At 28.6% G+C, this 72,089-nt stretch overlaps 4 protein-coding genes and 1 non-coding gene across 7 annotated transcripts in view; 3 read left to right on the top strand and 2 right to left on the bottom strand.

The window, feature by feature from the left end:
* Window positions 1–3,006, top strand: part of LOC129989227 (charged multivesicular body protein 2a-like) — a 6,727-nt gene extending 3,721 nt beyond the window's left edge. The window contains exons 4-5 of the mRNA XM_056097611.1: window positions 703–833; window positions 2,664–3,006. Coding sequence (XP_055953586.1) covers window positions 703–833; window positions 2,664–2,841 — 309 coding nt within the window. The 3' untranslated portion in view covers window positions 2,842–3,006. The remainder of the gene's footprint in view (window positions 1–702; window positions 834–2,663) is intronic.
* A 10,381-nt stretch (window positions 3,007–13,387) lies between these two features.
* Window positions 13,388–13,460, bottom strand: Trnak-uuu (transfer RNA lysine (anticodon UUU)). The gene has a single exon. It is a non-coding gene; the product is annotated as a tRNA-Lys (tRNA).
* Window positions 13,461–18,446: 4,986 nt separating this feature from the next.
* Window positions 18,447–22,880, bottom strand: LOC129988589 (speckle-type POZ protein-like). 2 transcript variants are annotated; one of them, XM_056096842.1, is made up of 2 exons: window positions 22,591–22,880; window positions 18,447–19,566 (listed from the first exon to the last, which is right to left on the bottom strand). In XM_056096842.1, exon 2 carries the CDS (start codon window positions 19,526–19,528, stop codon window positions 18,521–18,523), a length of 1,008 nt encoding a protein of 335 aa, XP_055952817.1. In that variant the 5' UTR covers window positions 19,529–19,566; window positions 22,591–22,880; the 3' UTR covers window positions 18,447–18,520. The 2 variants fall into 2 exon arrangements, with proteins under 2 accessions (XP_055952817.1, XP_055952816.1); XM_056096841.1 differs by lacking the exon at window positions 22,591–22,880 and adding an exon at window positions 22,314–22,571.
* Window positions 22,881–23,184: 304 nt separating this feature from the next.
* LOC129988354 (NADH-quinone oxidoreductase subunit B-like) lies at window positions 23,185–30,504 on the top strand. Its single transcript, XM_056096560.1, has 5 exons — window positions 23,185–23,255; window positions 25,056–25,255; window positions 27,056–27,235; window positions 29,548–29,683; window positions 30,291–30,504. The coding sequence occupies exons 1-5, from the start codon at window positions 23,243–23,245 to the stop codon at window positions 30,386–30,388; spliced, it is 627 nt and encodes a 208-aa protein (XP_055952535.1). The 5' UTR covers window positions 23,185–23,242; the 3' UTR covers window positions 30,389–30,504.
* A 17,273-nt stretch (window positions 30,505–47,777) lies between these two features.
* Window positions 47,778–68,483, top strand: LOC129988825 (uncharacterized). Of its 2 annotated transcripts, none has more exons than XM_056097096.1 (4): window positions 47,778–47,988; window positions 58,679–58,775; window positions 66,303–66,396; window positions 67,747–68,483. In XM_056097096.1, exons 2-4 carry the CDS (start codon window positions 58,754–58,756, stop codon window positions 67,895–67,897), a joined length of 267 nt encoding a protein of 88 aa, XP_055953071.1. In that variant the 5' UTR covers window positions 47,778–47,988; window positions 58,679–58,753; the 3' UTR covers window positions 67,898–68,483. The 2 variants fall into 2 exon arrangements, with proteins under 2 accessions (XP_055953071.1, XP_055953070.1); XM_056097095.1 differs by having other exon boundaries at window positions 47,784–47,988; window positions 58,679–58,762; window positions 67,747–68,466.
* The last annotated feature ends 3,606 nt before the right edge of the window (window positions 68,484–72,089 follow it).

Below are 72,089 nucleotides of genomic sequence, written 5' to 3'. Positions count from 1 at the left end.
GAAAGTGCTACTTTTGGTGATATTTAGCAAATTATGATTTGTGCTGTCTAATGAAAATGCAACTTAAATTGGTGGGGAGTTTAGAAGTTCCATATAGAAACTGATCCACTTCTATTTAGTTTAAGGAATGTTCTAAGAATTCTTCACTAATATATAGCACAATGTTCACTGCCATATGCATTTTAGAACATGGAAATGTTGAAATAACAAATTTTTCTGTTGCAACTGAAATTTTAACTGGAAATAAATACTTCAGAAACTAAAGTTTTTACACAAAGTTCAAAGATATAGAAAGTTTTAAGTTCTGTGTAGTCTAGCTCAAATTTGAGCAAAGCTGCACTCAAATTTATACAGAAATCTTCTTTAAATTATTTTATGCAAGCATCTTGTAATTTTTTTTTTTTTTTCAAGTAACATAATTTCGCATTTAAAAGTTCTATTCCAATGATATTTCTGTTGAACTAAATAGAAATATCATTGGAGTGCAAAAGTCTTGTTATAAAAAAGAAACAAATTGGTTTTAAAAAATTAATTAAATATAATGGTTTTTAATAATTTCTAAATTTTTTATTATTAAAGAAAAAACAAAGTTTATTATTAATGGATTTATTTAAATGCTCTATAACATTTTAGCAATGTACAGTTCATATTAAAATACTTTTAGATAAAATTTTGAATTAAGTATATAATTTCTCTTATCAGCTAAACCTTCCACAAATTCAGAAGATAATGCAAGAATTTGAAAAGCAAAGTGAAATAATGGATATGAAAGAAGAAATGATCAATGACACTATTGATGATGCCATGGGAGATGATGAAGATGAAGAAGAAAGGTAATTGATGATCAATATAAATGTGAAAATATTTTACATTATGTACAGAAGGCATTCATTATTTTTACAGAATTTTTTTTTTATTCACTTTTACAAGATGCAATGATTCCATTCCTTCTTTAAAATCAAGTAATATCTTAAATTTTAAATAATTGATAAACTTTAATTCTAATTTACTACCAAATTTTTTACTCATCTCATTTTATATTTGTTACATTTTCTGAGAATAATGATAAAATCATTATTCTCAGAAAATCTGTCATCAAATCAATAATCAGCGTATTCCTGAAATGCTAATAAAGTATAGAATCATATTAGAATTCTGTAAAAAATCGTGATTTATTATACCAGGCGTCTATTCTCATCATGGTCTAGCAGCTAATTTCCAAAACCATTAGCTATATATTTCCAGTTAGAAAAATACTTTAAATGATACATGTAATTATGCTGTTTCAATCAATAATTGTCCTGCTAATAAAATTATGATATCTATTTTTTTTTTTTTTTTTTTTTTTTTTTTTACTTTTATCACCTTTTGTATAAATGTATTTATTTTATTATTCGATTAATCATACTAATTTTACTTCTCAGTGTTTATATTTGGCATTGTTCCATATATATCCATTGTTTTATAAAGTTTTTTGTTCTATGTCATGTCTAAGAATATTTTACTAAATATGATTGATAAAACTGAAGCCTTAATAGGAATTTAGACTTCATGAATTTTTTATATCAATACATTCATTGGTTCAAAAACAACCAGGATTTTTGTGCATTACCTAAAACTTATTTTCAATTTGAGATATATTTTATCATTATGTTTTGGGATGAGCTATTATACCTTTATTAGACTGAATATATGCATGTGTGGTTTTATGTCACATATTTAATTACTAGAATTATGCATCTCCCAAGCTTGTTATACTTTAACTAGCATACACTCTTAAATTTTAGATTTCAGAAAAATTCTGCCAATTTGTCATTTTTCCCCCATCTGTTGAATTTTTAATATTTCTCTGTTTAAGAGTCATTGTGATTGCCTTGCTCTCAAATACATGGCATAAAGCAATTGTCATTTTAGTACCTGGATTTTCAATGAATGTTCAAAGCAATAATTAATTACTGCTTTTAAAGTATAAAGTAACTGAAAATAAAAGATAACCTAAGATTTATATCCTAAATAAAGTGAACCATCTTTTGCTGTTAATTTGTAAAAGTTGGTTATTGGTCCCAGATGGCATATATGTGTTAAAAAAAATAAAATTCAAAATCTTTTACACTTTTTGATATGCTTTTTTTTATATATATATTCTTATAAGTGTCCATCATGATATTGGAAAATTCTGTTATTTTGTATATTTTGGAACATAATTGTGCTCTTATCATATTTGTAATACAATGCCTTTGAATTCATCATTAAATGTATAATTTTTTAGCGTTAAATTTTGTTTAACAACAAAATGGTTTTTCCCCAAAAAATTAATGTAGCTGCATAAACCATATAATCAGAATTATCTCCGTATTGATTTCAAATTTGTGGTAGTATAGATTAGGAATTCGTAATAGTGTTTATTTTCTGAGTTTTGTGTAATTTTATAGCAAATAGATTTTCAAAGTATTTTATTCATGTTTAAAAACATGAATTTACATTACAACAACCATAAGTAGCTAAAAATTTTGTCTAAATAGAAAATTTTGAACTTTTTATCTGTCAAATTTTTAAGCAAGCATAGCTTAAGAAATGCTTATACAACATTGCTTTTTCTTAAGATATTACACAGTTTTTAAAATGCATAGCATGTTTTTAACTGTATTTTTCCAATTTTTTAGTGATGCCATCGTGGCCCAAGTACTTGATGAATTAGGCCTTGACGTTTCTGATAAACTTAAGGAACTTCCCAGTACTGGTGGAACCCTAACTGCTGGAGTTTCAACTAATAAAGAACCAGCCTTAGCGGATGTAGATGCAGATTTGCAAGCTCGTTTAGAAAATCTGCGAAGAGAATAAAGCATGCAAACTTTGTTTGATGTACTATAAAATTTCAAAGTGCTTATACATTATATTTTTTGTTATCTGAAACAACAACAGAAACATGTATTTGAATGTATATATATTTTTATTAATATCTTAAAAAATGCCAGACACTTTAAATAAAGAATGCAGTTTATTGAAGCTTTTAGTGATTTTTTATTCATTTTTAATTATGTTGGTTGCATACATAGTTTTGGGGCTAAAAGTACATAGATTAGTCTAAAGTGATTGATGTTTCTTGAATTATTGCTTGTATCATTGAAGTTCATTATTAATTTTCTTAAAGATATATGAATGAATATGTTACCAGTTCAATATTATATATTTTTTAAAAAAAATTTGTACTTATTAGTTAAAGGGGTCATATGTTAGTGACTGTTTTTTCTAATACCTGTGTATATTTTGCCCTCTTGGCAAGGTTGGCTTCATGATCCCTATAACTGATAAAATACAGTTAGTTCTAGAGGGAAAATAAATTTTTGTTTCCTATATTTATAAAATTCTAATATGGAATTTCCGACACTTTCAAATTATTGTTTTAATTTTTTCTGTAGTAGTTTCAAAAGTATAATGTAGATATTTACATTAATTGGGTCATTTAAAAAAAGAGAGAAAGCAATACATTGTGTATGATAAATTTTATAAAAATTGCTCTCTTTAAATTCTTTTATTTACCAGGTTTGTTTATTTATTTGAGCCTGTGATTTTTATATTTGTTATGTATCTTAAAAACATCAAAAAAATTTCCCATCTTACATTCTGTTATAACTACTTATTAGTTGCATGGACTTTGAATTTTTATAGTGCATTTTTTATTTTGAAAGAAAAAAAAATGTGATCATATGTTATAACAAACTTTTATAGTATACATCATGAAGATTATTTTCTGATTACTTCTTGTGTTATTCAAAGATTTTTTATTGTTTCTTAATCACATGCTTTGATTTTTTTACTGCCTGGAATTGCAGTTGGTTGTTGTATAGATTCTGAAATAAATTTCTTTATAATTATAACCAAGTTTTTTTGTATGGTTCTCAGTCATTATTTTGATTAATCATTAAAGCCACTTATATTTTAAATTCATGTTGTGCCAAACTGTATCAGATGTATTTATCCAGAATCACATATCCTCTTCCCATTCCACCTCATATTTATTTATTTAATTATTTTTAACATATGACATTGATCTGCAATTTTTATTTCAAGTAACTGTTTTATTGTTAAATTATCAAATGATATAAGATGTTAATTTTCAGTAAAGTATTGTATTTACAAATCTTATATAAATAAGATAATAAAATTTTTCAATTTATTTTGAAGATAAAATAATAATAATAAATTGTTTGTAAACAAGATGTAATAATTGTAATATGTGCATTTCTCATCTTAATTATTTATTTAACCTTATTTGAAACTAATGGAAGTAGGATAAGTTAAATAATAAATAAATTAGTAAAATTTGACTGAATAATGAATTTTGTAACCTTAAGTTTTTTTTCCCCCCTTTCCATATTTTTTATAATTAGATGCCTTTCATTAATATATTTATTAGTGGATAACATTCTTTTAAATGAACTGGGGCTACTATAGTCTTCTATAAATAACTATATATATATATATATATATATATATATATATATATATATATATATATATATATATATATATATATATATATATATATATATATATATATATATATATATATATATATCAAATTATTTATAGCTACTGAATTTCATTTTAATTATCTAATAGCTGTAAACTATTAAATAGAAATTATTTTCCCTGTAATCTGTATTAAATCTAAAATATGTATTGTTATGCTTCATTTACATTAATAAGTGAATAAATATTGTAAGGTAATATTAAAAACTATATTTACTTCTAAAACTCTATTGTATTAACCACATGTCAAAAATTTATTGCCAAAGATGATATGTTCAACCTGAAATTAATCATCAAAGAGGTTACATTAATCTATTGATGATGTACTAATGACATGCAACTAAGCTGAAATTTCATAGTGGTAATCGGTTCATACATAAGTACCAACATTTGTATAAAACTTTTTATTTTTGTGATAATCATTAAAAAAAATGAAGATATTAAATATTTTAGAAAATTAATTCTCAACTTAAAAGAAGCTAAAATCTTCTAACCAATAGGTCCTTTTATAATATAGTGTATTTTTAATGTTCCAAACAGATAATTTTTAATAAGTGAGATAAGTTTCCCCATTCATAATCATTTCACTTCACATTAGTACCCTCTTTAACCGTTTATAATCTAAATACTGATAGATGCTTAGCAATTAAATTTTGAATAAGAGTTCAATTTCTGTATTTTTTAAAATTCTTTTTAACTACTTGTAGACTGTTTTGATTTTTTAAAAATCCTATATTTGTTTGCCAATTACTTCATATTTATTAACAAGAATGGAAAAAGGTTTGAAATAATCCACAGTCATTCACATTACTTAAGGTATTATTACTGCATTCTGAATTCAAGATTTTCTTATATAACTTTTTGCTAATCAGTTTAGACATTAACAAACAACAATACAATTTTTTTTATTATTTTTGCTACATTAGCATAATTATAAAAGCAGTCACCTGAAAACTAATTTATCACAATTCATTAATGATTTGTTATTAGCAAATTATTTTCATTCTTCACAAATTTGTTTTTTAACAAATATCTAAATAAATATTGTTATCTAATAAATGTTAAATATATTTACATATTGAATGATAACAGTTATACCTATTTTGAAGTATATTTGACTGTAACATGACTGTCTTATAAAAAAATTATCTCATATCAAATAAATTTATTAATAAAATCATTTCTGAAATTGAGATAAAATGCTGATGGCTTGTACATGGAACATTCATTTAATAATTTGTTGTGTACGATATCTCCTATTTTCCAGTTATATAATTTATGTGTAAGATATAGCAATATCCAAATTATACCACATCCATTTTTCATTTATTCAATATTTAATTTTTTTTTAAGAATGAATCTTTACATTCCTTTAAACAATTATATATATTATAAATATTAACATTACTTATAATATAACTACAGTTAAGTAATGTATATAAATTCTTCATTCTGTTAAGCTGCCAAGTTACAAGAAAATAAAATGATCTATAACTGGGAGAAGAAAAAAAAAAAAAAATCTGAGGATATGTAGTCCTAAGAATAGTATTAAACAACAATTCAAATATATACTTGTTTTTGTTTGTAAAAAAAAACAAAACAATTTTGACATTTGAATTTAAACATTTTACTAGTTGTATATTATTTAAATCAAATTATGTGAGTCAAGAAACCATAATAGTTAAAAGTATTCTAAATATAATCCACATTATATTAAATTTCTTTCCTTATTATCCATTCAAATAAAAAATCTTATTATATATGACACATATCCATTTATAAATTTAACTAACATATGTGGATTAGTAAATGCAATTTATTTTGCATGTAAAGTATATAAAGATATGTATATGTTATCATTATACTTGGCATAAAATTTATATTAAAATTAATGCCTTCTGTGTTGAAGCAAAATTTATATTATAAATAATGGAATCAATATTTTTTATTCTCTTTTTATCTATTAATATTTCTCAAATTTTAGTGATAAGATATTTTTACAGATAATTGTAGGTCAGCAGATGAAGCATTTACTCATATTAAGCTGCTAGCATTTTTTTTCCTTTATTGTGCTGGTGAATTTGCAGCTTCAGCCCATAACTTCCTTAATTCAACTGTCTCTTCTGGCCTATAAAAATAGTAAATTATTCATTGTTTTGTTTTTACATGCCTTGAAATTACCTTACATTTTGTATACAGAAAGATTTCTAGAAGAATTTGCTGATTAATTTATTACTTTATTCCATGCTTTTCTAATAAAGATCCCCCACCCTTCCTCAAAAATTCGTGGACATTGTCAGGGGATGTGTCAAGGAGTGCTTGAACTGAAAGTTCTTAACCTTCAAACTGAACAGGTGATATGAGTATTAATATGGCATTGAGATTATTTTGCAAGTAGAAAGCAAAGTAATCTCAATGCCATATGCAAGTTCTATGAATATGAATATTTTTCTTGGAACAATAAATTATTACTAGAAGAATTAAATAATTTTTCATAGATTTAATTGTGCCCATGAAAATAAATACACAATGCATTTTTATTTATTTATTTGGTTTTAACTCATGTTTTTCATCTAGGATGTTGACATTGTTATTTAATTTCTGTTTTACTAACAATAAAATGAAATCAAAATGACTGAGATAATAAATACTGCCATCTGAAAGATTTAAATAACGATTCTATTTATTCTCAGTTAAGGAATAGACTAAACTTATGATCTATCTGATTCTAAATATGTATTATCTTTTTCACACAGATGGACTTCAAATATAATTACTCTTGTGGGTTGGTCATTTTTGGCAATATAACCACTCAGTTGATGCTACATAATTATGTTACTATTTATGATCATGATTTATAGTAATATTTTTTAATTTCTGCTTAATTTTTTATTTGATTATCAATTTTTGAACTGACAAATCTCTACTTATTTAAAAGTTGGAGAGATTTTATCTGTGATTTGAAAAGTATTATTTTAAAAAACATTATTTATTATTTGAAAATATGAATATGAATATTTCAAATAATACATTTAGTATTATTTGAAAAACATCAGTTTAAAAAAAAGTGTCCAGAATAAAATAATTATGAAAAAAAAAAGATTTATATTATCCATATAAAGCTGCCATAAGACAAATTAAAAACTATATACCTACAAAGTAAGTTTACTTTTTAAATGATTCAATAAATAAATATTAAATACACTCATTTTATTTGGTTTGTAGAGTCTGTAATACTTGAAGATTAAATTCCACTAATTTATTCTATCAATTGCCGAATTTTTTTAGAAAATTAATTAAAGAAAATGTTACTTGATTAAATTTGTTAAATTAGTATCCTATTTGGAAGCTAAAAGATAGTTAAAAATCATTGATTTTGTGACATTGAATCTTCAGTGCATTGCATTTGAGGTGCCTTTAGTTTCAAACTTCCATTCAAATAAAAGTTAAGAGTTTCTTCAAATAGGTCTAACCCTTGAGATCCTCCAACTTTGAAGCTTTGATTTAGATCCACATAAATACAAAATATGTTAAAAAAAAAAAAAAAAAAAAGTTCAAAACATATGATACATTTAAAAAAAATGTTCAAAGTGGTTTTTGCTTTAAATCTATAACATCAACATGGTTTATTTAAGTTACCTTTAGTGTAAAGAAAAAAAAAAAAAAAAGACCTAGCATTTTTGTGACTTACGTCATTTTCGCCAACATGGCATCAAAATCTGGTTTTTCACCATTTTGATGTAACAGCGACCATAAGTATTCTATTACTAAAAGAAAAAGATTATGAATTTAGTACAAAATAAAACATGCATTAGAATATATATATTTGTATGAAGATATTCTGCTACAATTTGCAAAAATCTCATGCAATTAAGCTGAATATTTAAATTTCAAGTGAATTAAGGTTTGCAAATTTAATTTATTTAAAAATCTAAACCAATGTTTATAATTTAAGTTTCTCATGTTGTATAAGAACTTATTATATATATATATATATATATATATATATTAATTTTCGTCTATTATGTTTTACTGTTTCTCTGTTCATTATCTAAAATTCTCCCCTATGTTCTTTTGGTTTATTTATTATTATTGTTATTGTCATTATAGCATTTTCATTTTTAAACGTATGTTTGATGATTTAAACTTTGGTGGCCATTAATTTTGATATTTTCATTCTGTTCCTAAAAGAAAAGCCTTTTATTCCATCAACATACATTAATATCAATAATACAATTAATAATAACTTACAGTTAATATTTCCGTTCATGCTTTATGTAAATTTAATAAATGTTAATATTAAGAATGTTTGTAGATAAATAATTTTCTCAGATAGAAATTGTATAAAAATTTATTGGAGCAATCCGATTCAGTTATTCATAAGCAAAATGACTTAGAAATACCAAGTATTGCAGTGAACATTTAAAAAATGAAATTTACAATCTAATAAATAAAATTAAATAAGGCAGCTACACACATATTACATGAACAGGTAGTAATATATAATTTTATGAAATGAAATAAAACTGTCTGTATCAAGTTCGTTTTTCAGCATATATTTTATTTTAATATCTACTTGTGTTCTTATTCGTTTTATTCTTTCCTTCGTTTGTGCATAATTTTCTTATTCAAACTTTAAAAAATCATTTTATTTATTTATTTATTTTTTACAACATGAGATTGAATAAGTTTTAGTGTCAATATACAAAAAATGATAATGCAATCAAAGTTTTTTTTTTTTTTTTTTTAATTACTTACTTTCTCGATCAGTGGGTTGGGAATCGTCACTTAACACAAAAGTTAAGCAGGAAGTGATAAAGAGCAAGGATGTCAAAGTCAAAATTGGTTTAAAATGAACCTGAAAAATACATGTGAAATTGATTTCATGCATTAAAAATATTTCTTTGTCTTTAAAGAAAGTAGTTTGAATAATAAAGAGTGAAAAACGTCAAGTTTTTACTCTCTCGTATACGAAGTATAGAAAAAGTAATGTAATTGTCAAAAGAATTTGAATTCGAGATTTTGACGAATCTCCAGGTTTCAGGGTTCACCAAGTTTAAAAAACACATTTGTAACATCATGCTTATTCCCAACACGGATAAATAAAAAATTCTTCAAATTAGAAGGGTGAAATTTGGCATATGATCTTTACAACAAATTAATAGATTTCTATCGAATTTTAAGCGAAATCCATTCAGAGGAAGTCCGACTGTCCGAGTATAAGTTAACATGATAATTGCAAAACGAAGGATGGATAAAATTTGATTCACAGATTTAACATCTGTAGTGTAGACATCTATCAAGTTGAAAACAAAATCCACCGAAGGATTGTCTTTGTGTTGACCTGTACTTTCACAAGCAGGTAAAAGTATTAACTGAAAAACGCAATGACTTAAATATATCAAATTTTGTTTGTGACTTTTGTGACTGCATTTGTAATTCTGTGTCCAATTTTGTTTTGAATCGGTTAGTACACGCATCTAAAGTTCAAATTCTATCTTCAAGTACTATTAACCTCCTGCCAGGGATTAACCGCCAAATATCACAGGTTAGATATAGTAAGAATACTAAATTCATGACAAAGCTGAGTATTTCGTTACTATTGTTTACCAATACAATGCAGGGATTCGCTTTTTTACCCTAGCTCTAAAATTTTATACAGGTGAGGGGGGTAATATTTTTATTAGGGAACATGCAAGAAAGTATTGGAGAGACCACTTCTGCTGGTTTATGAAAGCATTCACTGTGATGGGCAATTTTTCTGTAACTATGATTGAATCAGAAACTGAGAGAGAAATAAATGATGTGCAGGTATTTGATAACCAGCTGGTTCGCCGGAATTACTGGTAACATAAAATTTCAATTGAATTTTCTGTAGATAACTTCAGCGCAGAATTTTTGAATTTCAAATTTTGGTAGTATAGTAATTCGTACTATTTTATAAACCTTACACAGGTATTCATTGCTCTTTAAAATATTATAATTTTCTATTCCTTTCACCTAAAATTTAATTTTGAAAGTGAAGTGATTAAACTTCAACTAAACATTGAATTAATACATTAAAGATATAATTATAGAAAGAAGATCATTTAACATTGAAGTTTTGTATGTACTACAGATTGTTTGACATAGTTTACGTAATATGTTTAAGGATTATTCAATGTAAAATTCCCTGAATCAATTTTTTAAAAATCGACGAATTTCAAAAAAAAAAACAAAAAAACTCAAACTAAAAGATAATGTTATAATATATAATATAATAATGTTTACAATGCGGGATTTTTTTAAAATGATCATTGCTTACTTCTGAAGTTAAATGTTAGTTATAATTAATTACCATAATAATCAAAAAAATTTTTAAGAGCATGCTTTGAACAAAAACTATTTCGATACGAATAATAAGGATGCGTGAATGTGTGTTCACACTCTGCAGATCAGTCATTTGACATAAAGTTATCAAATTTGGCATAAATATACTTTGGAGGGCGAAAATGTGCATCTTGGAAATGTTTTTTTAAATATCTAATTAATTAAAAATTAGTTAAAAACGTGATGATTTTTCAATATAGCTTTCTTGAATATTTTCAAGAATTCCTATAGGGAATCTACCTAAAATAAAAATATTATATTGCCACTTAGTTTAATTGCTCAAAATGTACAAATCTTTAGCACAATCAAAAGTGAGTGAAAAACTCGTTACAAATTCCATCTTTATAAATATGAAACTGAAGTTAAATAAAATCGTTTGCGAATGTTCTTACAGAATTTGCTGATTTTTCGCATTAATAAATAATAACTTATTGAGACTTACCATCTCTGTATGCTAAGCTTTTTATTTCTGGCAATGAAATTTTTCTTAAAAAGAACGCTTATAAAATATTTTTTCTTTCTGTTTCATGAATTCAATTGCAGTTTTCATTTGCCCTTCCTTCCTGCCAGCTGTCGAATCTTTCATAATGAAAGATTATTTAAAAAATCAATAAAAAATCTCTTTCACTTATAAAATATGTCAGATGTGCTCAAAATGCATTATTGTGATTGATACGAAGCTGTATGTCATTTTACGGTATGTCATGCCTACTTTATAAGGTAAAAAAAATGACGTTCTCTTTTCTTTAAAAAAAATTCTAGATAAAATGCAATGAGTAACTGTTTCTGGATGATACAATACTTAGAATTTTATGGATCATAATTTTATATGCGCACTTTGATGTACTGAAAAATGCTTTGTAAGTCATGCAAATACATCTGTATTTAATGTTCTCATATAAATGAAAATTAACAAAAATTAAATATTTGGGATGCACAACTATCCAAAATGTGGATAAAATTTATCAGTGGTTGGAACAGGGCAAGTTATTCCCGAAGTATTAAAAAAATTGTATTTAATGGCAAAAAAAAAAAAAAAAAAAAAAAAAAAAAAATAGATTTCAACATTTCGATGAATTTTTACGTTTCAGACATTGCTGAATCTCAAAAACACATTTTTGGAAGTCTGTTTACTTGTTCTGTCCCATTTTAAAATAACTAAAAAAAAAAAAAAAATAGTGAACAAAATGAATGAAATATGGTGACGAAATCAATCTTCAGGAAATCTCTTTCCGTGCGAGTGTAAACACAATAACTTAAAATACAAATAATAATAATAATAAATAATAAAATAAAATAAATTAAAGAATAAAATTTAGCCTATAATTTTATTATCAGAATTTTAGATCTACATCAAATTTTAGATCAAATTTATCAATGAATTAAATATCTTTATATTTGTTTGTTTGCGAATACAATAAATGAAAAACACAATGTTCTAGATTAATGTAATTTCGTTTGTGACTATTACCTAATTATACCTATGTTTGAATATACTGACGGTCATGATAATTAGAGGTACAGATTTTCATTTTAAAATTAAAAAAAAACACGCTTTTGATAAAATACTCATATTCCGGTACGTATTGCTGATAAATTGGCAGAGCTTATTTCGTGGAATTAGAGTCTTTGTAAGTTTTTTTTTTTAACCTTATTTTCAAGATTAGATAATTGAATAAATTAAATTGAAAACTGTTTAGTGGCACCGCAAATTTAGGGTGAGAAGCTGAATTCTCAATTTTTCTTTCTTTTTTCACTTTTCTTTTCTTTTCTTTCTTTTCTATTTTTTTTTTTTTTTTTGCAGTATTTTTTAAATAATTGAATTTTGTATTTCCATTGAATTTACAAAGACAATGCAGTTGAATGCATTCAAACTGAAATTAATTACCGCTAAAATTAGCTTCAAATTACATATTAAAAAAAAACTGTTTTAATTCAAGCTCAAGTAGAAGTAAAATCTAACAGTTTAATCATAAATCTTCGGATTCAATTATCTTAATGTATTATTTGTATATCTCAGCAATTTTCATTGAACAATATTTTATCATTTTATTGACTAAATTCAAAGTTTTTTTCAGGCTTTAAAGTATATGTGATATATTTCAGCATGAGGAAAGCACTTAATTTAAATATTTACAAAAAGGGAGTCCAATTTTGCGTCCATTCCTAAATATCCAATAGTACGTTTCACATTATATATATATAAAAAAAACGGAGTTTTAAATAAAAATGAGTAAATAATAAATCGCAAAAGAGACATTACTATAAATGGGCAATATACTATATAGTTGTTGCGAATCCTTTTCCTTCTCCGTGTTTTCGTAAGTTGAAAAGTTTTATTTTTTCAAAATAATGCTGAAATATACTAACAAAAGAAAAGGATCTTGATTTGTAATCAATAAAGTGACAGCTAATAACCCTTCGATTTGAATATTTCGATGAAACACTCAACCTTTTGGCATTGTCTTAGTAAGCAAAAGAAACACGCCCGAACAGGGACGCGAACCCTGGACCGTTAGGTTAAAAGCCTAACGCTCTACCGACTGAGCTATCCGGGCCCGGAAGATAACGCTGTGCTAAAAAACATTCACGATTGATAAAATTTCGATTTTATTGAATAAGCCTTTACAGTCGTTTTATCTTCTTAGATAAGATAACATCTGCTTTAAAGACGAAAGAAATATTGAACTTTTTTGTGATTTAACTGACAATGTAACTTCAGTTAATTTTACGCAAGAATGCTTTATGATATAAAAGCTCCGATTTTAACTAAGAATAAGTTTTTAAATTGTATACCTAATTAGCTTTTTAATGAGGTATTAGCTTCGGGATCATTTGTTGTAACTTGATTTCTCAATAATATCCGCTGTGCATACGGCCTTCTGCGCTGTTGCATAATATGTACCAAGAAAGTTTTTTTCTTATTCCCATTTAGCTGAGACCTGTTTAATAATAATAATAATAAATGATTTAACATTGACAGTAATTAATTAATTAATTCGATACACGTGTGGAAGTTTTTAAAAAATTTATTTAACAAAAATTTGCATAGAAGGAAACATTTTTCCCCGTCTTCATAGGGGAAAAACCTTTATCATATCTTCAATTCTGTATTTAAACTAATTAATTGTAATTGAAACTGTAATTCTAAGCCAAATATTGGTTTTAATCGATTGAAAAAATTGACCCAAAATGCATATTCGGTTTTCTTTATTTTAAAGCATAAAATTTATGTGCAGCGTTTCGAAAATTAAATACTTGTACTCGCGGTGTTCACTATTGTGTTGAAAGCTCAGTCTATACGCGGGGGGATGGGGGGGATATAACCTTTTTATTAGAAAATAGGGAAGAAAATTTCGGTGATTCCACTTCCACTTGTTACCTTACATATCAGTATTTATTCGTAATGAAATTTAGATCGACGTTCCATTTTAAAGGCAACAATGGGACTACTTTTGAAAAAAAATTGCTTCATTTGGAATTGCTGTGAAATAGATAAGATGACTCAACTTATAATTTCTCATTCTATCGCACCAATAATAGCGGTTCGAACCACATCGTTAAATATAATGTTAACCAGAAATGCACATCGAATCTTCATTCTTTTACGATTTTTACTTTAGCGCATACTAAATATACAACAAGATGTATTGTAATTGTCAAAATATTCGAACTTGTGATTTTAAGGAATTTCCACGTTTCAAATTTAGAGAATTCGAAAAATATATTTTTGGAATTATGTTTGTCAACATAATTACTCAAAAACGCTTTGAGATATACGGATAAAATTTTGTACGTGGACTTTAAAATTTGATAGAAACCTATAAATTCGGTGTAGAAAACTGACTGGTTGCGAGATTATTTTTAAAATTTGTTGTATCTGGCAACTTTTTTATGGGCACTTCTGTTTTCAATATTTAAGTTTTGATGTAATGTTTTGTGTGCGTCGTAGTTTTAGATGTCCGTGAATGTAATTAGATGTAGTTAAAGTAGATTAAAAGCTTTAGTAAGTGTAAAGACTTACTAAATATAAACGTATTGAGTTTTATATTTGGTTTGGTTTGGTTATATTAACGTCCCGTTTGAAGCAACACTAGGGCTATTTTGGGACGGACCTCGTCATTTTGAACCGCGGTCAGATGACGAGGACGACACCTGAGCTGGCACCCCCCTCTCCACACCACGCCACACCAGCGGGAGGACGTTTGGTCATGACGGATTTAACGTGCAACAGACCCCCTTACACGACGGTTCTTCGGTGGAATCGGGTCACGAACCTGAAACTCTCCGGTTCCGAAGCTGAGACCTTACCACCAGGCCACCGCGGCCCATTGAGTTTTATATACTACATCACACGAGTATTGAAAATTAGGAATATTGATCCATAATAGAGTTCTTGGAGATCGATATCCGGCATTCGGTGTAAACTCAATCTATTCACAGGAAATCTGTCTATCCGGCTCTCGGAGTACAAATGAAAACGATAGCTACAAAACTTTTAGGTTGCAAAAATGCTAGATATATAAAATTTGGTACATTGGTTTAATGTCTAAAATATATTTACTGGGGGAAATCATACCCTATTGTATAAAATTGAGAAATATCCGTCAAGCAGTTAACTCTCTGTAATGGAACGAAGAGAGCTGTAAATAATGATAAATAATTTTTTTTATTTTTATCAAATTTAGAATTAATTTGTTTAAGGATTATTTTCAGAAACATGCAACTAAAAAATGCAATGATTTAAATGAAATTTGGTATGTGATCTTGTGAACGCAATCACGTTTTTATCCCAAATTTTGATTCCTGAAGGGAAAAAAGTTAAAAATGTAAATGTAAAAAAGTTATAATAATTGGTTTTCGGGTGTTTGTGTATTAACCGCATATCCAGGGATTAAGCACCAAAGATCATGTGATATTCATTGAAATGCTAAAATTGTGCCAAGATAAATATTTCGTATCTATTGTCCGCTAACGTCATGCAGGTTTTCATGGATTTACTCAATATCCTCAGTTCTATGGGGGGGGGGGATGAGAGAGGTAATACTTTTATGAGAGAAAGTTTTTTGGGAACCACTCCTGGGGGTTGTATCGTACAAGCTGTTTAGTTGTATTAACGTCCTGTTTTAAAGCAAAATTAGGGCTGTTTTGGGACGGACCTCGTAATTTTGAACCACGGTCAGATGGCGAGTACGGCATCTGAGCTGGCACCCCCCCACTTTCTAAATTTCCACGTCACACCAGTGGTAGAACGTTTGGCCCCGACTGATTTAGTGTGCACCAAGCCCTCTTAAACGACGGATCTTCGGTGGAAAATCTGCGGTTCCAAAGCCGAGACTTTATCACTAGGCCACCGCGGCTCCTACATAAACTGATGAGCAGGATTAAATACTTTTGTGTCAATTGTCACTTAACCCTCCTTAATAGTATAAAATGTCTAACAAAATACTACGATATCCTCGTGATATTATACGGTTTTCAGAATATTAAGTATTATATAGATAGTGCACAATATATAGTGCTGCTAGGATTACTGTATTTGTTACTTATGCATTTATGTGCAGTTTGGAAGTAATTCGAAGAATTTTCTTCCCTTGCAAAATCTCATTTTTTTATATTCAGAATTACACAAAATTATTTCAAGGGTTAAAAAAAATTTCGATTTCATAACTGTACTGTGTCGGCGTCCTGGCATAGGGATAGCGCGTCTTCCCCGTGATCTGGGCGTCCTGGGTTCGAGTCCCGGTTCGGGCATGGTTGTTCTTCATCTGTTCTATCTGTGAAATGTGTGAATGTGCCCCCGCCCCGTAAAAAGGAGTTGTACAAGCGAATGTGATGCGTGAGTAACTAAGACATACTCTTGGCCTTAATTGGCGCTACTAAAACAAGAGACTTCTCGAGCTTGTCCATGGCAAGTGCCATTATAAACAACAACTGTACTGTTTTTCTGTATATTAAACCCATCAATCAGTATTTAAAAAATGTAATAGTGGTGTGTAAATGGGCATACCTACCTAAGCATCGGTATTAAGGGCGCCTTGAATACAAAGCAAGAGTTTTGTTTCATTTTTTAATCCCTTTGCACACCTGTGTTCAGGCTAACGGGCCGTAATGCAAAATTCATCGTTTTCATATTCTTGTTGAATAATGATTATTATAAAATCAGCATAAGAAAAGAAAAAAAAACATTAATTTTAAGGAATTAGAAATATTTGTAGGTTTATATAAAGATTTCAAAATATTAAAAGCAACCCTTATACTCCCATATAATATATAATTTCTCATTTTTCGACGGGCAAAAGATTAAAGTCAAGCATATTGGGGGGGGGGACAACATTCACAGCGGGACATTTCATCATTGTTACGCCACCGACTCAATAACTCCATTTTCAAAGCCAACATCAATTTATCAAAATTATACTTATTGCAAGCTGTGAGTTAGCAGTTGAAAGCTAAAAGTGGTAAAAGAGGCAAACACAATAAAATTTCAAATACCGTTGTTATTTTCTCGTTTTCCAAATACAGAGAATATATCGTCAAAAAACGTGAGTTCAAATCTTACGAATTTTTACATCACAGTTTAGTTATATTAATGTTCCGTTTTCTTAAAGAAACAATAAGACAATTTTGGAACCACTATCAAATGACAAGAGCGACACTGCTAAATTTTAGTCTTCACTTTTAACCCTTTTCACTCAGATGGGGGCTCTAACTCACCATTTAAGGCGGAGCATCACTGACGTTTTATTTATTTTTGATTGTTAAAAATGGCTGCAGAGTAGTAAGAAGATGCAAATTAATTAAACGGGATAATTCAACTTAAAATAATTTTGCGTATATATTTCGGAGCAATAAACAAGTCTTTGTATTTGGTGAATTATGCATCGAATTACTTTTCCAAGTGCAAAGGGTTAAAATATGTTTAAAACTTCCGCTTACCTCTTGGCCTATGAATTTACTTCGTAATTAGATGACGCATCCTATTTGGAACATTTATTGTTATTTAAATTCCCATAATATAAGGAACATTTGAAATAGTAAAGCGTTTCCATAAGGGATTGTTGACATTTTAAATTATTTGAATGTGCAATTAAGTGAAAGTATAAAAACTAAAAATTCAGTATTTCGATAATGTTCCCTGCATGTTATTACATGCAAACAAGTTAAGATAATATTTTCGGGAGTTTTGTTTCTAAGCCTCTTATTTTTAAAGAATTGAACTTCTATTTGGCGGAGAATTTTACTCTTGAAGCATTCTACTTTTTGCAAGCATTCAAATTTAGAAACGTGGAAATTTTATATCATTATTAGAGTTTAAAAATGAAATTAGACTATTTCTACAATTGGTTATTTTCCCATCGAAATTAATTTAATCAATGTTATACTGAATTGCACTTTTATGAATGGTCTAGTGTAGGTATAACTCCATCTACGCTACTGCATCGTTTGAAGATCAGTTTAATAAATTTCGGACAGCACAATAAATTTAGTTTAACATTTTCAAGAATGAAAGAAAAATTACACAACATCTGGTTTTAAAAGATTTTAATGGTTTATGAGCTTGCACATATTTGAACGATTAAAATTGCTGTAAAGAGGCAATAAAATTAATGGTCTACTAACTTAAATAGGCTAATATGCAATCCACTAGTTCCAGATTAGTACGGAATATTTTCCATTTTGCCGTTTTTAACAAATGCCATAAGTTGTTTGAGATAAATTCGATGGCTTCTGCTTTCAATGCTCTTTCATCATGCAGATCAGCAGCAACTAGAATGTCAAGTATATTCTCAACGGAAAAGTTGCATTTCAAATAATCAACTGTTTCCGCTTTAAGATTCTGGATATCGTATTTGTCAGCTAATTCAAAAAGGTCTAAAGCGAGATATGGTGTCAACGGAATCGTTTTCTCAGCATATAAATATCGAAGCAATTCCTCAACTGCTATTTCATTAGAATCTTCGATCTGTATTCTGTTCTCGGAATTTTCTTTCATTTCATTCCGAAACATAGCTGCAAAAACAGGAGATCTTGCTGCTAGGACAGCTTTGTGCACATTAAATTCTCTGCCTCCAATGCAGAGTATCACATCTGAAAAAAGTCCGCTGTTATAGAGAGCTTCGAAATCTTGAAGAATCGTACTCTTTTCGATACCAGGCGAAACGTTCACCTTTCCGACGACTGTTATCCTGCATAAAGCAACCAGCTCCAGATGATCCGTGTGCAAATCAGATTCTGCGAATTCAAAAAAGCATTTGCGATCAGGATTGCAACCCAAATTTACTTTATTTTGCGGGCGAATCTCTTTATTCCTTCTGCCAATTAACACGAATGAAATATTTGCGCAAGATGATGCAGGCGTTAGACCAAGAAGAATGCTGTACAACCTTTTGTCCCTTATATCTTTAACTTTTGTGTCATGTTTCAGTACCTTTAAACTATGGATACATTTCCCTATTCGGATATAATGACAATGATATTGTATTCCGGGCATAAATCTTGAATAATCCCTAACTACCCACCTTAACATATATGTGACGTCACCCTTATCTTCACATACTTCTTCCAAATACAAAATGCTGTCAGCGAGTTCTTCAGCATCTTTCTTATATTTCATTGTATCCATAACAGTTAGTCTTTTCTCGTCTGCTAAGTCAAAATTACCTGAAATAAAGATTTTGCATATATTTGGATGTTAAAAAAAATTCGGATCAAAATCTTAGTAGAACATATATTGTACAATATTATATGGTAATAAACTATATTCTCAATACTGTATAATATTGTTCAATATTGAATAATACGATATTACACAATATTGTGCAATAATCGGTGTTACCCAAGAATAAAATGCATTTAAAAAATATCCGTAATAAAAAATAAAATAAAAATAAAGATGTTTTCATCCTTACACACTTGAGTTGCATTTAATTGTAAAATAAAAATCGAAAATTTAAACTAATAAAAATATCAGATATTTGGATTTTTTCAGACTTGTAAACTTTGCTGCTAATGAAAGTACAATCACAAAAGCGGTTTAAACATCAGTTGATATTTTAAAATGCTGCGTTTATATTTCACAATAATCGAGAATCGAAGGTGCATAATTCAAATTTAATTTCCACTTATTAATTTACACAGATACTTTTCTCACGAGTCCTTGAATACAATTTATACAAAATTCAATTGTTCAAATCTTAAAACTTTTGCATATAAAAAATATTATTCTTCCTTTCATATAAAGCTTTTCTTTATCAGAAAATCATTCGATTGTCAATTATACCTAGCCTCTATTTCTCCATTTTATCATCATATATATTAAAGTACATTAGAAGAATAAAATTCAAAATAAGTTTTGGGCGAAAAATCAATGCCCTTAGTTTGTATCCATCCTAAGTGAAATGCCGATATATACTATTCCTAAAATATCTAAATAAGTAATAATTTCTACAATTCCTCAATACGTCCTAAAGAAAGCCCACAATTTCTATCAAATGCATCACATTTAATTGTTTTCTTAGTTCATTATAACAATTTTCTTGAACGATTCATCCATCACTATTATCCATTTTCAACTGTGCATCTTTTCTCCATTTAAAATGTATAAATATATCTACTTAACAATATTCTTTAACTTTTATATTTCTTGTTATTTATCCTTTTATAGTTATCGATTTCGCATTATCCTTGGATATTTTCCTGCTGTTTTTGACCAGAAGTATTCCAAGTGTGAATTTAGAGAACCTTATATCAAAGTCGTCTTTAAAATTTGAATAACTAGTAAATTGTCAAAAATTAGGCAATCAATTTCGCTCAATTTTTGAGTGGACAAACTCAAGATGACATTATTCTAAAAGACAAATTACATTACAGCATTTCGTATACTCATATTCATACACAAAGTAATATTTTGAATATAATTGATAAAGAACTATAAATTTTTTTTAAAAATTGACCTTGTGATTTTGTTAAATTTATATTTTACACCTCCCTAAGCAAGTCCAAAATGCTGATATTTTGTAATAATGTGTGAATATAACTCAAAGATATTGCTAATTAGGTCGATAAAATTACATATATATATTTTTATCACTAAATAGATTGCTAAATTTTATACCAAATAAATCATGGGATGGATTGTCAATTTATCTATTGGTGAATATAGAAATACAGTAAAAATCTCAGAAATCTACCGTTTGCACAAATTTATTTTACGTTTATAATCAAGTCAAATCTGTATCAAACTTAACCAAATAAGACTGTATTCAAACGCAGACAATATTTCAAAATGTATACTCGATACTCCTGATCCATGGAAATGTAGTATCATGGAAGTTTATTACATTTTTATAGATAGGGGAGAATATACGATTCATTTTCCTTTTCTCTATTAATGATGAAGGTATTAGTACTCAACGCATCCAAATAGAGCTACCAAGTTTGGTTCAGATATACGTTTGGAGGGCAAAATTCATTCTTCGCTGCACCTTTTTGGAAATTTTTACAAAAATTAAAAAAGATAAACAAATTTTCGGCATTTTCACAGGGCAACTCAAAAATATTACAACACAAAAATGTTCAAAATTTTTAAAAAGGCCACGAAAACTAGTCTCGTCCCGCATTTTCTTAAATTTTGGCAATTTTTTTAAAGATATACTTTCATGCAATTTTCAACAATAGGTTTTAATTCAACTCTTTCACTGAGCCATCAAATATTTTATCGCGCGATTTTCCCCTTTATTAAAGACTAAGTGAAAAAAAATTCTGTTTAATATTTGTGTAGATTACATGAATTACTGAATAAGAAAGTGGAAATAAGGAAATAGATTATACTGATAGTTGCATTTTTAATAGAATTATGACATCATGGGAGTTTATGTATATAACTAGCTTAACAATCTATTGAGCTAGTTCTATATAATGTACAGAACAAATGCAGAATTATCAAAATAACACGCTTTCAGGGCACAAAACTCCATGCATAAAATTGTTTTCTTGAGAGAGTGGCGAGTATATAAGGTATACTTAAAATATTTAATTGAAGATAGACAACCAATATTTTCTTCCGGACCAACTAGTTGTCAAAAGAATTTAATTAGAGATAAATGTTATATAAAATCAAAGTTACATTACTGACTGAAATTGAAAGGTTTATCGATTTCCCACTAATCTAGAATGTATCATATTTATTTCGCCCTAGAAAACCTTTAAAGAAAATCTGAGTCTTTTATCGCAAACATATCTTAATAATCTTCTATAACCAAAGAAATAATTTCCATTGTTATAAACGCTACACGAGAGAATCGATCGATGAATTTCATCCTTTCCAACTGATATTGTAAGAGCCCCTTTTTTTAATTAAATGCAATCATTATTACACTATTTTTTATAAACTAAAAGTTATATTTTACCTAGAGAGTAGGTACTCGATTTCTTCACTCGTTCGCTTTCCATAACTTGATAATTTCAATAACAAATTCCCAGTTTTCCTTTTAAGATGCTAATTAAGAACTTTCTTGCACATTAAAACACAAGTAGTCGTTTATTTTATATTTAACACTTATTTCCACAAATATTTATTCAAATATTATTTTTGGAAAAATAAAACCATTCACAAATTTAAACTTAAATTGTCAGTAAACTGCAGCTTTTTATAAGAATGGAATAATAAACTAAAGTAAAACTTACGGGCCCTTGATATGGCGACTTGGTTAATTGTTTGAAGGAAAGGAACAGGGTGCAATCTGATTTACTCTGTGTCTTTGAGTTTAAATATTGTTATAACTGTGATGGCAATAATAACTTAATCAATTTTGTGAATAAAATTTTCTGTAATCAGTTTCATTTGCAATCAATTCTTTCATTACTTTGTCAAAGTTCATGCACAACGTACTAAGCATTTATGAAATTCTTGTGACATATTTAAGGAGGGGCAAAAAATTTCGATCACACTGTTTCCAATAGTCCAGTTTCCGAAGATAGTTTAAAAAAACTCTTTCGCTCTTAGAGTTTGAAATATACATATATGTTCAGTGGATATATAAATGTCTATTACAATATTATTCAGAGGGTTTAAAAAAATGAAAAGTGTGTTAAACTTCACATCATTTCTTTTTCTTTACTTATCTCAAAAAAAGTTAAGGACAGTATAGATAATGATTTAAAGACACCACAATCTTTATTATTTATGGATATTATTAAAATTACAATCATCAGTAACTTTTTAAATTAAAAAGAATATTAAAGATAATAAAGCAGCTTTAGTAGTTTTTAAAAGCCATTTGCAGTGCGACTAAATTCAAACAACCAACACAATCATTTCACTTCAACATTAGCCAACATGGCGACAAACGGTATGTTGTGTTTATGTTTATTCCATGCTGCGATTTGAATTAAAATGTGACTAATGAAACGATTCGAAATTTCTGACCTAAATATTAAATAATTTTTTTTATTTCTCTTGATAAAAATAATTTAAAAAAAAACTATAACATATTAAATATTTACTCGGTCTTTTTGTATTGGAGACTTAAGGAAGAAATGAACTTTTTAACCTTTGTATTCAATTGAAATCTATAAATTCATGTTTAGGGCATGAATTTTATTTATAGTGAACGCATATTTAAAATTTGTAATTCATTGCGCAATTATGTTGGGTTTTCTATTAAAAAATAGGTTTTTATAAGAAACCTTCAAAAGACCTTGTTTACGTAACACCTTTCAAAACATTAATCCCTCAAACAAAAAACATTAATTAAAGATCGAAAATGAATAGAATTTTTGAAATACTGGTTGTTTCAGTTTTAAGAATACCTGACATCGATAAATGCAAAATGAATACATACAAATTTGCTAGTTGAACTAATTATTTATCTTCAGATAAATCTTAAAATAATGAAAATTTTCAAAGTATTTTTAAAATTTTTTTTATTTTTCCCCTTTCAATTTTCTAATATTTTTCACACACTATATTTAATATCATATCTAAATTTTGTGTTTAGCAAGAAAATTTTTTGAATAAATGAAGTTCTTATATTGAAAGTACATTTATTGGAGATATTGCATATATCATGCTCATATTATGATTTAAGGCATGTTATTATTTTTAAGATATTCTTCTTAATATCTTAAGAAGTATATACTGTAATAATTATGAAAACTTCAGTACATATGCAATATGCTTCATTTATAAAGTCTGTAAAAAAACTGCTCTAAAATATGAATTATATCCAAAGTTTTTTTTTACTCATGTTAATAGTTTTTTAAAAATTATTATTCCCTTTCAGAAAAATTTTAATAACTTTCATATTTGATGTAAAGATTTTTTTTTTTGCATTGGTTGATGTATGTTTATATACATAATGTATAGTATAATTCATTGCATCAAAATGCAAAGTGTGAAAAAGGTAATAAAAGATTTTTAAAAAAAAAAGAATACTAGAAACATATAGAAGAGAAACTTTTTTTTCAAACTTTAATACAAATTATGCTACTGTCATAATATAGTGGTGCCTGGATTTGATGACCTTAAAATTACTCCAAGATTGCAGGTAGGATTTTTAATTTTTGTAAGTTGATAATAACAGTAATATTTGGCAAGATTTCACTATCATCTTGGTGGTGCATTTTGATAGCTGGCAGTTAAATCTTTTGGCACCTATTATAAAGAAATACTCAATCTATTAATAATTAAAGTTGTCTTTTTAATTCACATCTGCATACAAATTAATAAATGCACTTGTTCAGCTAGTATGCTGATATAATAATTTTAATTTGAACAAGAAATTGACAAATAAAATCCTACATTTAGTATACATGTATGTACATATGTGTATGTACAATAGACAAAACAGCATTTATTTCTAATTCATTTCTTTTGTTGTTTTTGTCTTTCTTAATTCTTGTGATTGTATATAGATATCCTCATAAGATTCTTGAATATTAATATTATTAATAACAAATCATAATTAATGATATTGATATCCTTTCATAATTTTTAATTTTTCATCTTCTGATTTATTATTGTTTGTTTTGATTATTTATTTTGGTTTATACAATTAAAGCATCTTCATATTTTATTTATCATTGTGATTAAATTATGATTTTTTTTTTATCAATATTAGTTGTAAAACAATGTTTGATTTCTTCCACAGTTTTCCTAAAAGGCACTTTTGGGAGGCAGATTTTAGCTAGGGCCTTGTCCCAGAGTGCCGTTAAAGCTCAGAGTACTGCCAGCCAACCAGCTGAAAATGCTCCTGTTGTGCGAAAGCCCTACTCACCCTTTCAGAATACGGGCAGCAAGATGGAATATGCTCTGGCCCGTGTAGATGATCTTTTGAATTGGGCTAGAAAGGTCTGTTTAACAAAAATATGAAAACATTTCTTTTTTCAAAATATGATTTATTAATTATGTAATTTTTGGATTCAAAAATATTTTTTGAATATTTTCTATCACTTTTATTATTATTTGCAATTGACTTATTTTTTTAGTTTTTTTTTCTCCCCTTCATTCCTTTAACTTATCAAACATGTTTATATGCCTGTAAAAATTAAATTATCAAATTAAAAATTAAATTATCAAAGTTTTAATAATGAAGTTTATTTTCAAAATCTAAGTAATGTGCTTAAAATTAAATAAAAATGCAATTAAATAAAATTCGCTCTAAATATACATATGATAACCAATTTAATACATTTGCATCTGGAACTTATTTTAAAGGTATTAATAATTATAATAATAAAATCTGACTGTTTTCTATTTTAGGGTATGTTATATTTGAAATCACAAGATTGATATATTATATCATTTTTAGTAATCGATATGCTTACATTAATTCCTAATTGAAAATGATGATTCATGTATCATATTGTTCCGTAAACACTTTTCATATCATTTCTGTTGAAGAGGAATTTTTATCAACTATTTTTGGTGAAATTATTTTATTATAATTCTTTTTGCTCACAATAAATATATTTAAAGATGCTTGTGATTATGGCATGATTATCTTTGTAGTTGTTTATATGCAACACAGTTATGTTTTATGTGTTGACAAGCATTTACAATTGATTATTTATACATAATATTTTTGGCAACACTTGAAATAGATTGAGAGACTTCTTCCTTAAAATATTTTTAAAAAGTGCATTTCATTGTAATTTATTGATAAATTTAGAAAATATATTTTGTGTTCATTATTAATGTACCATAAACATGTGCTCATCAGAGAATCCCCAGATGAGCAAATTAATGTGTCATTCGTTAAGTTTCGCATTTTGTTTCTACTTTTAATATTGATTTATAATCTATTTCCGTATCATTCCTTGAATTTGTGACATTTGCTTCACATGTGTTATAATTTTTTGAAATGTATTTTTACTCTCTTTTCCATGTGTTCTAAGCACATTTCTTCAGTCTGGTTGACCTCTGGTTTTCACTTTATTTATTATTTTTGTATTCGTTACTTTCATTGTATTTTTGTTCTTTCTTCTCTTTTACTTATCTCCCCACCCCCCTCTTTATATATATTACTAATTTTCATAAATTCCAAGTTTTTTTATGCTGTTGTGTGGCATTATGGTCAAGTAGCAAATGTCATAAATATGTCATTTATCATCTCAATGCATATTGTTTACCCTGTGTTTGGTATTGTATCATTTTACTTCTTGCAAGATGTACATTGTATTCCAGATAGTTTAATTAATGTATAACACTTGATATGTATCTCTTGATTTTAACCATGTTAAAGATATATACAATACACCAAGATAACCACACATGCAGGCTTTTTCATTGGTCATAATGAATTAATGCATAATTTTTAAATGAGTTTCTGTATTTGAATTGATTTTAGAAAAATTAGATTTGGATTTAGTCCTTTGAAAATACAAATAGAAGCATGTGTAAAATATACTTACTTTCCTATATTTGTAAATAAAGCTTTGAGTAGACATAATTTTTCTTTCTTTTTTTTCTATAACTAATGCTTGTGGTCATTTCAAATGAATTATTCCTTTTAAAAATCATGTCAATTATATATTGCAATATTGTAAAATTATTATATATAATCATTTATATTCAGATTCAAGGCAGAAATTTTGCAAATTATGATTAATATAGGTTTTTATATGCTAATCTTTTCCCCTCCAATCCTAGAACTCCCTATGGCCAATGACATTTGGATTAGCTTGTTGTGCTGTGGAAATGATGCACATGGCTGCACCACGTTATGATATGGATAGGTTCGGTGTAGTATTTAGAGCTAGTCCTAGGCAGTCTGATGTCATCATTGTTGCTGGAACTTTAACAAATAAAATGGCTCCTGCTCTTAGAAAGGTATATGATTTCATTCCTTTTAAATTTCCATTTATGTCTATGAGATGAAAAATTTAGAGAAATATTTTTCAGTAGGAATAATACTTTTATGAGTAACCCAGAATATATTTGTTTAAATACATTAAGATATGAAAAAAAAAAAAAAAATGTACCATTGATATTGACAAAATGATTTATGAACATGCAAAACATTAGTTATAATTAAAAAATAATCAGTTTGAATGCTTATTTCTTAGAGCAATGAGATGATTGCTGCAAATACTTTAAAACAGATTGTTGAAAACAATTTAATAAATAACTTTAAATTGTCATTTAGCATTATATTTGTAGATACTGTAGTAATGTTAACTGAATTTTCCTATTAACTGTGTTATAATCATTTACAATTCATATAAAATTATTACAAGCCTTCAACATAACTGGAATGTCTTTCGTCGTGAATGAAATATTAATAATTTTTAATATTTGATTACTGTATGTAAATATGAAAAATTTTCTTACTCATGTATTAGGAATACAGTTTAAAGCTCAAATTTGTCTTTTATAGTTTATTAATTCATTTTACTGTTTTATTATGATAGGCAGTGAAATAAAATTTTAGTATTTAAAATAACTGTTTTATAAACAAGGTATCACTTAAAACAAACAAATAACTAAATTAAAGTGTTAAATGGGTGCATTTGTAGCACAGCAGTAAATGACAATAAATATGTTATTAAGCAGTTGGAAAAAATAAATAAGAAAATGGAGCATGTATTTCCCTTACATTATTATTGATTTATTTAAAAATAATAGTGTAGTAAATTTAAAAAGCAAACAAACTAACAATACTAACAAACCTTGTATTAAGTTTTTAATTGCTTAAAGTGCAATTGTTGAAGATATATTCCAATATATCTCTTATATATTCCAATATTTCTATCCCACTAGTGCTCATGTATGGGCACTAGTGGGATAGAAATATTGGAATAATGTAGGATAAATCTGATATATTCTTCTGAGATACAATTAACATGTATAAATGAATTGAATATACTTCACAACAACTTCTAGATCTGTACTTTTTGGTATTGGATTGTTTTTATTTTTTGGTATCATTATTGTTTTCATTTCATAATAAAAATAATGATATAAATGTCAAATCTTGATATGATGAATTTCAGTTCATGGAAAACCAATAATAATAAAATATGAGACATTGGTACAAATAACTTCTTATAAAAGTCTTAAAATTGTATGTCATATACATTAATGAAATTGACATTTTGGTGTTTATAACAAAGTTAGAATCTATGCTGTCCGATATCATTTATAATTTATCTATAATAAGTATCACATTATAAATAAAAGCTTAAGTTAAAAGTTTTTGAATTATATTTATTTTATAAATTGCTCCCAATCTTTCATTTTTAGTTTGTTCATTTACTTGTTTTGTCATTCATATTTTATATTTTCCCTATCAATAACTTTAAAAATATTTTTGCCCCAGTTATTTCCTTATGCTCTGATATCTTTACCAAAAAGATTTGATTGGTCTGCGAACACAAGATTTTAAATAAATTCCATTTAGAAAGACTGTCTGTGGCTCTCATGCCATGGCTTTTGAAAATTTCTATAGAGGCTCTCTGATGATAATCTCTAAAACTGAAAGTTGCATTTTCTTTAAATATATATTTATGATATATATTTTATTGTATCCATGTTATTTTTTGAAAATAACAAATTTTTATTGGATTTGATGAGGGGAATGTGATATTGAAGGGAGAAATCTCAAACATATTCATAGTCAAAGGGAATGGAATTGGTAGAACCTTGAAATTTCCATCTCTCACTTACTGTTAGGGATAAAAAATAAGAATTAAAATCTGACAAATTATTACCTTATCATAATGGAACATTTTTGTATTAAAAGTTTTTTTTAAGTATTGTAATGATTTAAAAGTTAAGGTTTAAAAAGGGATTTTTAACCTCCAAATCCAGCTCCTATTTAATCTAAGTTTACGGCATCTTGTTGGATCGATTGCTTTTTCTTTCATCTTCATATCTCCAACCTTTAAAAATTAAAAGGGGAATTTAACAAGTAGTGGTAGTTGTCTTTTCACTATATATATATTTATATGAAATGAATCTACATTTGCCATACTGGCTTGTTGACTGGATTCCCCCCCCCCTATTGTGTTCTGAATGTATTTAATTATTTTATAATCTTAATATGTGTACTTTCATTGTAAGACCAATATATGATAAAATCAGATTTTCATGTTCCTGGTAGTTTCTTGTATTCAAAGGCTTTTTTTTCTTTTTTTTCCTAGATTTATGATCAGATGGCAGAACCCAGATGGGTAATTTCAATGGGCAGTTGTGCGAATGGTGGTGGTTATTATCATTACTCCTATTCTGTTGTCAGAGGTTGCGATCGTATTATACCTGTGGATATTTACGTTCCAGGTAAGAAGATTGTATAATTATATGTTTGGTGTTGTCATTTAAAAATATTGTACGATAGAAAATGTTTATTGTTTAATATACTAAGTAGTACTTAACAAATTGGTAATTATGAAAAATATTCTTATTTTGCGACCATAACAATTTTATTTTACAAAAGTAGCTATTTGTATCTTAATATATATTTAAGCCTATACTAAACAACCTACAAACACATTTATTTTAAGATAATTATTAAAGTAGCAGTTTTTCGAAAATGAAATACTATTTTCAGGTAATAGACTTTTCAGATGTTTTACTGTAAATTCTAAATAATTGTTTAGACAATTAATTACTCAGCTGTAGTGTATTTGCATGGTACTTATATTAAATTTATTGAAGCCTAATATATGTTCAGTTGCAATATTAAAATGTATCTAAATTGATTTTCAAGATCAAAATAGATATGTGAATTTTAGCATCTCTATTTACATGTTTTATGCTTCATTTAAAAATATAAAAATATGTATAGTTTTTTAATAAATCTTACTACATTATACTTTATTAAATATAACTGCTGATAATTTTTTGATTAAGATTTTGAAAGTTGATTTTAAATCCTTTTTTTCAGGTTGTCCTCCCACAGCTGAAGCCCTTCTCTATGGAGTTCTGCAGCTACAGAAAAAAATTAAACGAATGAATTCTGTGCAAATGTGGTATCGAAAATAAACTAAAAATCAAAATATTTAGTTGATAGTTGTTTTGTAAATAGGAATTAAAGGACTTTCCAAGACACTGAATGTGACAATGTGTTGTAAAAAAATAATAAAGTATAATTTAAAATATCCATTAAGTATTTTTTCACAAAATCATGGTAAATAATCTTTTATTCATTATTTTGTAATTTTGTATTGCATATATATCTATATAAAAGAAGGGGCTATGTATCTGTAACATCACAGATGACTACAGTGTTTTATTTTTTGGCTTTTAACTTAAATTTTAACATTGTTTCTTTTAAATGTGATATTGAATATACCTTTTTAAAAGTCTCTAAAAAATGCCTTCAAAATTGACGGCTTTTTATTAGTTTAGAAAAAATAATACTGACAATAGGAATAATGTGTAGGATACCTCATTTAATTAATTTGTTATAAAATTATTTGTATTGGACCCGAACTGTTTTCCGTTCTTGTAATGCTTTTAGTCTCATTTTTAAGTTACTCTCTCCCTCTCTCTCTCGCTCTTTTTTTTTTCTTCATATATAATGGTTGTTCTTCAATACTGATGTTTTTAAAATCCTTTTTATAAAAAAAAAAAAAAAATTAAAATAGTAATTAGGTTGTATATTGAAAATAAAAAAAGATACGTACCTAAAACTGTATTTAGTTTTGGAATCTGTATGTAATAAATTTCAAAGAAATAAACATTACATGATATATTATTGCAGCACTTGAATCAGCAAACAACTTTTTTCAAAAATTTTCTTATGTACTTATCAGATATGGTAAGTTTTGTGTTTTATTATGTAGTGAAGAAAATAAGATAGAATAGAAAACTGCTTGTTATTAATTGATAGAATCTTAAATCTGACTTAGATCTTCATTTTTAGTTTTAAGATAAGATACGAAATTTCTGTAGTCATATTTCAGCTGTCATTTTCACATAAACGCATGCAGGCAAATTGTTTGTTCTTTAATGCATTGCGGCAAAATAATATACACAATTTCAATGCTCATAATAAGGTTCTTTCATCTTGCATTTTTTTTTACATATTACATTTATGTACACACAGACAAACAGTCAAAACTTATATGGAAAATTATGTATGCAAATTTTTGTTAAATTATGTTCCAAAATTTGATACTGATAAAAAGTTCTAGTAATAAAATCATTAACTAAATTTCATCTGATTTTTTGAATTATCAAGTTCAATTGAACAGACGGGAAAAATTTGACCATTTTCTTTTAAAAGGTTTCAAAGTCCATATCAATTGGTACATATTTATTCTAGCAATAAAAAAAAAGTGATTTATTATTTTTCATTAATATTGACTTCTTAACCATTGAATAAAATTGGCATTTGAACTTATAATTATTGTAGATGGTCACACTTTGATTTTCCTTGCAAAACTATAGTTTTTGTCTTATTGATAAATTAAAAAAATATGCTTAAATTTTTAAAAAATCACAATTAGAATAAAACAGCATGGAAAACCAAGTATAATTGAAAATATGAAATTCTTGAATTTTTTTTTCTTTTTAAATCTTTTATTATCTTAAGATGACTGTAAACTCGAATTTCTTTTTTATTTGAAAATTTCCCATTTGAATATTTGATGCCTTATAAATCTAGTAATTGGGCAAATGTTTCCACTGATAATTTCTTTTTGTTTAGCTTTTTCATTGAACATTTCATTTGAATTGCATTTGTTTGTTCGGAAAGTAGCGTTAATTTTTGGTTTAGTTTCGTTGCATTAATGTTGGGAAACCTCTCCTTCTCCAAACTTCAACATCATATCAATGGGCGGAAAGACATTTGACCTCGATGAATTTAATGGACATTAAACCGCTATTATGGCGGTTTTTTGCTGGAATTCCGGCTCCGAAACCGAGACTTTACTTACCGAGGTTCTCTCAATTTTTGGCTTAAATTGGAAAGAATGTTTTTGCTCTAGTAAGGAAATCTTCAATGCTGTTTTCTTTGATAATAATTTGCCATCTTTTCGGAAGTTTCTTAATCTCATTCCTGTAAAAAGTTCCTTGCCCATCAGTTCTACGAGATAACTGAAATTCATTTTATTACCGAATTTTACGACGAACGAACCAAATGATATCCAGTGATAATGATATATGGATATTTGTCCTTGTAGTGGTTCATGGTGGATCATTTCTTGTAACTCCATTACCAGTTTTTGTTCAGTATTGTTGTGTTATTTCTCACCATCCATTATCATCAGTTTCAAAATTTATTAATTTTTTTTTTGTTTGAACAATAAATTTCACATGGAAATACAGGGCATTTAAAGATTTCTCATAATTTGTGTGATAAATCCAAATTTCGAAACAATTACTGAAATCGAGTCCCATTGAAATCCCATAAATAGTCGAATTCGGCACGTCGATTTTTTGCCTTTTATGAGTCATGAAGAAGATGATTATTAGTAGTTGTATTTTCATTAATACCAAGAGGAATATCATTGCTTTTCTAGTATTTCATGGGATCTTCCTTCTTAAAAACCATGGCTCTTTAAACATCATTATTTTTTCAAGAATTTTTTTTTTTCTTTGAAAGCCACTTCTGGTTCTACATTTTTTGTGACCTAACTGATAAATGAAAGTTCCTTTGAAACCTTATGCATATTATATGCTTTTACAATAGCAGATTATTTTACATAAGCTTTTTGTTTAAGTTACTTTGCATATCTCCTGCCTGTTCCAACTGGATCATTACCTATACAACACAGTCGTGGATTTATTATCTTTCTATTTGGCAAGGCACATTTTACTATCGTCTGTGACCCATTCATCCCAGTATCCTCTTTTAATACATTTGTCAGGTTTCATTATTTTAGATACATGAGAAATTCTATTTCTTCCCCTAAAATCACTTTGTTTAAAAGTTCAGTAATCTCCTTTTGAGTTAAAGCCGCTTGACGTGAAAAAATTATTATTAGTTTATAAAATTCCGTATATTCTATACATGATGTCGGATTGAAATATGAATAATTACTGACTACAAGGCAGATATAAAATTAATTTTCTTACTAAAGTTAAAAAAAATAATTTATATCTTATTACGTTACATAAGAATTATTTATTATAAAAAAGATACAATATATTCAAGGACAAGAAATTACTATTTGAAAACAAGCGTTCAGTGGGTAAACATCACGATGGAACGCAAGCAGTCGGGAAATGGACGCGAAAACGTCTAAGATACACATACTATGTGTACCTTAGTTAAATTTGTATTTTCACCAATTCTAACAAAATTTACTTTGGTAATGACTTTAACCAGACACTTAGTATTTTATAAAAAAAAAATATAAAAGAGTTTATTTTAATAATAAATATTTAAAATGTACTTATATTTGCTGTGTTTTCTGTTCAACTCCATTTTCTTTGTCTCTAATTAATAACGATGGATTTGAAAAAAATACCAAACTGTAGTGCTATTTATTGATGGAAAATGCAACCTACATTCATAAATTTTGAAATAGTTGCATTGTGTCTTTAAAATTTTATTTTACCGGATAAGAAAAATGAAAAAATAAATAAATAAAATGCAGGTACACATATGGGTACCTCAGAACTGAAGATGTTTTCTATAATGCGACGCAATTGAAAGACTGTTTCAAATTTTTGAATTCATTTTACGTGTAGTATACATATTTGATATACTTTAGTATACCTTTTTAATGTCATTTTTTTAATTTTTTTTTTTTATTACAAGTTCCTTATGAAGCCCGAGGTTGAAAATTCAGTTCGGGATGAGATTTCGAACGATGGTTTTTATACATTAAAATGTTCACTTGCGAAAATATTAAAGCGCAATAAACAGTCAGTTTCGAGAAAATGGTCTTCGAGCTTTCTGTATACTTTCTGCATTACAAGTTTCTTATGAAGCCCGAGGTTGAAAATTCAGTTCAGGATGAGATTTCGAACGATGGTTTTTATACATGAAAATATTAAAGCGCAATAACCAGTCAGTTTCGAGAAAATGGTCTTCAAGCTTTCTGCATACTTTATATACTAAAAATGTGTAGTATAGTGGTTAAAGCATTGCTTTCTAAAGATTTAATTTCTATTTACTTACTTTACTTAACAATTTACGAACTACTTACTTCTATTTACTTAACAATTTACGAACAGTTTGATATAATTTTCCTTCTTAATGCAAAAATAAATATTTATTCTCTTAATTCGTGGATTATAATTTAATTTTTAGTAGAAAAATAATCATAAGTTTGAATAAATTTTTTTAAATATTCAGAATTACTTAAATTAAATTAATAATTTAAAGATTGTTTCAATTAATATAATACTCATTTTTATGTAGAAAAATAAATGTATTTCCTCTTAATACATAAGTTATAACATATTTTTTACAAGAAAAAAACTATATTTATGTATATTGTTCTTGAATTATAATTATAATTTACTTTTTAAGTATTAAAGTAATTATAAATATAATTTTAACTATAAAAGTATTTGAAAATATCTATTTTTATCATAAGAAAATAAAAATTTTAATAAAGATAACTTATTTACTCAACAAAGCTATATTTATATCGGAAATTTAAGAGTGCAACTAAAATAAATAGAATTATATTGGTAAACATTCTAAATGTTAATAATCGAAAAGGAAAATTAGAGAGAAGGAGTTAAGTTATGAAATAAATAGGCAGATGGTTCAAAATTTTTAGTAACCTACGATATGCTTTATGCGCTTCGCGATTTTCTGAAGAAAAACAAATATTTCTTGAAAGTAAATGAAATTTGTTGTTTTATTGATTCTTTTCAGGTTTCCGTAGTGGATAATCGTTATTGATGAATTTTGCAAGATGTAAAAATATATCTATCTTGTTTGAAATGTTTTTACGTAAATTACCATTTTCTTTCTTGTATATAATAAAAAAATAATGAAATATTTTTATATCAGTAATTTAATTAACATCTATCATCATTTAAGTTATTTTTGAAATTATTTTTCCTGATTAAAAATAAAATTATAATTCAAGTATTAAAAGAATGAATATTCATTTTTTTGGGGGGGGGGATTTATTTTGAAAACATCAATTTTTGATTGATAACAGAATTACATATTAATTAAACTGGCTTAATTTTATTTAAGTAACTTTTAAAAGGAAAAAAGCGTGTATAGCTTAAAATTTTTTAAAAAATAAATTATAATTCAGGTATTTAGAGAAAATACATTTATTTTTCCGTATTAATTGAAACCCTCTTTAAAATGTTAATTTAATTTAAGAAATTCTGAATATTTAAAAAAATACATTCATACTTATAATTATTTTTCTTCTTAAAATTAAATTATAATCCACGAATTAAGAGAATGAATATTTATTTTTGCATTAAAAAAATGTAAAATATATGAATTAAAACTATCATTTTTAAATTAAATTTTTGTAAATTTTTAAATTAATTTGAAATAAATTAAAAAAGCAAAAAAAAAAAAAAAAAAAAAAAAACACCACTGCCAAGACCGAACTTGAGTCTTCTGAATACTAAGAAAAGGATTCCACTACAATACCCTACATGATCGGTAACGGAGACACATTTTAAGTAGATAAGCCATACAGGAAATTTGAGGGTCGTTTTCTAGAAATTGACTAGCTTTTGTGCTTAGATATTTTCGGGAGTGAATATTCTAAATGTATATTACCAATGAACTAAATTCCATTCCGAACTGAATTTTCAATCTCGTGCCCTCCCCTCGTTAGTAAAACAGTGTATACAGATCGTTCGCTTTCTTCCTTTTCACATTAACTGTAGCAACATAGCTAATTTAATTTGTCTAGATTACAGATTTATTAATAAATGTAACCGATTTTTTAGGATTTTTTCTTAAACCTTTTAACGAAATAACTGATGTAGCTTAGCTCTAATATTAGTAATTTTTCAAGAATCTGTAATGTATTCTGTAATGTAAATAAAAAAATTCATATAATGCAGCATAGTTAACATTAGGGAAAAAATTGCCGCATATATGATGAAATAAAGTCCACAGCGAAGACAATTATTTGATAGATTTTAAAAATATTTGTCATGATTCTTTTTTCGTCATTCATTACTGGCTGATTCGAAACTTTCTTTTCGAATTCGACAAAAATTCGATTTTTTCCCTTATACACAGAATTTCTTTATTATTGCTATTTATTTTTTCACGCAAACAGCTATAGCAAGGATTAATTAATTTGCCCTATTTGTATTCTTTTCTTAAATTAAAATCACAGTTCTTGGGAGAATTCTTAATTATAGCCTTAATAAAATATGTGTACTATACATACAATAACAAATTTGAGGAGACTGTATATATAACCAAAAATTCCTAAAATGCTGCATAATTTAATAAGAAATTTCAGCCAGATGAAAGATTTCTGTAAAAAAAGAAAATAATTCTCGATAGAAAATATTTATTATATTTCTTCTTGTATTCGTCTCTTCGTATGACTCGTATAAATCTCGAAATAAAGGGAACTGTCAGATCCGAAGATTTTATATTAAATTTGAAAATGTCGAAATATTTTATCATTTTCGAAATATTTCATTCAAATACATCGACCTCTATCAAACCTATTATTTTTCAGAATATTTAAGTTTCTATAATTACATTCAGCTATTCAATTAAACTGATTAAAATTTAATGTTTAACTAATTTTAATTATAAGAATTGATAAAATTTCACATAAATGTTAGCTTTAAATAATTAAAGAAACCGTATTTGTTTATGTAGGAAAAATTTTGGAAAATAATTTTCTTAACTCGAATGATACTTTTAATACATTTTTATCTTTCTGATTATTTTAAATGCATTATGATGATTTAAATTTGTGCTCAAATATTACGTAAGATGTGTTCTATACAAAAATATAAAGAAATAATGTTATAAACCTTTATTAAATACTTTGTTTCTAGAAAAAAAAATAATAATGAACATTAGATTTTGATTCATATGAATATCATTTAAAATAGCTAAAATTTATCTAAGACTCAATCAAGAATGGAAAATATATTAAACCAAACCATTTGTTAAAAAAGTATTATTTTTAAATCTTTTTAGAAATAAGAAAAAAAAATCTAATTTATCAATATAATTAATTTATAATATAATTAAACAATAGGTAATGGTTAAAATCAATTTTTCAGAATTTTTAAATTTAATTTTTTTCAATTAATTTTCATTTTTTTTGAAGAAATACTTACTCTAATTACTTAATCCAGTCGAAAATTTCTATCAAATATCTTTAAATAAGCACGAATGAAGAAATAAACTTTTATTTTCTGTTTTTGTTCATAGATGGCAGCACGAAATAATGGAAAACTTTTATTTCCTCTATTTCTTCATAGATGGCAGCACAAAATAATGGAAAACTTTTATTTCCTCTGTTGTTCCATAGGTGGCAGCACGACAAAAACTTTTATTTTCCAGCAGCACTTTTTGTTAGTTCTCGCCTCAGATTACAAATATTTTTCCCCAGCAAATAAATGAATGGATTGCTTTTTCATTGGATGGATAATCATTGCATCGATGTATTGAATTAACAGAATTATCAAAAAAAGAATTAATTATAGAAAAAGTGTATCTAATTGATCGTATGAAAAAAATTAATTATTATAGAAGGCATAATATAGATTAATAATTATATAATAATAATAATAATTAATTTTTTCTATAAAGACAAAAATTCTGATTGCTTATATTTCACCTTATAAGATAATTCCATTATATTTTTTAAGGTAACTGAAATAATGTGTTAAAAGTTTTTATTTAAAACTTGAATTTTTTCAAAATTTTTATGAAAGAATGAATATTAAAACAACGTTAATTATTAAATATATATATATACAGAATTTTTCTTTGATTATTCTATTGCAAATGAAAAAGACGGAAATTCTGGTGTAAAAAGAATAATGCAGAATTTTGCACTAACATAGCATTTACATCGAATGGTGGTGCTATTGCAAAAAATGTACCTGTTACACCACTATATTCCCCCAAAAAACACGAATAATAATTATGGCAATAATATCATATTGCTTCTTAATTATAATATTTTTCATTTTTCATTATTTTTAATTCAACCCCTAGCATTTTTTTTCTTAAGTCTTTCTTTTTTTCTTAAATGAATATACAGTGTAAAAATATTTTCCAGAAAATCTTCTTAGCAAAATTCTATGTAAAGTTAATTTTTCTGCTTAAAAAATATTGCAGCTATATATATTTAAGTAAGGATAATTTAAGTATTTACAATTTTCAACGCGTAAGAACTAAAAGTGAAAAGTGAAAAGACTTAACATTTCTTTCCAATAAGGATATTGTGTATCACATTTTTTTTATCATATGAGAACATGATGTTGTTTTGGTTTCAGGTTTTTAAAGCCTCAAAATGCGTAGGCAAAAAATTGGCGATTTATCGCTTTTATGATGAGAGGACATTGTGTTGTTTGGGTTGGTAGGGAGGGGGGGGGTTGGAAGCTCGAAATCTCGCAAGCAATGAATAAAGCATAAATGGGGCGTCCTAAGATTTCCCTGCAAAGCACCATAGTAATCCTATGGATTTATAAAAGACCCTCCCCCCCCTGGAGTCATCTACTGCGCATGCACAGATGGTTTTCATTATATCTCATAAACTATATATGTTAGAAACATGGGGGTTTCACCATAGTAATTCTATGGGACTATAGAAGATCCCCTATGGAGTTATCTACTTCGCATGCGCAGATGCTTTTCGTTATATCTCGTAAACTACATATATTAGAGACATGGGGCTTTTACTTCGAAGTACATCTCTACGCCCCCCCCCCCCAAATCTTGGATCAGTTGCGCATGCGTAGTACGGATTTTGCTTAATATTGATCAAATCAATATTGGATCGATACCATAGAGTTCCTATGGGTCTCGGGATGTCGATGAAGTCAACTTCCGGCCAGAATGGAAGTTGTTATATCATGGTTTCTATGCAACGTAAAGACGAGTGCGACCCATCTAAACACTCGTCACGATGAATAGAGTCGAATGACATTTTTACCAAAACTCGGGTCTAGATCAGGTCCCGAAATTTACAAATTGATCAAATCAATATTGGATCGATACCATAGAGTTCCTGTGGGTCTCGGGATGTCGATGAAGTCAACTTCCGGCCAGAATGGAAGTTGTTATATCATGGTTTCTATGCAACGTAAAGACGAGTGCGACCCATCTAAACACTCGTCACGATGAATAGAGTCGATTGACATTTTTACCAAAACTCGGGTCTAGATCAGGTCCCGAAATTTACAAATTGATCAAATCAATGTTGGATCGATACCATAGAGTTCCTATGGGTCTCGGGATGTCGATGAAGTCAACTTCCGGCCAGAATGGAAGTTGTTATATCATGGTTTCTATGCAACGTAAAGACGAGTGCGACCCATCTAAACACTCGTCACGATGAATAGAGTCGATTGACATTTTTACCAAAACTCGGGTCTAGATCAGGTCCCGAAATTTACAAATTGATCAAATCAATGTTGGATCGATACCATAGAGTTCCTATGGGTCTCGGGATGTCGATGAAGTCAACTTCCGGCCAGAATGGAAGTTGTTATATCATGGTTTCTATGCAACGTAAAGACGAGTGCGACCCATCTAAACACTCGTCACGATGAATAGAGTCGATTGACATTTTTACCAAAACTCGGGTCTAGATCAGGTCCCGAAATTTACAAATTGATCAAATCAATGTTGGATCGATACCATAGAGTTCCTATGGGTCTCGGGATGTCGATGAAGTCAACTTCCGGCCAGAATGGAAGTTGTTATATCATGGTTTCTATGCAACGTAAAGACGAGTGCGACCCATCTAAACACTCGTCACGATGAATAGAGTCGATTGACATTTTTACCAAAACTCGGGTCTAGATCAGGTCCCGAAATTTACAAATTGATCAAATCAATGTTGGATCGATACCATAGAGTTCCTATGGGTCTCGGGATGTCGATGAAGTCAACTTCCGGCCAGAATGGAAGTTGTTATATCATGGTTTCTATGCAACGTAAAGACGAGTGCGACCCATCTAAACACTCGTCACGATGAATAGAGTCGATTGACATTTTTACCAAAACTCGGGTCTAGATCAGGTCCCGAAATTTACAAATTGATCAAATCAATGTTGGATCGATACCATAGAGTTCCTATGGGTCTCGGGATGTCGATGAAGTCAACTTCCGGCCAGAATGGAAGTTGTTATATCATGGTTTCTATGCAACGTAAAGACGAGTGCGACCCATCTAAACACTCGTCACGATGAATAGAGTCGATTGACATTTTTACCAAAACTCGGGTCTAGATCAGGTCCCGAAATTTACAAATTGATCAAATCAATGTTGGATCGATACCATAGAGTTCCTATGGGTCTCGGGATGTCGATGAAGTCAACTTCCGGCCAGAATGGAAGTTGTTATATCATGGTTTCTATGCAACGTAAAGACGAGTGCGACCCATCTAAACACTCGTCACGATGAATAGAGTCGATTGACATTTTTACCAAAACTCGGGTCTAGATCAGGTCCCGAAATTTACAAATTGATCAAATCAATGTTGGATCGATACCATAGAGTTCCTATGGGTCTCGGGATGTCGATGAAGTCAACTTCCGGCCAGAATGGAAGTTGTTATATCATGGTTTCTATGCAACGTAAAGACGAGTGCGACCCATCTAAACACTCGTCACGATGAATAGAGTCGATTGACATTTTTACCAAAACTCGGGTCTAGATCAGGTCCCGAAATTTACAAATTGATCAAATCAATGTTGGATCGATACCATAGAGTTCCTATGGGTCTCGGGATGTCGATGAAGTCAACTTCCGGCCAGAATGGAAGTTGTTATATCATGGTTTCTATGCAACGTAAAGACGAGTGCGACCCATCTAAACACTCGTCACGATGAATAGAGTCGATTGACATTTTTACCAAAACTCGGGTCTAGATCAGGTCCCGAAATTTACAAATTGATCAAATCAATATTGGATCGATACCATAGAGTTCCTGTGGGTCTCGGGATGTCGATGAAGTCAACTTCCGGCCAGAATGGAAGTTGTTATATCATGGTTTCTATGCAACGTAAAGACGAGTGCGACCCATCTAAACACTCGTCACGATGAATAGAGTCGAATGACATTTTTACCAAAACTCGGGTCTAGATCAGGTCCCGAAATTTACAAATTGATCAAATCAATATTGGATCGATACCATAGAGTTCCTATGGGTCTCGGGATGTCGATGAAGTCAACTTCCGGCCAGAATGGAAGTTGTTATATCATGGTTTCTATGCAACGTAAAGACGAGTGCGACCCATCTAAACACTCGTCACGATGAATAGAGTCGAATGACATTTTTACCAAAACTCGGGTCTAGATCAGGTCCCGAAATTTACAAATTGATCAAATCAATGTTGGATCGATACCATAGAGTTCCTATGGGTCTCGGGATGTCGATGAAGTCAACTTCCGGCCAGAATGGAAGTTGTTATATCATGGTTTCTATGCAACGTAAAGACGAGTGCGACCCATCTAAACACTCGTCACGATGAATAGAGTCGAATGACATTTTTACCAAAACTCGGGTCTAGATCGGGTCTAATTTACAAATTCGAGTTACATTGCATTTGCTCGTATCGTTGGATAGAACTCATCAAAATGCAGGTAACGATATGAGTTTCACGTTGCTACACCGAGTGGTTCGCGAAAAGTTGGCACTCAAAGTTGTAAAAATGTTCGTGGCACTCAAAGTTGTAAAAATGTGAATTCTCAAGCGAGGTTTTCAACCTTGTTTTTGCACAAAATCTCTTTCCGACTTACGTTATTAGGAGCCAAGAAATGGAAACGAGAGCGGAAAAAGAACATGATGTTGTTTTGGTTAGGGGAGGGGGTTGAAGCTCGAAATCACGGAGGCAATGAATAAATCATAAATGGGACGTCCCAATTTTTCTCCCCACGAAGTCTTGCAAATAAAAAAAAGAAAGGGAACAAAAGAGCAAACAGAGGCCGGAAGGAAAGGATAGAGACCGATAGAGAAATCTGGTGATTGTTTCAAACCGGTTTAAACTGGTTAATGATTTAAATTAATTAAGACAAATAATGACTTAAAAATAATAATGTTCTCACATGATAACTTGAAATTTGCAATCGTAGATTTCATTTTAATTTTTAATTTTTTTTAATCATGTGAGAACATGATGTTGTTTTGGTTAGGGGGTTTGAAGCTCGAAATCATATAGGCAATGAATATTGAAGCTCGAAATCGTAGTAGGCATAAATGTCAATTTTCATCATCATCTTTTAATCGCATATAGTTTTTTACCTGCTTTTACCAGTATTGCTTTATTATTACGTATACTTCTCTGACAGCAGATGCGTTTTTAAAAGGTCGACGTAGAGCTATGACATCATAGCTGTTATTTTCATGGAATGTCATTTTTTTTCGCAGGAAATTAAATAATTTAATTTTTATAATATGTTTAAAAAATCCTCATTCGCGTTTAATAACATTTTTGATAAAAGTATTTTCTCTTTCCCCCAATGGGGAAATATCACTTCATTTATTCTTAAGTTAAGTTTACATTGAAGGATTTAAGTCCTTTCCTAAGATTAATCCATTATGAAACAGTTTTATGATCTCAAAAATTATAAAATAGCAGTTTGTGTTTACAAAAATATTGTAATAAATTAATATGTTTAAAAATTTATTGGTAAATAGTTTATTATTTGGAAATCGTATTTTGACGGAAACGCTCGTTATTCAGCTTCTAAACGTGGCAATCCTTTTTGTGAGAACGGGATGTTGTTTTGATTAGGGAGTTTTGAAGCTCGAAATCGCATAGGCAATGAATAAAGCCTAAATGGCAATTTTCATTTCCGATTTTTTTCTTGGGTGGCAAAAAAGTTTTGGAGCTCTCGTCAATCTCGAAAGAAAAAAAAAAGCATCGTTTTTTTAAAAGTTGACGCATGCGCGCTAATAAGATCACGTGATCAAAAAAACTTCTCACATGATAACTTAAAATTTGCCATTGCAGATTTCATTTTTAAAATTTTTTATTTTTATTTATTTATTTTTAGCTGAAAGCTTCGTGCTTCATGTGCAAGAGAAAAGTAATCACAATAAAATTAAAGATAGATGCTATTATCGCTAAAAAAATCGTAGTAATAATGCATAAATAGTAATTGTTTGCCGGCGTCCTGGCATAGGGGTAGCGCGTCTTCCCCGTGATCTGGGCGCCCCGGGTTCGAGTCCCGGTTTGGGCATGGTTGTTCTTCTGTTGTTCTATCTGTGAATGTGCCCTCCTGTAAAAAGGGGTTGTGCAAGCGAATGAGTGATGCGTGAGTGGCAAAGCCGTACTCTTGGCCCTAGTTGGCGCTGCTATAAAAAAATAAGAGACGTTCCCCCTCAGGCTTAAATCGCTGTCTTCTAACAGTGGGCTTGTCAGTGGCAAGTGCCATAAGAAACAAACAAACAAACAGTAATTGTTTTTTTAATAAGCAAAATTTGAAAAAGATTAAAATTTATTTAAAAGGATAAATGATCGAGATTTATTAATGAAATCCTTTAGACATTTAATATATCCTTCAATAAGAACTACCTTGAATGCTACATTTTTTTTTTCTTTTTGAAATAATGGCTCATTTTTATTGAAGTTTTTGCATCATTGGTTAAACTGACTTGGGGGGGGGATTTATAATGCTTGCCTTTAAAATAATTATTTCCCAGCAGCATTTTAATTTCTTAACATTTTTTTTTTTATCGGTAATTCTCTTCTTTTCAAATATTTTTTTATAAATTACATAATTTCGCAATTCATCAGCATTGCTAGTTCAAAATAGCAGCAATGAAATGTTAAAATTTTAACTATTGCAACAATTGTAAGAAAAATGTTTGATTGATTTTTCATTTAAAGTAATCTAAAAAATAAAATTTTAATATTTATCTTTTTGTGCTGGAGAGGGTCGCAGCGAGAGGACCTTAAATAATGAAACTTTTTTCTGAAATTCCTGATTAAAAGGAAATGAAAAAAAATTTTTTTCTTCAAGTTTAAAATATATAATTTAGTGAATAAAAACTTTTAATAGCTTTAGAATATATATTTTGCTTATTTTTATGTGATTAAATCGGAGAAGTTTTAGAGTTGTCTTGCACTCGTTTATTAAATAATTATCCTTTTCAGTAAGTAAATAATTTTTGCATCTTAAATAAGAATCAAAACAAAAAATAATCAAAGAGTTTCAAAACTAAACACGATTTAAGTGAAAGTTATTCCAATTACACAATGATAAAACAAATTTCATCTATTTTGATAACTATCTAAGAAAGCATTTTATTACTCAGTTATTATCATGTGAGAACATGATGTTGTTTTGGTTTGAAGTTTTTGAAGCCTTAAAATGCGTAGGCAACAAATTGTTGAAGCCTCAAAATGTATAGGCAACAAATTGGCGATTTATTGCTTTTGAGGCATCCATTTTTCGCTTTTAGGGTTATTAGAAAATAATGCAGAAGGTTGTCATTTTTGGTGATTTATCGTCAACTAAAGTTACAACTTGATTTCCAAATTATTTACTCTCTTACGAATTGTCTTAATTAATTTAAGTCATTAACCAGTTTAAACCGGTTCGAAACAATCAACAAACAAAATTTGGGAGAATACAATTACAGATGCAAAGACCACATAACAAAAAAATTAACCCGTTTGCGCTTTTGTGTTATCATATTCATTGATTGATATAATTATAAAAATTTGCCTTTTCGGATTCGGAGAGATTAAAACGTGAAACCTCACTAAAATCTAAATGTCGAACTTTATTAAGATCACAACATTTTATATTTATATTCTTCGCATATGAAAAAGCAAAATAATAAATGAGTAAATAAACTTTCACAAAAAGGTCTATAGTTGCACTGGCAAATTTTAATAGAAAACCATAGATATAAAGTTATTTTGAGAGCCCTCCCTACATTCAATACTCAGTACTGAGACGTACTTTGAGGTCTCACGGAACGAGGCGAAAGCCTGGATGTGCCTGATGGAAGAACTTTAAAAAGATTAAATGAAAAGTTTGTTCATTTATTTATTTACCCATTCTAAGCTAACTTTCACAAGGGGATAAGGCTCTTATTGGGAATGTGAAAAATTTGAATTTATAATATATAGATATAGCATATAGATATTGTTTTATATAAATGTAAACAATATGTTAATTATGTTTCCAAACAATTTAGTAAAAAAACAACAATCTCTAAAAATATAAACAAACCACAAGATATAATAAATGTCAAAAACTAACGCCAATTTTTGTGGCATTACCAAATCAAATTACTTATGTCAAATATCTAAGAGAAATACTTAAAATAAGAAATAAATTACAACATGGATAGAACATTAAAAATGTTTTAGTTAAAAAAAAACACAAATAAAAATTCCTAAAAAATAGCGAAAGATAATATAAAAACGATATCTTTTATTGGTATCTTTATCCCTAAAATTCGTCAAATATTATTCAAAAATTCTAAAAATTTCGTATAATATGAGTAGTGCAATTTAAAGTTAAATTCATTCATGGGAGTTTGATTTGGCCAGAGTATTCCTAAATAAAAAAAAAGTCTCGTAAACTCTAAAAATTTGTCCAATTTAATCTTAAGCTTGAATCCAAGAATATTTCTTTTAAATAATAAAAGATGAGTGAAAATCCTTCAGATAGTTTTTAAAATAGATTCAAACCATTGGCATTTGATAGTAATGTTTCGTGTTTATGCACCATTTAAGGTTCAAAGCAGAAGAAATTACTTGACAGAGCATCTGAAACTTTTATCAACTCAAAAAGCGAAACAATGACCCCTCGTTTGGAAAGTGAAAGTAATGGATTGCTAGATCAGTAGATTAAGACGGTTAAAGTTATAACTAAATTCTGAGAGAATTGGGTAAAACGTGAATTGGCACGTGGGAATCAAAACACTTTAACTTGTTTTTATCTTAAATATTGAGAAATTCTTAATACATAAAATTGCAGATGAATTTATCACACATATATATACACGCATTTGCACATAAACGACACGTGTACATAAAACCCAGAAATAAAAACGGCCTTAATGAAACCGAAACGAATAACAATTGTAAAACTCGATTCTACTTTAGTTATTCTGAACCAAAAGTTAAGTTCTGTTAATTAACTGGAATGAGAACACTGATTCTCTGATAGCTGTTGAAGATCTTGATGATTGAGTAAATCATAAAACGTAGTTTATATCCTTTTAAGAATGCATTCGATGTTGCATAATGCTGTGTTCTGTGTCAGCCAGTTTTGATTGTTGCCAAAGAAGTGGATTTAATATTTAAAGAGTTTGCTAGACAAGGTGATAATTGATAAAAGCAGAAAGGTTTATGTTGCTGAGAAAAACAATGCTGGAATCTCATCAGCTATCCGAAGGGAGACACGTTCTTAATGTGATAAGTTCATTGTAGTTTTCTTTCCCATTTTTTATTTTTATTTCTTTGCATGCCATAAATTTGTTCGGATTTTATGAAACGGAAGCAAATGTATCAAACAGCACTAAAATATTTAATTAATGGGCATTTAAAGACTTGGTTGCTCTTTATTAATTTAATTATTCCAAAAATACACATTTAACAGATGAATTTTCAACGTGCCAAAGAAAAAAATATTTAGCAATTGAAGCAAAAGATTAAATGCTCAAATCATTCGGATTAATAAAAGGTCATTTTATTTTGACAGAATTCAATAATATGCAAGAGTTCGAGAGCTCAGATATTTTAAAATTCCATTTATAATTTTTGTTAAAAATTAAGGGCAATTTGCAATCTAAACTCTGGTGCTGAGCTAATTTTTTAATATCTGATATTGGAATTTTTATATTTTTTGATACTATTTTATACATAAAAAATACAGGAATCCGGTCTGCTATTCAACAAGATTGGAAGACGCTTTTATTAAGCAGACGATTTTTTTGATAGAATCAGATATTTTCAACAACAGAATTGTTCTTGTGGAGCAGATGTTTTTTAAGTAGAGTTCTACATTCAGAATAATTATTCGCTTCAATTTAAATTCTTGTTAATAACACGAATTGAAACTTTGGATATTTTACTGTCCTTAAAATATTGTTTAAACCATTTTCTAACTGCGTATTTAAAGAGAAGTTTTCAATTTTCTCCTAGAGCAGAATTTCTAGGTCACGCCGGGATACGAGGTGATCTGGAAGCATTCATTTTTAGCCACGTGCAGCAATCAGGTTACTAATGAAGAAACCTTATAATTTTTATTTTCGCTCCTTGAAAGGTGAGATAATATCTGTTCGGACAGTTGATATGTCCGGCACGTACAGTAGACTGCAGGAAACAGTTTGGTATGTCGCAACTGTCTCACTTAATATGCTATGTCGTCCGTTAGGTACGGTTGTATTTCAGGTGCTTAGCACAATTTAGGTTACTTGCTGCCACAACTGTTCTTTAGAAAAGAGTGCCAAAATCGACTCTGAGATAAAGCTTTTTTCCCAAACGGTGCCGTAAGAAGTTAAACCTTTCATTTTAAAGTAAGTCATTAATCCATAAACTGATTTTTCGATGCTCTTAATTTACCGAGTTTATCTTTTTGTATGTTTAAGCTTTTACATATTAGAAACTTCTTATTCATTAAGTATCATAGTTTCTTTAATTTATATTGTTATTTTTGTGGATAATTTTGAAGTTGAAACGTTCCGTGGCAAAATTTCAAATCAAATTAAAAATTTCAGTTTAATGAAAGTTTTAGTAGATATTTCTTAACGTTCTTTGTTTAATTTCCTTAACGTTTTTTTTTAAACTGAAAAAAAAAGTTGTTCTTTTTTTGATGTGCCGGTAACTTTTAAGATGATATTACTATAAATTCTACAGTACAGCTTTCATTTACGTTATAATTCTCTTATTTTTATTCATTCAAACCATATAATAGAGACTTATATAATAACTATATAAACTATACTTAACTACTTAATATATACTTACTACTTAAACTATATAATAGAGACTTTGGATTACAGAATTTCAGCAGTTTTATAATGCTCAAAATTTATGTTTCTAGCTTATAATATGTTATTTAAATGATATAGAATTTTCATGCAGTATTTTAGAAGCAAATTCAATCCGCGTCAAAATTCTATACAGTATTTTGAATTAATGAATTTAAATTGTTTACGGAGATGAGGATGACGAGATTAAAATTATAGTGATGATGCATCAATCTACATTATTTTACATATTCGGAAAAAAAAATGCCCTCGAGCTTTTGATAAATCTCCATGTTTTAAACTTCTCCGAATGCATTTTTTTAGAATCATGATCGTTTTTCTATGAATAAAGTAGATTAAAAAGCATAACTAAATACATGGAATTTGGTTTGCGGTTTTTTTTAATCAAAACTCTAAACTTCTATCAAATTTTTGATTAAATCATTCTAAAATCAATCTTTTTGCGTAAATAAAAACGATTGCTCAAACACGAGAAAATCTAGATGGATGAAATTCGGCATATTGTCTGTTAGTTTATCATTTGGTGCTTGTGAATGCGATAAATTAAATATATAAGCATTAGGTATATGGATTTTAATATATAATCTTTAAATAAAAACTGTAGATTAGAGTAGCATTTTGAAACAAATCGGTGAAGACGCAAATGGTCCACAAAGCATATTTAATTCCATAATAATTTATCTTCTAACAATACAGCGAAACTAAACATAAAACAAATCATTTTGTGGAAATGCGTGAGAAAGTTACATAAGCTAAGCTCCCGATAGTTTAATTATAAAATTGCTATTTTATTTACACAAACAATATTTTGTTTGTGTCACAAACTTCTGAACGGTGTCTCACCAATTATGGACATCTGTAACTCTCTATAATAATTCATATCGAATTTGTTCTTCAAATATATAGTAGTAAAATAATGCGTTTCGAAAAGAGTATTTCTTCTGATTTTATAAGTGTGATTGTTTTGATTAGAGAAACATATGTTATATGATTTTTTTACTTTATTCATTTGGGAAACTGATATAGTTTTATAATGATATATGTCAATATATCATTATAAAACCATAATCGGGATAAAAAAAAACTTTAAAATATTCATAAAAATTTATTTTGGATCAAGAAAAAGCTGCAATAGTATTACAGAAACGACTAACAAATGTATTCCCGCGCTAATTTTTCAGATTTTTCCCCTATAATTTAAAATAAATCAATAGTTTTCCCCACGATATTGAAAGAAATGGCTAATGTATAGTTGTCGATTTTTTTTATCATGTTCTAGTGTTTTTTATTGTGATTTTCTATCATATTTTGATGCATTTAAAATTGATTATAGAGAAATTTATAAACTAAAATTATGCGAAAAAATGCAAGAATAGTGATAGCAATGTAGTTTCATGTTGAAACTTTCTGGAAAAGGAAAATTTTGGGAATTTTTTTATCACTGTATTTAATTCAGAAATAAATCAGAAACCTTTCAATTATTGCTATTATGATGCAATTTTAAATTTTCTTTGAAACTAAAAAAATTGCACTTTATGACTGTTAAAAAAATTAGAACTGAAAATTTTTTTGTTTATTTTTTATTCTATAGAAATCGACTTGTTCTTATTTCATTTTAATGATTCACTGAAATTTAATAAGTACTTATTTACTAAGTAAATACAGATAAATGGAAAATTTTTTGCTATTGAATTGCTTAATAAACAAAAGACTTTATCCATCTAATTTTTATTTGAAGCAAATTATACATTTAAACATTAAGTATGTTTAAATGTATAATGCAAAAATTTTAATTATCATGCTTTAGTCTAAGTAAAGCATGATAATTAAAATTTTGGCCTAAAAAAGGCAGGGAAATGAAACGAAAGCTAAAGTAAAATGTCCATGATAGTCCCTTTACTTATAAAATATCAATTTAAATTAAATGTTATTTTGGCATAAAAGACGATAAAAAATTTATAATGTTTTGAATTACTTTTACTTTTAAGATGGATATTCCTAATAAGTATTTAAGGTTTCTGCCTTTTTTTTTATTAATAAGAAGAAATGTGTAGAATTTGTTTGTATATAAATATCAACGAAATTTTTAAATGACTGATGTTCTTCAGAATTTCTTTTTATTTTGATTTCAACATGTGTAATTCTTAAGTAAAACAATTTAGTATGTGAAATATAATAAATACTATTTCATATAAAAAGTTTTTTTAAAAAGGTTCCTCAGTTGAAGCTCTTTTTCGTGTTGAAAGTGCTTTCGCAGCAACGTTTCTATCTGGAAAAGTTTTATCACAACATCAAAGTTCGAAAATTAAGAAAATGTGAATGCAAATGGGAAGCAAAAATAAATTTAATTTACAGCTCTCATGTAGAAGAATTTAAGGAAATGCTTTAAGTTGAGATGTCTTTATTCACTCCTAATATAACCATCGGTGCGCGGAAGGAAATATTTTGCATTTTTTTTATTGATAGAAATACTGCTTTTTAATTAAATTATAAAATTTCCCCGAAAACCTTCCTTTTTCTTCAAAGTTAGTGAACAAATTATAAACAGGAACAACATAATAAAGGGTATCATATATTAAATCGACATTAAACAAATAAATAGAGCAAAAATGATTTGAAAAAACATATTTAATATTCGATGGCAATAAGCACATAAATAAAGTAAGATAAAAAAAATTGTATATTTTAATTTCAAAATATTTTAATATAAACTAATAAAATACGGAAAATCCTCTTATCGTTTGCACATTTATTTTTAATTAAAATGAGAATATCTATGAGATCATCCATATCAAATATATTTTAAAATTCATTGCTTCTCAAAAATTTATAGGCTGCACCAAACGATTTTTAAAAACCGATGAAAATTTTTTTCCTTGCATAATAGTATTTAAAGGATGATACAGAATTCAATTCAGCATCACGATTGGCAAATGAAAGACAAAAGAAAATGATTTAAAATATTTGTAGCTAATATTTTCATTGAATGGGAATAAGAATACTTGTGAGAGAATCTTTCCCAAGAATGGAAATGGAGTTTTTTTAATTCATAAAAAAATTTCTTTTTAATTAATTGTCAAAACACCTTTAGTGAAATCTTCTTCATGCTTCATTGTATTTGTTAGAAAAATTTGAAGAATATATTTAGTATTTGTATTTCTATACAGAAAAACTGTTTAAGAATTTTGACTCATTTATATTTTATTTTATATATATTTTTTACAAATGCTAAAAAAATATGAAAAAAAAAAATAAAGAAAGCTGATGGAAAATTTTTGTCAGTCTATTTATGTTCTGTTGACACCTTTCAGTACTATGACACACAATTTAAGAAATACTATTCTATTTCCCGGAATAAAAATAGAAAGTTCTCGAAATTTATTTCTTTTTATAATCATTTAGGGGAAGGGTTTTTGTCGTTTATCCAATATAAATCCTTTCTTCCCAATTTTTCATGCCATCGAAGATGTTTTTATAAAAGTCGCTTCATCCTTTTAAAAATAAAGGAGGGAAAAGATTTTGTTTAAATGCGGAAGAATTAGAAAAATACAAGTAATTAATCGTCTTTTTTAAAAGTAAACCAGATCAATTTTTTTAGAACAAATTGAGATGATTGCTTCAGATAAAAGAATGTTTAGAGAAATAAGCAATGCCGGTTTCATCAAGTGCAATGCCGGTTAAAGCCTTCCATGAGTATTTAAGAAATACATATTTTGATGACCCCTTTTTCCTTCTCTAACATTCAAAATAAAATTTTTATTAATTTTGATTTGACTTGTATATGTGCAGTTTTATATGCGAAATTTTGACAAACTAAAAGAAAACCAGCAATTAAATGCCAATCACTTTCAAGAGAATTAGTTTCAAAATATAATGTATAAAAATTTGTAACTCAATTTTAAGGATAATATTGCCGGATATTCTAAAAAGTTTGCAAAACTTTTTAAAGCATAATTTAAATATTATTCAGATTTTTAAAATTATAAAACATTATATTGTTTTGTTTTAGAATTATACAATAAGACAATATAAAAGTTATAAAATTTGCAAGTTTTATAATAAGAAAAAAATATTGTGTAATGATTTAAAAAAATATCGGAAAGTTGTCGCTGAAATTTTTGATCTGAGGATTTTTTCTGGGCATGATATCATAATTGTGATCTGATATTTTCGTTCTTTCCAGGGTTTGTTAATTAAATCAAAATCCTCAACCTTTATTATAATACATTATATATTTTTATTCAGCATTTTCATTTTATTACGCAATTCACTGCCAGTATTTATAATTTTAAGTAATAATTAGAATATTTAAAAATAATTATAATTCAGCAGATTAAATGAAATAGGGCGAATTAAATAAAAGAATTTTTAAATGAATAATAAGACAATTTCAAAACCACTTCTAATTACAAGTTGGATTTTGTTTCAAACTTATTAAAAATTTCAAAGTTTATTAAAAGTTGTATATTAACAGTTACAAATACTTCCATATGGCTTTGCTTTTACATCAGCAGATTAGCAAAAAAGTTATAATATACGCAAAAACTCTCAACTATATTTTAATTACTCTACTTTTTTTTAATTAAAAGGTGATAATCCATTACATCAAAAATAGTAATATCTCATAGTTTCTCGAAAAATTACAAATTGTCCCAAATAATTTTTAGAATTCGCAGGAATCTAACTTTTTTTTCAATAAACTATTTTTAAAAAATGATACAAAATTTAGGAATGATACAGATATTAGTTATTTCTTAAATATTAGCTTATAACATGGAATGAAGCAGCTATTTTCAAAAGTAAATTTCAGTCTCCACTTACCGTTAAAACAAATAAGTTTTGAATTAGTTTTTATATAGCGGGAAACCTCAAATAAAAAGTAATTTTCCGCATTAAAATGATGAAGCAAACTTATTTAAATATTTATACCCCTTCTTTTTTTTTTTTTTTTTTTTTACTTCTCTCAAATTCTTTCGCAATCAAAGCTTGGTCTCTTCTCCATGTTGTTTTTAAGAGCAATACAATGCGCATGCGCGAAGGAAGCATAATTTTTAGCTAATAAAATTATTGTTTGTTACAACATTTTCTCTAAAATCATCTTTATACTGTTCAATATACCTAAAAAAATTCGACAGAAATCTGTTTCGTAATTTGGACTTTTATACGAAATCTAAACATTTTTGTTTCATTTATGTAGTATATTTTAAACCGTAAAGAATAATTTTGAAAAGTTGGATACGATAAAGAAAGAAAATATAAAATTAATTAAATGTCAATATAGATGATATATAATTCTAAATGCAATATTAAAAGTATTATGATTTTTTAACTTCTTGTTTAAGATAATATTTTCATTGATAAAGCCTTGCATTGTTTTTTTAATTCAAAAATTTTCAAATCATCGATTAAAAATATGATATAAAATTCTTTCCTCAAATTATTAGTATCAATGAACAAAAGTGTTATAAAAACATTAAAAGTATTCTAATTATATTTTTATGTATTATACTAATTAAACTAAGAATATTTCTAGAAATTCAACTTCCATTAACAAGGATTATTAGTTTTACTGCAAACGATTTTTTTAAAAATTTGATTCGAATAATTTTAGTCATTTTATTCACTGCAAAAACGTTATTTATTTATTTAATACTAGCCGCCTTTGGCGACCAGCCGGTTCGCCAATCTTAATGTTCGTTAAAATTTTAATAATTAAATATTTTATCCAACTTTAATAGATTCTTCAGCAAAATATTTTAAATCTTCAAATTTTGATAGTTATATAATTCACTCATAATATTATAAAGGCCTTCAGTCATAACGTGATATGTATCTCTCTAATTTTCTGTTACCCCTCGTAGAATTTATGCTTTAAATTAAAGTGTAAATGATTAATCTGCAATTAATATAATAATATTTTTTACTGAAACAAAGCATATTTCTAATAATATGATTACTAATAATAGAGTCACTGAGCGTTTAAACTTTATGGGCACTAAAGAATATCTTTCTTAATTTATGTAATATCTCAAGAATTTGTCAACAAAATTTCTCAGATTCCTCAAGAACAGATCGATTCATGAACAATGTTTAATTTTAAATGCATCAAACACTAAGAAAATAAAACGAATCGTTTAAAATAATCGGTCGAAAACAGGTTTAAAAAAACTACTTAAAAAACGATGTACTTAAAACTATAAGCATATACAAAAAAATATATAACTAACATAAATACAATTTAGTTACAAAAGCATGCAACTAACCTAAAAATAATTTATATCATTGAAAACAGGTTAAAAAATACTACTTTAAAAACGGTGTACTTAAAACTATAAGCATATACAAAAAATATATAACTAACATAAGTACAATTTACTTACAAAAGCATGCAACTAACCTAAAAATAATTTAAATCATCCTTTGATAGTGGTTGGTTGTCATGACAACAATCAGAACAATGCGCATGCGTGAATTTTCTTCGCCAGTTAGGTAACGCAAATGCGTGAATTTTTCTACGCCAGTTGGGGTAACGTTATGCAGATTAGACATTTTTAATTTCCTTTATTCTGTGTTATTTTAATTCAAAAGTACTTCAGAATGAATCTGAAACATGGATTAATTAACAATGTTTAATTTTAAATGCATAAAACATTAAGAAAATAAACAGAATCATTTGAAATAATCCGCCGAAAAATATTAACCCTAGCCTCATTACTGTTGGGAGAAAAAAAATCTGTGGGGAAAAAGGAAGATTATTTTGGCGGAAAATTTGGCGGTGGGGAAAATGGAAGATTTTTTTGGCGGGAAAGTTGGTTTTTAATTAATAATTAAAATTCTAATTAAAATTTCTGAAAAAGGGACCCCAGGTGCACATTCCCGACCTCTAAGGTATACATGTACCAAGTTTGATAGCTGTATGTCAAATGACCTGGCCTGTAGAGCGCCAACACACACACACACACACATTGAGCTTTATTATATGTATAGATCATCAGGAAATGGCATCATTTCTGATAAATCCAATAAAAATTATTTTTATCTGGTGTTTTCAAATAACGGATAATTTTTGATTATTGAAAACTGATTGTAGAACTTTTATAAAGTCGTAACTTAATGCCAAATTGATCAAAGTAATAATAACAAAACGTTTTTACTCTGAAGCAATAATCAATCATAATCGGGATTGACTTTTATTAGCACACGCTTTACCCATTGACATTTCTTATTTTTTATTTTGAACCTGTTCTACTCGCATGACCGTAATATATTAGATTTGATCTACGAGGTTTAAAAGTTGATTGACATCTGGTGTACTAATTAAGATGTGTTTGATGGATGAGGAATTATTTATTTTCTTAGCATGAAATGAATCATCATAGTTTGCTAGGTCAACAGTTAACATATAATTCTCAGAAATGTAATTATTTCAGAGAACTGATACTTTCAAGGGTTTAAAAGGCCATGAAAGTTCAGTAACATTCATATATTAAAATAGTATTACTCTTATATAATATTTGCTTGAATGATTTTGTGTTTTCTTTAGTGAAATTGAATTTTTATTAAATGGATTTTCAATTTCTGTATTTTTTTCATATGAAAAAAAATGTCAGTAATAAACCGTTTCTGCGATTCAGTTTTTGAAAAAAATTAAATTTTGAGTAATTTCTATATCATAAAAATTATAAAAAGTGTAATCGGTCTGATTTTTTAGGCGTAGTTTTGTCTAATTAAAATTTAAATTGTGTCCTAATGATAAAATTATACATTTTAAGAGCCATATTTCTTAAGATAGAAAAAGGAATCGAAGAATAAATTCATTTTGAAGGATAAAATAAATTTGGAGCAAACAGTTCTTTTAGAATCGAAGGTAAGATTCTGTTGAAGCACATTGTGGGTCTTTTTGTAAATCTAATAATGGGTAAAAAACTGCATACTTACAGTATAAGATTTACTTTTTTATACCTTTAATAATGACTGTATATTTAATAGCTACAGTTTATGTAGACTGTAGATTTAATAGCTACTGTATATTTTATTTACAGACTGTATATTTAATAGCTATAGCTTTTTTTCCTTTTAATATATCCATTCATTTACAAAAAGTTATTTATTTCGAATAAAGAACATATAATTTAAACCACATTTTTGAAACAAATCTTGTTGTGATTTCAAAATGTTATATCATTTTAGGAACAATTTTGTGTAGTTCTCAGCTTTCATCATATAAAATATGAAATCTAAGAAATTTAATCAAATACTCAATAAACAACATTAGGTTGAAAGAAATAGGAATTGTTTATTGGCTTACAATATGTTTTTTTTCGTCTGGATATATCCAATGGAAAACAGAAAAAGCTGTTTAGTTTCCTAAATATTTCTGTAAGTTTATTTGACGTACCTTAAAATTAAACTCCTCTTTTAAAAATTAACTTAGTCCAAATTATATTCGTTTTATTTTGATTTATTTAAAAATACAATTAATAAATGACATAACAAAAAATATGATAAAAGTTGGTAAGCGCATTGGAATTCAGATTCGAGGCACCAGCAAAGATTATTAAAAGTATCACTATATTAAATTTAAATTTATCAGGAATAGATTTTCTTCTTGTATTTGAAATAATTTTTATTTGATTATTATAATCATATTACGAATTATCTTCAAATTTTGCAAATACAATTATAATCTAATATTATAAAGTTTACAACTTAAATACAATATTAGAGAAGAATTTCCTAAACTTATAATAATTTTCAAAACTCAAAAGCTGGTTCCGCAGCCCCAACTAGAGGAATGATTTCGACGATTTTTATTTCGTATGAAAGAATATGATTTCTAAATATGCAGGCAATGGTCATTTATCGTCATCACCGCCATTTTTGAAAGAAATGTCAAAAACACTGTTTCACAGTATATTGTGTATGGGAAAGAGATACGTCAGAGTTCTTTAGACAAAACCATTGATGCAATTTCGGATTTTTTTTTTCAAATGAAAGCTCATGATGCTTAAATAAGTCATCATTGGTCACCTGTCTCATTTTCCCAGAATGAAATACCCCTTCCCCGAAAAAAATAACATCTATTTATTTGTGCAATATATATATGGAAAAAATCTCACTACAGTATCTCCCGTGTCTATTTTGTTAATAGTTTTTTCATATGAAAGATCGTAATTTCTCAATACGTCTTAAGCGGTCACCTGCCTCATTCCCTTCTAGTTTCGAGAGATGTAGCAAAACAAAACTTTTAAGGGGACCCTATCTTCAACAATTAGAATGATTTGGCCAATATTATTCGCCAGCTGATTTCACCATTTTTCAAATATAGCTAACCTTCCAGAATGCTCTAAATTTATTGAGCAAGTATTATTTAAAATAAAACTTTCTTTTCTTATTATAAGATGTAGTTATTCAAATTTGATTGATGCATGACTAAATTAATATTGTTAAAATCATAGGCAAATTGCTGCTCGCCGTCGATGGGTAACATAACATTATTTTTCAGTTGTTACGATTGTAGCGGATTGAACTGAGCGAGGATAGAATCCGGGACCTTGTGGTTCGCAACCGAGTAACAAGACCACAAGATAAAAGCAATTTCCCGTGTTTCGTAGCTGTTAACTGGCTTATAAGCTTTTACCACACACTCTCTCTCCATTGAGTCGAACGATATGGCTGGTGAGTGGTGATGTATCGTAGCTACGCCTCACCCCTTTTTTGATTTGGCGAGCGTGTGTGAGTGGTGCCGTTGAGTCAAGTGAGTCTGACGGCTTTGTGTTACTGAGGCCTTTTTTTTTGTGTGTGTGTTACTGCGTCAAGTGAGTCTGACGACTTTGGGTTGCTGTGGGTAGATGGCGCCACAACAGCTGTACGAAGGTTGAAGGTTAATCGTCCGAGGTCACCAATGTGCGGATTGGTATGAGCCAGGATAGACCCTGGGACCTTGTGGTTCGCAGCCGAGTAACAAGACCACAATACAAAAGCAACTGCCCGTGTTTCGTAGCTTTAACGGGCTTATAAGCTCTTCACCACACGATGTTAAAGTAACAGGCACATTGCATTTAGGTACCCCAAAATGATGTTTTGTATACGTATCTAGGCAATCTTTCATTTGATAGAAATTTATCGTCTATTTAATCTGCGATGAATAAGGAGGTGCTTATGATTTAAAAGAAACAACTTGTTTCATAGTCTGATAATAGATTTCTCTTTCCAGAAACCCAATAAAACATGAAGACGTTGTTACTAGTGGGAATGCTTTTTACGATCTACTTGTGCACCACAAGAGCGGATGAAGCAAGTAAGTCAACCCAGTAAGCCGATTTCTCATAAAAATTACTTTTTCAACTGCCGAGAATTGCCGATATTAGCTGCACAAAATTCACATGACTATCAACCAAAAATCAAAGCCATTTTTATGAAACTAACTTAAAAGTAAACATTGACTGAGTCAAAACGATTAAAAGAAAGATGCGTTGTATTGCTAATGCTGCTTTATTTAAAATACAAATGAACTTATCCAAATTAGAAATAAATGAATATTAAGTTTTACGGCAAAAAGGAATTAAATGGAATAAACAGGAAGGAAATTGAGAATAGGGCCTGAAGACTTTATCAAGGTTCACCCTAAGACAGGGATTCAAACCAGGATTTTTTTTCTGTGAGGTGTCTGACTTTCGTCCAAATTTATTTCATTTGGTGATGTGGCACCTTGAAAAGCATTGTAGGCATTTTCAGCTTTAAGCGCGGGAAAGTTGAATTTAGTTTGAGATAACTGTCTGCAGTGTTAAGCTCAATTTTTTCTATAAAATCTCTTAAATTATTTTTACATTCAACTGATATGATTTTTTGCTTTTATATTTTATTGATGTTTTTTGGTTTGATAGTTTGATAATGGTCATGCAGTGGTATGGTTGTATTCAATTTTGCTGAGGTCTTGCTTAGATTAGAATTTTGAAATAATATTTTGCTTATTGTTGTGTAATATATTGTTATTGCTTTATTGATATTAATTTTTGTCTTCAAAGCATCTATTTCTTGGGATTTTTGGGTCACGAGGGGTCAATACTTGGGTGAAAGTCAGACCTCTAACAGTAAAAAAATCCCTAGTTTGAATCCCTGTCTGAGGGTGATCCTTGATAAAGTCTTAAGACCCGATTCTTCCTTTCCTTTCTTTTTATTTCATTTGATTTATCTTTGCTCTTAAATGTAATATTCATTTATTTTTAATTGGTATAGTCTATATGGCAGTGTTTTTCCTTTAGTGTTGCTTTCCGAATACCTGACAAGTAGCTCAAAGATAAAAGTAAGATCAAAGATACCCCCTTCCCCATCTTGTCTAACCATTAGCGTTTATTGAATAATTAACTGAAGTTCCAATTATTGCAACAAATTAAACACCAAGCATGATGATGGAATTATTTCCAAGAATCAAAACCGAAACTTCAGCCGAATCCACAATATCAACCTACTCCAACCAATGTTAGGCCTTAAAGTGAGCAAAGTTTGAACTGTCTACCGGGTCTCAAAATATATTGAATGCGCTTAAGGAATAAATTTATGGAAAGTACAATTTTATAAGATGAGAGCAGCCGCCACGCCGAAAGTCCAGAAACACCCAATAATGAATATGCATGTTTCAGATCTCCTTGAATTAGAAAAATACAGTTTTTTGTACATATCTCTCTGCCGTTCTATGAAGACGGTAACTCATACAATTTGTTCAAGTAGTGCATACACCAAAGAACTGCAAAAGAAGATGCTACAGATGATAATTCAACTTCTTAAGATCCTACTCAGAAGGAAATACGAGCTTGTAATTAAAAACAATTTTTTAGTAAAAAACATCAATAAATATAAAATATAATAATATTTAGAACAAAGACATTTCAGCAAGGGAGCCCTGAATGAAAGTCAAGCGTGCGTATGTATGCCTGTAAAACACAAAACTTAGATAAGCATTTTCTTAAAATGCGTCTTCTTCCAAATAAAATTTCTTCTATAGACTGCGCCAAAATGGTGATTAATAGGCATCACATGCTAAAATAAATTTTTACTAAGAGAGTTAGAAGCGCCATTACTGCATGTTCTATATGCTAATAAGGGAATCACACAGAAAAATCCGAAATAACTTAAAATATATATAAATTGCGAAATGCTAAAAAAAAGTTATCAAGGTTGAAGAACTAGACACCACAGAAGAAAGTTAAAAATATATTAGTTAGTTCTTATGAGAATTTAAATTCTTAGCTTCCGTAGAAGCAACAACTAAATTTTTGGAACAATTTCTAGCAATCTGAAAAAAAAAAAAAAAAAAAAAAAAGGTGATTTTGTGACCCGACAACCGAGGAGAAAATTTGAGATCTACATATCATTCAGGGGATTATTTTTTTATTCCAAACAGAAATATTCATATAATCTTTCATCAAGACGCGTTTTGCATTGTAAATTAGCAAGTGTTTTGAATGATAATGATAGTAAATATCGCGGAAGCTAATTTAATGAAGCTCAATTGTAATTCAACAATCTATTTGATATTGATACTATTTTAATTACTCTTTTTTTCAATTATTTTTGATTTTGCTACAGGTCGCTTAAAGAGTCATCAAATAATAAAATAATCTTTAGTAACATTTTATATCTTCAAAGGTAATACATACACTCTTTGAAAAATTGTTACAGCAGAATTATACAAATAGCATCGATGAAATAAATGTACAATTTTTTACTGTACAGACGTATGCAGAAAGAAGGTTCGTGAAGTCGAGAAATATCTAGAAAAATTCTTCCTCACAATTTTGATAAATATCAACATTCTAGATTTGAATGTTTGAAAAAAAGTGTGTCTATATGTCTGACTTTCCATGAATATATGAACACGACACCTTAAAAACGCAATAATATAGAAAGATGAAATTTTTCAGATAGTTTTTATACCAGAGTTTTTGATTCGTATTAAATTTTGACTGAAGGCTATACGTTTTTACACCCTTCAATGAAACTATTCAAAGAACGAGCGCGTTTTTGGAAGATTTTTTTATATGCAGGATACTTCAAAAATCCTGTAATAATATTTAAGGATAAATTATGAATTTAGAAATAGCATAACATGTAATACAATAGAAGATTGCGAAAAATAAAGAGCGCTACAAAGTTCTTTGGAAAGAATTAAATGAGGGGAAAAGTGCACTACATTAAATATACAACATAGGTAAAATGAGGTACTAATTCACACTAATGAAACAAAGTTGCAAAGATTACAACATGTGAAACATCTCTCTAAGAACAGCACTATTTTGAAGACTTTCTTTATGTTAAATATTCTCATGATTTGTTGTTCAAAATGTATCCTAGTATATGTGATTATATATATACAATTTGTATATATAATAATATACTACTCCAGGGCTCATGCCTCTTCTGCATGAGCACCTGGAGTAGTACAATGGTTCGTGTCAACAGCACTGAGTTATGGTGGAACTCTAACAGCCGTCATCAGCTGAGGCATAACTCTTTCCATACAATATACGTCCTGTCATTGGAGTCGAAGTAACTAGACCTCACTCCGATGAAGAGAGTGAATCGAATATTGCTATTCTCAACAGGAAAGAGAGAACCAATCACTGAACCGGAAGTTTTCATTTACATATCTGAGGTATCCTTTCTGGTGGACATTATTATTCATGAAATGGTGCTCTTGTGAATTTGTGTATCATTAGACCTCATATCCATTCCTTTTACTTAATTCACTGGAAAAGATGAATATACTGATAGACTTTTAAAGGCGTAGATGCACCAAAGATCCTTAAAGTTAATCTAAAGACTTTTGATCCCTCCTGTGTATATTGCCACTCCAACAGGTGGGGGGCGGGGGCAAAATATAGAATAAAATATAGGGATAAGAAGCTTCTGGCAAGGTATTTGGTTCTCGCTTACCTGTTAAGTATAATAATTATGTGTTTACTTGTTAGGTATAATAATTATGTTTTTACCTGTTAGGTATAATAATTATGTGTTTACCTGTTAGGTATAATAATTATGTGTTTACCTGTTAGGTATAATAATTATGTGTTTACCTGTTAGGTATAATAATTATGTAGTGTCGAGTTACCTCCACGTCAAAGAAGAGGCGTATTCCTACGGGAGCGGTTGAACCGTGGTTAGTGATGGCTATTAGGATTCAAAAATAATTTCAGCCTCAGTGTTGTCAAGATGACGGCCATTCATTTTTCTCCAGATCTTTCAGGCAGAGCAGGTGTAACTCTGTTGCTGAATAGATATGATCATTCGAGTAGGAATGAATTATTATATAAATTCTAATGATTGCATTTGCACTGTGCTTAAGAAGTAATATTGCTGTCAAGCGATTTTTTATGGTCATAAGTTATTTAATAGGCCACATTATTCTTAATTGTGCGTTGATCATATCATTTATTTGTATATCTATTATCACTACTATAGTGAAAATTAATTTTAAAGAAACAGTTGAAACCAGAGAAAAAAAACTCTTCTAACTAGAATCGTTGAAAAGATAAATTTTAAAATTTTAAAATAGCTTAAAAATTTATTATTATGCTGCATTGCTTTGAACTAGAATGACTATAGGTTAGAAATTCTTAATTTCATTAATAAATTATTTAGAGAAGAATAATTAATATTGTCACGTAGAACTATAGTATAGAACTCAATGACACACACAATGAGTAGAGCTAAACCAATTTATTAACTGAACTCAGAACACAGTGACTGACAGATCTTCTGCTTTTATACTAGCAGGGAAAGTTCCAGAATACTTTTCTGGAGACAGTAAGAAAAGTCCAGAACACTTGTCTGGTAAACTAAAGAAATGTCCAGTATCTTCTGGAACATGAAATAAAGAAAAACATAAAATCAAGTAATTAAATATTTACACATACTATGAATCCCATCGTCTCTAGCGGGTTCGAATTCAAGGTCTTGATTATGAGACCAGTGCCATGACCATTCGCCCATGGAGATTCGACTGTCTTTCTTCAATGCGACAATATATTTTCAAGTTTTATTCTTTTTTATACTTTTCTCTAAATTTTTTTCTCGTTTTCGTATGGTTTTAAATTAATGCTACATTTTATGCGAAGTTTTAGCGTCATACAATTTTGTTATTATTATTTTTTATTATTTTGAACCAATTTGAACGAACAGATATCACAAAACATCGCCTACAATTTTACGTGTTTGTTTATAAGACCATGACAGATATTTTTTTTAAATACAAAGTTTGATTTGATTGGCTGTTAACGGAGTAATTGAACGCAAAGGTTCTTTACCCTCTCACCGAACAATGCTGTGGTAGCATAGTAACAATTGCAGTTACATGGTTGAGTAGATTAAGTGACATTTGAAAAACAGAGACGATAAGAAATTTTGCACAGACAATGGTGAAAAAATAAAAAATAAATAAAAGATTGTCGAAAAATAAAAGGAAGAATAATAAGTAAATTTTGCATAATAATATTTTTAACAAAATCAATCGGATGAAGATATAATATCAAGCCACGGCAAAACAAACAGGGAGGAACCAATCAAAATGCTAGATTGCTAGATGGATCCCAGGAGCAAAACGAACCTTCCTAGGAAATCCATACCAGGCTGGGTGAAGATCTCAGGTAGTTGCATATAAAACCGCGCGATACTACAATAACTTGACTAACCTGCAAAAAGAAAGAAAAGCAAACTCCGATATAAACATGAATTTATTTACAATAAATTTAATTAAAAACACTTTTCAAAAACATACTTATATTAAAGAAGTAAACAGTGGAATTTTTCAATAGAATTATTTTTCACATTTTAGCTTTAATATCACATTTTTTATGCAAATCATCATTTGATGGCATCACTGGTACGGAATCGAAGTTTTATTTAATTAATAATTAGATTCCCAAAATATTAAACTGCGCATGGTTATCGAGAACACATAATTGTTTAAAATCCTAAAAATCAATGACTTCAAAAAATGAGTGAAAAATTGATGATCAAGTCAATTATATCTTTATCAGCATGAAGCAAGTCAACTTCATTAAGTGTTAGAAACAAAACAATTATGTATATGAAGAAAAAGTTTTTGGCTTCACTGCAGATGATGCCAAAATCCTTTCGCAATGTGAGCCACATAATATCTACAACAAAGGACGTATTCTTGGACCACTTTAAACTGTCAGTATTTCATAGATATCTGCCACCGATCCTATGATTATTAGTAATGAAAGTGATGCCCGTTGTTTCGTATAAATCGAATTCCATTTTATCCATGTAACCCACCAAGAAGGAATCGTTGGATATGTGGTCGGGGAATCATTAAGGTCATGTCACAAGCCTACTGCTTCCGTTAATACAGCAATAGGAATAGGCCCTATCGAGGTCTTGTTGTTGTTGCTTCTTATGGTACTTGCCATTCACAAGCCCGCTGTTACGAAGACAGCGATTTAAGCCGGTGGGGGTGCGTCTCTTGTTTTTAGTAGCGCCAGCTAGAGCCAAGAGTAAGACTTAGCTACTCATGCATCACATTCGCTTGCACAACCCCTTTTTACAGGGGGGGGGGCACATTCAAACATCTCCCAGCTAGAACAGATGAAGAACAACCATGCCCGAACCGGGACTCGAACCCAGGACGCACAGACAACGGGGAAGACGCGCTACCCGTATGCCAGGACGCCGACCCTATCGAGCTAGCTCCATACATCTTTCTTAAAATATACTACTACCAAATAATCCAAGATAGAGAAACCCGACCAATCCAAAGTGAATATCCGGATCGATTACAAACAGTCGGGAGAAAGCAGGCATAGATAGAGAAAATCAAATAGTTACAGCAAGGCTTGCACACTCGTCATATCTTATAACTTAAAACAATATTGTAATGACTCAGCTTCTTCCCTGTGTGACCATGGTGACGTTTCTTTTCCCACGCTCCATAATTAGCATCCAGACAGCAATATCAGCAATGGCGCCGCCCTACCGCAGTGTAAGTGCTTCCAGAAGTGCCAGGTGGTCAACCCCTTTAAAGTAAGGACATCTGGGCAATTAGTGCGAGTCCAGATAAGGGACCCCACCTGCATTGTATTTGAAACAGATGTAAACCTGCATTCTTTACATTGTGGAGGGTGGTTCCCCAACTCATTCCCACAGTCGACGGTAGACCAGTGAAGTTATTGCTGAACGATTATTGGAAAACCGGGAAAATGGTCCGATGTGAATGAGGATGGGAACAGGATAAAAGTGCGACGATATTGGAAGAGAAGAATCGGTGGACACTGAGGCAGAAAGCGGAGTGTCCGACTAGAATTCCACCCGAAAAGATTGGTGGATCCCTGGAGCTACGTCTGTTTGCGAGAACGCTACGAGTCGGCTAGCTGTTTTCTTAAGAGGTTTCTCCGAAGTATTCTTATAACTATCCTTGTTGTATCGAATAAAAATCATTTAACCTAGATGATGAACTGTAAATTTATGTAAATAAATCTGTAAATAAAGAATTTGATCATAACGCTACCTTTTATTGGATCGAGACTTTACAATATTAATAAAATATTATACGAAATTTACATATAATAAGGGAAAATTTGCAAGCTACGAAATCTACGATTCCAACAGAATTTGGAGAGGTTAAAGTACATGAAATAAAAAGCAAAAATAGTACCCAATAATGCTGAAAGTTGCCAGAATACTTTTGTGGTTGCACATTGGATCTCCGGGCACAATCGTCCATGCAAAACTTTTTCGTCATGATCTAGCAAAAGGTAAAAATTGTAAACAATCTTTTAAAATACCTAGTAAAGACTTATCTAAATCTTTTGATTTTTCAGGTCAGTTAGGACCAGAAGAGAGGAGAACTCTTTTGGCTGATGACGATGACGTGTTTACGGATACATCTCCAAGGAGATACAGCCCCAATTACAGGTCAGTTTCCTATTTAAAGTACTTTATTTTGAACCATTATTACAACTGAAATAAAATTGAATTCAGTGAATATTTAAATCATCTAACTGATTCTGGATCGAATTTTAACTGGCTTAAACTATTCATGCAAATAGAGTGTCTACAGTAATTTACGAGGTTTTAATTGTTTTTCCTCATATTTCCAATATGAGGCCCACAACATACCGAAGAAAATTGAGTAATCGCAGAGCACATACTTGATTTACTCATGCTATAGATATCACTTTAATTTTTTTTTCTGATACAGTGCTTATACAGAAAAAATATTGTCATGATCAACAATTTGAACTCGAGATTTCCACAAATCTCCACTTATCAGACTTACTGGTACAAGGAATTATGGACAGTTTTGGAATTATATCTGCTTGACTGTACAGGCTACAAATCAAAAATCAAAAATGCTTTGAGCTAAACAGATGAAATTCTGTATCTGATCTTAACAAAAAATTGTAAATTTCTATCAAATTCTGAATGAAATCCATGCGCAGGAAGATTTTTTGTTAGTCCGAATGCACGCAGATACGATAACTGTAAAATGTAAAGAGCTAGATAGATAAAATTTGGTGACTCTGGGGTGAGAAAAACATACTTCTTGAATTATATCTATCTGATATTGCAAGAATCATAACTCAAAAATGCAACGAGTTAGAATCATGAAATTTAGTTTGTGATGACTTTTCCATCAAATTTGCAAAAATATCTAGTATGTTTTGGATGAAATTCATCTATGGAAAGTCCATCTTTGTTCATGTGATTCCAATAATTCAAAAACACAAAGGGTTACTAGGACGGAATAAAATATGTAGATTTTTTAAAAATTAGATTAAAAATTTATTATTATTTTAATAAAGTTGATACAGAATTACAGATCCGTATTAATTTTTGGATTCAATCCGTAGAAAGGTTAGCTGAATAACGGATTGTATATTTGGAAGTACGTAAGTGCGATACTAGGAAACATCCCCTTTCCGTTAATACAGCGGAGTTAATACTTAAGACAAATAAAATTTGATATGTGCTGCTATAATCATTATTATAGTTCTGTATCACATTTTGTAGTCAGTTGTCGGGAAGGAAAACACCCAAAGTTGCATATTCAGTTTTCTTTATGCAATGTGAAGCACAAATAACGCCATATTGTGCTAATTAGTGTACAAGAAAATTGAGAGGAGAACACTCTTGTTGATTACTATAGCTATCGCCGTCCACAAATTAAGTGGTAGCATAAATTACTCACTTTTTCCTATATAAAATGCCTTGTTTAAACCCAGAAATCAAGTATGACGATCACGATTTTTTTCTTTCTCTTAGACAACGAGATTGCGCACGCAAGTACGAAGACTGCTCATTCAAAGAATGCTGCAGCGCCTGCATCCGATGCTCCTGCGACCGTAGCGGCAAGAACTGCAGATGCAACGGAGAGAGTCAGCTAGCCCTTTTCTTAGGGCTCTGCAGAAACTGATCCATACGCGAAAAACGAATTTTTTTAATGGGCATATATTAGTATTGTTTTGGTTTTATTGCTGGTTATTTTTGTATTTGTGTCATAGTTTTTTTATTTTTTTATTTATATTTGTTATATATATAAAATTGTGTTAAATTCTATTTTTCTATATTTTAAAAAAATTTCTGAAGTTTTTTTAAATCCGGTTATTTCATATAAACTCAAAGGGCTTATTTTAAGGATATTACACATGTTATCAATTGTCACAAAGTAACTCACTCGAGGAAAGTTTTAGATATTTTAGCTGAATTTTATATTTTCAAGCTATTTTGTCTTAAAATAATTGCAATTATATTCTTTATTTTCCAAATGGAAATATGCTTTTTTCCCTTCTCTTATTTTTTTGTTCTCTTATTTTGTTTTTATTTTTACAATTTTATTTCAAAATTATTTTAATTAATTTCAAAATAAATTATCTGAAAGATTTTTTCGAACATAATACTAAATTATATTTAATTCCTTATATTTAACTCATTTCTTTATATTGAATACGGAGCTAAATATAACCGGAATTCTGTTAAATTTGTTTTTATGTTTTCCATTTATTTTTTTATTTGTATGGTGCCAAAATAAATGACAAAAATATTTGGGTGTTTGGAAGAAAAATAAAAATCTTCATATTAATTTATATAAGTAAGAATTTCTTATAAATTTCTGTTACTATACATATAGTACTTTCATAGAAGAATACTGATTTCCATTCATTTACATAAATGTGGTATTCGTAGTTATTTTTTGACGTAATTAAGAAAAATACAGATACCCATATGTAAAAGAATTGCTTAGCTCAATATGAACTTTAAATAAAAACATTAAAGTCATTTAAGTCTAGACTCAAGAGGTTCATCTTTTTATTAAAAACGGTCTAATTTTATTTTATGTTATAAAAAATTGCTTACTGGGGGATTAATTTCAAATTTTAAATAACGTAGGGAATTCGGATATGAAGCTTCAAACATCTGTTTGGTTTATTATAAAATCTAACATAAAGTGAAATTCTTGATTGAATGGCGACCATCTAAGTAAATTGTGTTTCCTCAAAATATCACCTACCCATTCTTATTTTTAAAAAATCAATAAATATCCCCTTTTCTCAATTTATTACTTTATGCTCATAAGTGAATTTGAATATAACTGAATACATCAAATTAAGGAAGATTTAATAGCCTTCATATTTTTTATTTATTTATTCGCTTGTTAAATTTACAAAGAAAAAGTGTTGTAATTGACAAAAAGTTCGAGACACTACAAGATTCTGAGGAATCATAATCGTTGGTTGACTGCTCCGACCGTCTTGAGGCACACGGATAAATCTGAAAGACCGGACCACCGCGACAGCATTAGCGGGAAGGGAGGTTTAGTCCTAAGGACAATCACCGGCTACGGTACAAACCCTCCTGTGGGAAGTGCGATCCGTCATTGGTAGAGAGTTGCCAATCCCACACAATTTCTGTACCCAACCACTATACTGGAATCTCATCCTCATACCTGATATGCACCCCCCCCCCGTGGGGTGGGATTCTGACGAATATTTATATTCCAGATTTCCTAGAGTCGAATACGCATTTAGACCTCTTTCTTTTAAATGACTGGATTTCAAATTTGATGTGCATTTACAATTTTTGTTTCGAGATAATATGAAGGAAATTCCTTTTTTGAATTATGAGTATCTACGAATACGTTATGCCATGAGATAAACAGATAAAATTTGGCATTTAGGATCATCATAAGTTTTTTATATATGTATTAAATTATGATCCATCAATAATCCGACAGACCTTACAAATCAATCGGCTACACAAGAGATGACAAAGTGTGTTAGAGATGTAAGGCTTTCTATCGAGAGACCAATAAAATAATTTACTCCTTGCGAAAGATTTTCAATGATTTAAAGGTAGGTGCCATCTTTGTAACTATCTGCATGTAGAGTGAAATGATTGTTTCTGATACACTATTTGTGATACCTGAAAGGAAAATACTAATAAGCTGACTATTTATGCATATATGAGGAATGTAATTCAAAACGCAAAAAGTGACCGAATATAATGCATAATACTAAAACAAAATTCTTGACACATGGATAATTTTGCTTTAAATATGGTAATGGATAGACTGTCTGAATGTTTGTCTAACTATGTGCTTTCGAACCCGTTCACTCAAAAAACATAACAAACAAAATAAATGAAATTCTATTCATTGTCTCAGTAAAATAGAAGATTGCATCAAATTTTGGATGCAATTCGTTCAAAGAAAAGAGGTCTAAAATCATGTTCGTAACGTTTATTTATAGTGAAATTATACGATATAGTCAAGAAGAGAACAACACTACTACTAATTTAAGCAATGTGCATTATGTGATCAAATAAAAAAATATTAAAAATAAAAAAATGAAACTTAATATTTATTAAATTTTTGCTTAGATTGGCAATCCACTGTAATGACAGCTTTTAGACATCAGATATCTTTATTTACTTTACAAACTTTCCTACAAACTTCACCAGTTATCAGTTTAAAACAACAGGTTATAGTAATTCAGTTATTTCAGAAAATAAATCGTTATTTTATGAAATAACTGATCAAGATCTATCAACTATATCCTAGAATATCTAGCTATCACAACTATGTATAGACTAGTTATTTCATGAAAGGATTGATCATGATCTATCAGTTATATCATAGAATACCTAATTATTTTATGAAATAATTGTCCAAGATCAATCAATTATATGCTTGAATAAGCTGTGTATAGAGTACCTAGTTATTTCGTGAAATAATTGATCATGATCTGTCAGCTATATCATAGAATACCTCATTATTTTATGAAATATCTGTTCAAGATCAATCAATTATATGCTTGAATAAGCTGTGTATAGAGTAGCTAGTTATTTCGTGAAATAATTGATCATGATCTGTCAGCTATATCATAGAATACCTCATTATTTTATGAAATATCTGTTCAAGATCAATCAATTATATGCTTGAATAAGCTGTGTATAGAGTACCTAGTTATTTCGTGAAATAATTGATCATGATCTATCAGCTATATCATAGAATACCTCATTATTTTATGAAATATCTGTTCAAGATCAATCAATTATATGCTTGAATAAGCTGTGTATAGAGTACCTAGTTATTTCGTGAAATAATTGATCATGATCTGTCAGCTATATCATAGAATACCTCATTATTTTATGAAATATCTGTTCAAGATCAATCAATTATATGCTTGAATAAGCTGTGTATAGAGTACCTAGTTATTTCGTGAAATAATTGATCATGATCTGTCAGCTATATCATAGAATACCTCATTATTTTATGAAATATCTGTTCAAGATCAATCAATTATATGCTTGAATAAGCTGTGTATAGAGTACCTAGTTATTTCGTGAAATAATTGATCATGATCTGTCAGCTATATCATAGAATAACTCATTATTTTATGAAATATCTGTTCAAGATCAATCAATTATATGCTTGAATAAGCTGTGTATAGAGTACCTAGTTATTTCGTGAAATAATTGATCATGATCTGTCAGCTATATCATAGAATACCTCATTATTTTATGAAATATCTGTTCAAGATCAATCAATTATATGCTTGAATAAGCTGTGTATAGAGTACCTAGTTATTTCGTGAAATAATTGATCATGATCTGTCAGCTATATCATAGAATACCTCATTATTTTATGAAATAATTGTCCAAGATCAATCAATTATATGCTTGAATAAGCTGTGTATAGAGTACCTAGTTATTTCGTGAAATAATTGATCATGATTTATCAGTTATAACATAGAATACCTCATTATTTTATGAAATAATTGTCCAAGATCAATCAATTATATGCTTGAATAAGCTGTGTATAGAGTACCTAGTTATTTCGTGAAATAATTGATCATGATTTATCAGTTATAACATAGAATACCTAATTATTTTATGAAATAACTGTTTAAGATCAATCAATTATATACTTGAATAAGTTGTGTTTAGAGTACCTAGTTATTTCATGAAATAATTGATCATGGTCTATCAGTTATATCATTGAATACTAATTATTTCATATTTCGTGAAATAACTGATCAATATCTATTAACTATATCGCAGAATATTTTGTTATATCATGAAATAATTCATCATGAACTATCAACTAT

This window comes from Argiope bruennichi, chromosome 10 (assembly GCF_947563725.1).
Source record: "Argiope bruennichi chromosome 10, qqArgBrue1.1, whole genome shotgun sequence".
Taxonomy (NCBI): Eukaryota; Metazoa; Arthropoda; class Arachnida; order Araneae; family Araneidae; genus Argiope; species Argiope bruennichi.
Note: the sequence above shows the minus strand (reverse complement) of the source record. Positions and strands in the feature narration are given on the sequence as shown.

Bases quoted from the DNA above. Each gene is read 5' to 3' on its own strand.
- LOC129988825 (XM_056097095.1), top strand. From the start codon at position 58,693: ATGAAGACGTTGTTACTAGTGGGAATGCTTTTTACGATCTACTTGTGC. The intron at 58,763-66,302 runs GTAAGTCAACCC...TTGATTTTTCAG, and splicing joins CACAAGAGCGGATGAAGCAA to GTCAGTTAGGACCAGAAGAG. The intron at 66,397-67,746 runs GTCAGTTTCCTA...TCTTTCTCTTAG, and splicing joins AGATACAGCCCCAATTACAG to ACAACGAGATTGCGCACGCA.
- LOC129988589 (XM_056096841.1), bottom strand. From the start codon at position 22,356: ATGGAAAGCGAACGAGTGAAGAAATCGAGTACCTACTCTCTAG. The intron at 19,567-22,313 runs GTAAAATATAAC...TCTTTATTTCAG, and splicing joins ATCGAGTACCTACTCTCTAG to GTAATTTTGACTTAGCAGAC.
- LOC129988354 (XM_056096560.1), top strand. The intron at 25,256-27,055 runs GTCTGTTTAACA...CTCCAATCCTAG, and splicing joins TTTTGAATTGGGCTAGAAAG to AACTCCCTATGGCCAATGAC. The intron at 27,236-29,547 runs GTATATGATTTC...TTTTTTTCCTAG, and splicing joins TGGCTCCTGCTCTTAGAAAG to ATTTATGATCAGATGGCAGA.